The following is a 72,089-nucleotide window of genomic DNA, read 5'->3' on the forward strand; positions in this document are numbered from 1 at the left end:
TGGCCCTCTTCCAGTCCTCCGGTACCTCACCAGAGCACCATGAGTGCTCATAAAGTTGTGCCAGGGGACTTGCAATGACCTCGGCCAGTTCCTTTAGAACTCTAGGGTGGAGATCATCTGGGCTGGCTGACTTGAATACGTCCAACCCCTCCAGAAGCTCCTTAACTAAATCCTCGCTAACCCGTGGCCCAGGTGTGCCTCCCCCAGGGACCGAGGGGGGCCCAGCAGGGAGGTGGCTGTTCTGGTCCCTACTTAGGAAGACGGAGGCAAAGAAATCATTAAACATGTTAGCTTTGCCGTCTGGTGTGATGACCAAGTTACCCATGTCGTCCTGCAAGGGCCCCACATTACCACCCGGGACCTTCTTTTTACCCCCTACGTATTTAAAAAAAGACTTCTTATTGTCCTTAGTCTGGGAAGCTAGTCCCAGTTCCATCTCTGCCTTGGCCTTCCTAACTGCCCCCCTACATCCCCGAGAAACTACAGAATAGTCCTCCCTGGTGATGACCCCTTCTTTCCACTGGGTATAAGCCTCCTTTTTAGCAAGGAGACATTCCCAGATTCTTTTGGTGAGCCACGGAGGCTTATGTGCTCTCCTGCTCCCTTTGATCCTCGTTGGGATTACCTTCCTTTGGGCTTGGAGGATCGTCTCCTTAAGGAGCGACCACTCTCCTTGGACACCTGGCTCCCCTCCCCCCCCCGGGACCTAAGGGCTTCTCCTACTATCCTCCTTAGCTCATTGAAGTCTGCCCTCCTAAAATCTAGGGCCGCTGCCTTACTGCATGCCTTTGCCAGCTTGCGCTGGATGGTGAATCCCAGCAGGTGATGATCGCTGTCGCCCAGGTGGTCGAGCACCCGCAGCCCCCTCACCAAGTCATCACCCATGGCCAGCACTAGGTCCAACAAGGCGTCCCCCCTGGTGGGGCTGTGTACCTCCTGGGTTAGATGGAGGTCCTGCACTCTGGCCAAGAACCTACATGAGCGTTCAGACCTGGCTGACTGCTCTTCTCAGCAGATGTCCGGGAAATTCAGGTCCCCCCTGACAATCACATCCTTAGCCTTCGCTACCTCTGTGAGCTGACCCAAGAAATCCTGGTCAAGCTCTTCTCCCTGGTTGGGAGGTCTGTAGTAGACTCCCACCATTAAGTCCCTTTCCCCTTGACTGCCTTGTACTCTAACCCAAAGCACTTCAGAGTGCCCTGCCCCTGGCTCCTTGCTAATTAACGAGGATGTGTATTCCTCCTTAATATAGAGCGCCACGCCCCCACCCCTCTTTCCTATCCTGTCCCTCCTGTACAGCCTCTAGCCCTTGACATTCACCGCCCAATCATGCGTTTTGTCCCACCATGTTTCTGTAATCCCTGCTATGTCCGGGCTGGTGTCAGCCAGCAGGAGGGTGAGTTCCTCCTGCTTGTTGCCCATACTACGAGCATTTGTGTAGAGGCATTTGAGGCATTTGCCGTCTCTTTCACTGGCATCCCGTCCCCTCCAACAGTTGCCCCACCCCAACTCTGGGAGTGCTCTTTTATGCTCAAGGGGGTACCTCCCCACGCTGGGAACATATTATTATTAAGCTGGGTAGCCAAATGCCAACTGCTTGCAAACCCACTTATCAAGACCACATTCTCCAATCTTTTCCTGTGTCCTACCTGGCCTTCTTGGGGTTCAGCTGTCTACTCTTGGTTGGGCTCCCTGAGATAAGCCACGTGGTCCATCCCGTGCCCTGCTCTGCCCTGTGCCCTGCTCTGGCTGGGCGATCCCAGCCCAAGCCCCTCCCTCCCTCACTGCAGGGGCCTCAATCTGGTCTCCCTTCTCCTTCCCTCCCCCACACCTCTTCCCCCAGCCAGATGCTGCTTTCCAAGCTGCCAGTCTGTAAACTTGTAAAACACCTTCTTGTTACCTTTCACATGTGGCGGGCCAGTAGGGGGTGCTCCTGCATTGAGCCGCCCACCTGCCTGCGCCCGCCCACCTGCCAGGCTCCGAATGCCTCCCTAGGGGTGCCTTGTGTCTGGCTGACCCCTCTCCCGGAGCACACTCGCTAGTCTGGGGGTAACGTCGCCGCCACCACCCCGAGAAGGGACTGCCTCGGCCATGTGTCCTCGGGGAAACACAGGCCTAATAGTCCTACGGGTACTCCACCCAGTACAGGCACTTGGGGCACTTCCCCAAGTCCAGGGGCAAAAAGTAAGTCTCCCTTAGTCCGCAGACCTAAGGGGTCTCTTAGGCATAATTTAGACCCACCCCTCAATAAGTCTCCCACACCAGTCAAAAAGGAGAACTGTATTGATTACAAGGGGTAGGGGAAACTAGGGTACAGGATTGAACAATATCTTAGAAATCCTAAAGAGCAAACAGTGTGGCAGAGGTAGCCTTTTGATTACGCATCTGTGTTACTGCCAGCTAAATATTTAATCAGATCTCAAGTAGCTTACTCACAAGCATCTTCCAGAGGCCAGTGAAGTTTCCCTTTGGGGGCAGGCAGTTCCTTGCTCATGAGTTTTGGGGTGAGAGAGAGCTAGTTTCAGATGGTAAGGCTTCTCTGTGTCCTCCGCATGGCTGCTGCTTCACCTCATGGCCAAAGAGACTGCCTCCTAGCCTGTGCTAACTTATATAGCCCCCGTGACCTCATTCACCTGGTCCAGTGGAGGTCAGCCCCAGTTTGCTGTCAGCCAGCCAATTTGAGATACATCACCTGTTACCAGGCAGATTCCAGCTCCCCAGGTAGAAACCCCTCACCCAGGGAACTGATGCAAGTCCCGTGGGCAGAGGGAGCAGGTTTCCCCCCTCCCTCAGGAATGCAGCCAGCCCAGGTTACCTAAAGAGACAGGCTGAGGGTGCAGTCCCCTGTGTGCAGGGCCCACCCTAATCAAATGGTTGCAGCTCAGAGATTTTAGTCACCGTGTCACAGGGCAGAGATTTTGGGGAGAAACCAAGGTGGCTTTCTGCCACATCACATCCCTTGCTAGCTGCAACTCCAGTTGTGATTTGCCTTCCTGATTCCATCCCTACATGCCTGAGCAATATCCTTGTACTGCTCCCTAGTCATCTGTCCAAGCTTCCACTTCCTGTAAGCTTCTTTTTTATATTTTAACCACTGAAGAGTTCTCTGCTAAGCCAAGCTGGTTGCTTGCCACATTTGCTATTCTTCCTGCACCCTCAGTAGGGTTTCTTTAAAATAAACCAGCTCTCCCAGACTCCTCTGCCCCTCAAACTGACCTCCCAGGGGTTCCTGCCTGTCACTTCCCTGGCTGTGTCAAAGTCTGCTTTTGTGAAGTCCAGGGTCCTTACTCTGCTTCCCAAACCCTCATCCTTTCCTCAGGATCTTGAACTCAATCATCTTGTGGTTGCTATGGCCAAGTTGCCATCCACTATACTGCATTCCCCACCAATTCATCCCTGTGTTTGAGCACCAGGTTAAGAAGAGCATGGCCCCTAGTTGACCTCTTTAACACTTGCACCAGGAATTAGGCCCCAACACTCTCCAAAAACTTCCTTGATTGCTTGTGCACTTCTGTATTGCCCTCCCAGCAGATGTGAGGGTGATTGAAGTCCCCCATCAGAACCAGGGCCTGCGATAGGGAATCTTTTGCTAGCTGTTTGAAGAAAAACCTCATCCTCCTGGTCTGGTATTGCAGACACACACCATGGTATCACCCTTGTTAATCTTCCCTCAGATCCTAACCCAGAGACTTTCAACAGGCCTATCTTCAGTTTCGTAGTGGGGCTCTGAGCAATCATACGGCAGGCCTGTGCGAGTCGGCAGTGATCCGATCCAGCTTTGGATCTGGCCACTTTGGATGGCAGCGATCCAATCCAGAGCTCTGGACCAGGTTTTGTAGGTGCTAATTGGTAGCAAGTAACTGGCTACATTAGCTAGGTAATGTGTATTGAGCTGGTCCCTGAGTGAATCATGATTGATTAGTAACTGGTAATGCAGTAGCTTAAACTTTCACATCCCCTCTACAGGGGGGAGCTGGTAACGCAGTAGCTTAGACTTCCACCTACCCTCTACACATCCCCACTTACCTTTCCAGAGCAGGATCTGGTGCTTGGTGCCTGCCACTTCAAGGGCTTGAGCAGCCTGTAGATCAGCCTGCTCAACCAGAAGACCCAATCAGGCAGTTGCATGGCATTCAGGAGGCTGGCTGATTGGTCTAGAGTTAGGCAGTCAGAATGTAAGACGGGCCCTGAGAGCAGAGCCAGCCAGCTGATGCAGGGAGCCAAAGGATGAACATCACTCAGCCGGAGAGCTGTTTCTCCCAGAACAACTGGAGGTTAAGGGGAGGAATAATGGGGACAGAAGAGGTTCCTGGTTCTGGGGAATGACCTAAAACTACACCCTGCTGGTGTTGGATGATGTGGTGGGGCTGCCTGTGCCAGGGTAGTCTCCAGGAAATGCCACTCCTGTGTCTCCTCAGTGAAAACTGAGGATGGGGCACCATATAGTTTCAGCCCCCATAACTTTTTGGGTTACCCCATTGAGGGGACAGGCAAGGGGTACAAGCACATCATCAGATATTTGAGCCCCAAGAGGTATCACGTCCAGAAGCCTGAGTGAGCGGGCAGATTAGTGGCCCCAGTGAGGTGGAGGGGCCTGGTAGGTTGGAAGAATGAGCCTAGAAGGGGTCCAAAGAGTAACTATGTAGCCCACAAGCTCAGAGAGTGGGGACAGTATTTGGAGTAACCCAAGAAATTGGACTTACATAGGAGAGAGGTCTAGGTGCTCAAAAACCTAGCTAAAGAAACTTGACTATGCTGGGGCCAGGACCATGGTGGTCAAAGGGCAAGGATGCCTACCATGAGGAATGGCCAGAAGCTAGAGGCCTGAAGTCCCAACTGGCCTAGAGGCCAGGCCAGGGCCTGCGAAGTCAAAGGCCCTGGAGGAGGGCCACTGCTGAGGAGGAAAGGGGTGTAGGGAGTTTTACAGCCCAGGATCCTGGTGGAGGTTAGGCTGCCTGAGTAGAAGGGATCCAGGTTGGGGTCTGAACATCAGTAGGGAATATAGTGGGACCCAATGTGGGGCCATAGTCATATAGTGATACCATCTGTGAGGCATGGGACATGGTGTAGGGATGGTACAGAGCCTTTGGCATCAGGGGATTAAATGGGCAGCCTCCCACCTAGAAACAACTTCTGAGTGACATGAAAGGTGTGGCAGGCGAGTCAGGTGGGCAGACTGCCCTAGACAGGTAGATGGGCCAATCATTGGACCAGCCTTGAGATGGCCCTGTGTCACAACATGGAGAACCCATTCTGTCACAAGTGGAGAAAGGGGACCAAATTTCCATTTCATGGAAATGTAAATGCCACGTAGGCATGTGCAAGTCAAGTAGGATTTAGCTGATGTGCTGCCATATGCTACACTTTAATTTATCCTACATCTGGAATGTGCTCATTGAATAACAGAATAGGGTTTGAAGATTTTTCTTAGAATTTGTATAGATAAATATGAATGCACAAATATATACATAGTGTGTGTGAGTGAATACACACACACACATATGTACACATACACACGTATCTATGCCTATATCCACATGCATATAGACATGGATATATTTTATATATTTAGTAAAAATAAAAAGAACAAACATCACATCTCAATTTCAGACAGAGTTTTAATAAAGAATGAAGAAAAGTATGGGAGAGACAAGACACCACAAAAATCTTTCATAAATACAGATAAGAATGGGGGAACAGAGCCAACTACTGTTTAATCCCATGTTCTGTAGCAGGCTGTCATACCAATATCATTGACAAAAAATGGTTCTGAACTTTTTTATATGCCAGGCACCCATTAATGCACTCAAGGCACTGCTTGGAAAATGGCAGCTCTTAGCCTTCTTGGTGATTTTGACTACAGAAAAATAACAGTGCAATTCTTCTGCTGCACAGAACTCAGAAAGACCAAAACAAGTCAGAATGCGTTAATGCTATGGATTCCTGTTGAAATATGTGGGTTTAGATGGGCAAGCATGATTCATAAGATAACGGCACTAAGATATTGTTTAGGCCCACATCAGCCTTGAAAGGATCTCAATGCACCCCAAGGTGCCACAGGACCCTAGGGTGCCATTGTACTGAAGCAAATTATTTAAATGTATTTGGTTTGAATGTGAGGGTGGTATTCCAGTTCTGACTATTTAAAATCCCTGTGCTCCCATTTGTCTCTTCTCAAAATGTTCTAGCAGCCTGCCGCAAGCTGTGACTGTATTTAAAGGCTTGTTCTTGTACTAACCTGCCTTGAGGAGAAGTATGTTGCTCTGGGAACAGAAGGCAGAAAGTCAGAAATTTCTCGGGTGAAGTTCTTCTGCCCTTTTGGCACGTGGCAGCAATGTGCCTATGCGCACTATGCTCAAGCGTGCAGGGACAGCTAGAATCCAATGACTTCAAAGATCAAATAGGGAGTAGGAGCCCCAGTACTGACTAATTTTGAGCACTCCCATTAAGTGTTGTGCAGGTAAGGATAAAAGTTCTCATTTACAGGCACTCCTTGCTTAGCCTACAGAGGGTGGGACTTGGGAGAAAGTCCCTCAGAGCCTGGCAAAGAATCTGCAAAGAAGTTGGCCAATGCTCCACAAATCAGGTTTGGGGTGAGGAGCTGTTCACCAGACTTTGTTTAATTTTACTTTTTCGTTTAGATTCATTTCCTGATATAAAGGGATGGAAGACCAGAGCAGCAGAATCAGTAACCTTCTCCTACAAGCCCTTGAAGACATTTTGCAAGAAGACTTCAAAAGGTTTAAGGATGAATTATCACATTCTGACTTTAGGGGAAAGGGCAAAATCCCCCGAGGGCGGCTGGAGACTGCCAACAGGGTAGACACCAAGAACCTCCTTCTGGATTTCTATGGGGCAGCTGCTGCAGTAGATGTAACCGTTGAAGTTTTCACTCGGGTCAATCTCAGGGACGCCGCTGCCCGACTGCAAGAGGAAAGAGAGGAAGGTAAGAAATCTGGAGTTACTGTAAAGCCTCTGAGTCTGGCCCAGGGCTGTGCCCCGGAACAGCAACCACAAACCCAGAAGGAGACACAAGAGGCTGGTGACAAGAAAAGCAAACTCTAGATCCTAGCAGGAAGTTCAAGATCCTCACAGCAGAGATGCCCAGTGGGACAGAGTCCCTGACATGTGTCACTCCTCTCTGGCTCCTCTGCTAGCTGCAGGAGAGTAAAGGCAGCCTGTAGCTCCCTATGTGGGGATGTCTGCAGCGTGGTGGAGTGAGCAGTGGGCATAGAGCCGAAAGAGCAGTGTACAGGGAGTGTCACAGAGGAGGAGAAACTGGATTTCAGCCCCGTTGCTTGAATGCTCCTTGGGATTCGAAATGAGCTGGTACAAGTTATCCATGTTGTGAGGCTGCTCTGACCTAGTAGAAACCAGAATCCTCTAAGTCTTAGTAAACTGCTCCTGCATTGGTGGGCAGTAACTCTTGTGAACTGGGGAATTAAGAGCAGAATAACTGATCTGGAGTCATGTATAATAAAAATTCAGATTCTGCACAATCTGATATTGTTGTAACATTGTACGGTCATATCAACCCATCATTAGGGCTCCATCTGGTCCACAGATTGCATGGTTTGCCCCCTGCTTTCCAAGTTCTCAATCAAATATAAAAATTGAGGCTACTTGCAGATGTGAAAAACACACTTTACCAAAGCAGCAGCTATTAGAAAAATAGCCACAGAAGCCCCACTTCAGTGCCTGATGTATACAGACACTGCAGAGCTGGGTCAAGGTAATGCATGGCCTCTTCTGGTCATGTGCCGGACTTAGCGTGGGAACGTGCCAAATTTAAAGTAAAGTGTTTTTGGGGTTGTCTTTTTTCCCCTCAACTGCAAGCAGCCTGAGCGACCAGCTCAGCAAAGACAGAGGTGCTTTGATGAGAACAATCAAAGATGTCTGATAAGGACCAGAATACAGACTGACAGAGTATTGTAAACCATTACATAAATCCACGACTTTTTCCTGTGGGTATTGTGGGTCTCTCCATGTCCAGGTGGGGACTGCATCATCTGAGATGTCTTCAGGGGAGAGGGACAACAGTGGAGGAGGTCTAAGAAATCTCCTGTGAAGAGAGATGGAAAAGGTGTGCTTTCACCTTAGAAAAGAGATGAGTGCAGTGCCATGATGAAAGACTAGAAAGTCATGAATGATCCCGTTACTATACGATAGCAGTTTCTGACCTTCTCTTCCATTACACAAGAATCACCGGAAAGCAGGGCTAGAAAAAACTTCATGAGGCCATTTAGTCCAGCCCCTTGCTGAAAGCAGGGTCATCTTTAACCCCTGCCCACACTCCCCAACCCCTCAAGCTAGAACAGATAGATTTATTGATCAAAGGCGGATAGGATGAGGAAGGAATACAAAACAGCAGAATATAAAAAGAAAACCACCTTGAGCAAAACAGCACAGGCTGGTTAGCCTTTTGATGTGCTACTCGAGCACTGAAACCTAAGTTTCTGGCTAAATTTCAGGGACGCTACTTGCATATACAGGCAGAGATATCTGGAGGCCCATGCGTCCGTGTGTGCTTGTTTCGAAAGATGTCTCCTCCCCGCAAGAGGGAGGCGCCCTTTAAATAACCTTTCTGATCTCGTCCCTGGACCCAACCAAAGTCAGGTGTCTCTGAGCACCCCTGAGGCTGACCAGTCCTTTTGAAACATGTCAGCCCTCCCCTCTGCACTGACGATGGAAAAACTGCATGCACAGATACAGCCTGAGGGAGAACCGCTGTACCCCAGAGGAGGCCCTGGAGGTTACAGTGGGCCAGAAGCTAAATAGGAGCGAGCAGTGTGCATCTGGTGCAGGGAGGGGGATGGCGGAAGTTTTTCCATTGTCAGTGCAGAACTTTGCAGTTGTCCTTGTTGAATTTCATCTGATTAATTGCAGACCAGTAGTTCAAGTCATTTTGATAAAATCACTACAGAGCATCTTCATTTCCATGAAATTTGGTGTCATGTGTAGATGCACTAAGCCAGGGGTTTTCAACGGGGGGTGCGTGTACCCCTGGGGGTACCTCTGGTGACCTCGGGGTACTCAGCAGCAGGCACTGCCACCACCGCTGACACTTCCACTGCCAATCAACCACTGGGTGACCCCCCTCCCCAACTCGTCTGGCCTCCGGGGGACTTCTGCCTTCTTGACTGGCCACCAGGGGTAGAATGACCCAAAAAGGTTGGCAACCCCTGGACTAAGCATTCACTCAGGTCCATCCTTCAAAGTGTTAATGAAGATGCTAAATACCACTGGACCCCAGACAAACCCTTGGGGCATCTCACTCAATACCTCCTCCCAGCTGAACATGGAGCCACTGATGATTGTTTGTTGAGCACAATGATACGACCAGTTACACGTCCACTCTCCATGCCTTGCACTAGAGTGTATCTCCTTAGCTTGTTAAGGACAATGTTGTGGGAGACAATGTCGAAAGCCTTGTTAAAATTAAGGTCTGTCACACCCACTGCTCTCCCCTATCCACAAACCCGGTCATTTATCGTAGAAGGAAATAGGGTTGATCAGTCATGACTTGTTCTTGGTGAATCAAGCCTCATCGTTTGTGATCACTTTGTTGCAATGTGGAAGCTTCTGTCAGTTGCTTAAAGAAGAAACGGGCATGGATGAAACTGAGAGATGAGAACAGATCCAAGGAAGACTGTTTTTGACTAAGGTGTCATTAACCCGTGGCACTCACTGCTAGGTAATGCCCCTGCAACGTTCCCAGAGGGATTGGGTGTGTACACAGGACACAAGAACATTTGGAGTGTGAACAATGCTAAGACAAGTGTTTTGGGAAAGAGCTAAAGTTCATGCATCCTGCTTTGCATCTCTTTCTACGTGGGCTTAAGAGCGGATTATCATGATGGCAGAGTAACCCTTTGCTGCCATCCGTGCAGTTTTCTGTACTCTGTATATTTTAGTCTTGGGCCCTGCCAGAGACAGGATGATGGACCAGTTGGAGCCTAAGTCTGATACACCCTGGCCATTCCTATGTTCCTGGGGTTGAGGGGGTCTGGGTTCAACTTCAATAATTTCTTGGATCTTGTCATGTAGCACAGCTAGCTTGCTCCTTGCTTTCCTGTCTCCTATTTTATAATTGTAGGTTCAGGTCCCTTTTAGTCTTCTGCTAGCAGGAAAGTAATAATAGGAACAAAAAATACATGCAAGAACCAGCAGTTTGCTACTCCCTGAACTATGGAGCAAACTAAGTTTCTTGTGGGGTGCTGGCTGCACGTAGAAACCTATTTCTGGGCCCTGGGAAATGCAACAAGAATCTGGCAAACTCGACTCAACAAGAACAACAAAACTGTAAAACTCTTTTTGAGCTTTTCTAACTAAATTCTTTGTCTTTAAATTTTTTGTCCTTAATTTCACCTTTTCAAAAGTTAATGTTGTCAGGCTCTGATCAAAGTGTCTGAATAAGGTGTGGATTTCAACAGCCCTTCCTGTGCTGAGCTCCTGTGGGAATCTGGCCCCAGCTGTAGGAACAGAGCTGTTTTCGGTGGCAGGGCCCATCATGGTAAAAACACAGGCATTGCTGGCGCAGTCCCTGACCGCACATTGCCTTGTTCTCCTGCCTCCAAAGAAACCTCCACCTCTGAGTTGTAGGTTTTCTCTTACAGAGAAGAACCCTGAATTAAACACTTCTCTCACTTCCCCCCATGGGCGACTTGTTCTCTTCGGTTCTGTAACTCTAATACTCCCATGCAATTTTTTTTCCAGCTTTGGGCCCCAATGAAACCCATGGAAGAAGAGCAGAAGGTATGTGACATTGCAACAGGACTGTTATCACTGACTGGCAGTTCCTCTAGAGCCGCCAAGGGTTTGACTAGCTACTAGGAGTAGTGAATAGCACACCTGAGACCATAGTCCTTCCTGAACCCAGAACAGGTTTTCTACGTCCAGCCGGAGCCGTTCCAGGATCACTTGAGTCATGTGAAAACGTGAATCAGGGCTCTGCCATTTTCAGTAGATTCCCCCAAATACCACAATTTCCTGTTATGTTCCTTCTTGCTTTGTAGCCTAAATAGGGGTCAGCAACATATATATGTTCCATGAGTTAGATATGGCCCGTAGAGCCACTGGATGTGCCCCATGGAGCTGGAGGGCTTTGCCCATGCCTATGCTGGGGCAGAGCAGCGAGGTGTTGTGCTAGAGCTGGGCAGCTGGGAGCTGCACCTACATCAGCCCCACTGCTCCTCATCCCCATCCTCCTGGCTGCAGCACAGGCTCAGCCTCCAGCCGGTGAGGAGCTGAACTGGGGCTGGGCGACTTCCAGCTGTGCTTGCACTGCAGCCGGTGGGTGGTGAGAAGTGGCAGCAATGCAGACACAGCTTCCAGCTGCCCAGCCCTGGCTCGGTCCCTGACTCGCTTGGAAGCTGTGCCCACACGGCAACCACGGGGCTGAGGGATGGGGAGGAGTGACAGCAGCACTGTGCTCTAGTGCAGACATAGGCAACTCCCTGCCTCTCCCCCCTGCCCACACTGCAGATGTACCACTGAAGTGGTCCAGGTTGAGGCCAGGCTGTTCTGGCCCGTGGCTTTTAACGGTTGCTGGCCCCTGATCTGAAGTGGTATGTATTGCTGCTGTGCCCTGCATTAGTGGCTTTCACTGTAGAGAGTGCTTCATTTCACCAGTTGTAGAGGCCGTGTCCACACAAGCGCACATGTGCATTTTGAGGTACTGCAAAACACACTGTGTGCACATTTTTTGCTTTTCTGTGCTCCATATTTGCCCCCAGGACCCCTACCCCACCTGCAGCAGTTTGCCTCCCTCCAGAGCACATGTGCAGGGGCATTCCCCGGGGACAACTAGTACCGGCAGAAATATGTGCTGCTGCTAGCTGTCCCTGGGCAACCCCCTCACGCGCGCTCGTCTGGATGTTCCCAATCCCAGAGACTTAAAACTAAGCATTTTTCCCTGCATCCTAATTCCAGTGGGATATAAAGAAGCACTACGGGACCTCCAGCTAGTTGTGTGGGGGATACTATATGAAGAAATGTGCCATACAATTAGCTAAAGACACCATTTATTCTTGCTGATGTAGCTTGATTGCAGTATTAGTAAAGCCTGTTTTATTACCCTGAACTTCTGCCGCAGGATATCTGATTCTTCATGTCTCTAACCCAGGTTACAGGGAGAAGTACACTGCACACGTACAGGACAAGTATGGAGTAATAAAAGACAGCAACGCTCTGCTTGGTGAGAATATAAGTCTGGACAGCAGATACACCAGGCCGATTATTGTGAAGGAAACACGTGCCAGAAAGGAAAGACAACATGAACTAATGGCCTCAGGACAGAAACATGCAGAAATCATGTCTAAGCAAAAGAGATCCATCACCATTGGTGACTTATTTGCAGGTGATGAGAAGGGGAAAACTCAGCGAGTTGCTGTGTTGCTGGGAGCTGCAGGGATTGGGAAAACACTGACAGCAAAAAAGATCATGGTTGACTGGGCGGCTGGAAAGCTGTACAACAAGAAGTTTGATTATGTTTTCTACATAAACTGCAGAGAAGTTAACTTTGACACTGAGCAGGGAAGTGTTGCAAAGTTGATCCTAAGGAATTGTCCTGATCAACACGCACCGGTTGAAGCAATGTTGGGGAACGCAGAGAGACTCCTGTTCATAATCGATGGTTTTGATGAACTGAGATTCTCCTTGGATCAGCCGGAAGAGAATCTGTGCTCTGATCCCCAGGAGAAGAAACCAATGGAAATCGTGCTGAGCAGTTTAGTCCGGAAAAAAGTCCTTGAGAAATGCTCCTTACTCATTACTACAAGACCAACTGCTGTGGAGGAGCTCAGGCGGTGCTTGCACAATGAGCGCTACGCTGAAATCCTTGGGCTTGCAGAAACTGAGAGGAAAGAATACTTTGAGAAATATTTTGGCGACAAAAGGAAAGCAAGAAAAGCCTTTAATTTTGTAAAAGCAAATGAAATGCTCTTCACCATGTGCTTTGTCCCCATTGTCTGTTGGATCGTCTGCACTGTCATAAAGCAGCAGATGGATGAAGATGAAGAGCTTGCGCAGACATCAACCACAGTCACAGGAGTGTACCTGCTCTACCTGTACAATTTACTGAAGGATCCAAGAAGCAAGTCAAAGCAACTCCTACAAACTAACTTGAAAGGCCTTTGCTCCTTGGCTGCAGATGGGGTGTGCAGGCAGAAAATCCTGTTCAAAGCAGAAGAGCTGAAGAAGCACGGCGTAGACACATCTGACTCCCTCTTTCTGAATGAGAACCTCTTTCAAAAAAGCACCGACTGTGAATGTCTCTACAGCTTCATCCACTTGTCTTTTCAAGAGTTTTTTGCAGCTTTGTTTTATGCTCTGGAAGAAGACGCAGCGGCAGTCGACAAAGGCTCAGGAAATGACTTAGAAGCTTTGACAGCTTTGTTAGCCAACTATGGGAAATCTAGAAATCATTTAATGTTAACTGTGAGATTTCTGTTTGGTCTCTTAAATGAAGAGAGAATGAAGGACATTGAGAAAAACCTGAGCTGCAAAATGTCATTGAAAATTAAACCAGAATTACTGAAATGGATTAAAACAAAACCCCAAAGACTTTTGGAATCTCAAGGGGAGAGTTCAGATTATTCACCTCGGGTTGAACAGCTTTATCAGCTTGAGGAATTTCACTGTTTGTATGAAATTCAAGAAGAAAATTTTGTGCAAAGTGCACTGAGTCATTTAACAGTTCTGGTTTTCAGTTCTCAAACCTTTACCCAAATGGATCAAGAGGTACTTGCATTCTGTGTAAAAAACTGCCAGCAATTAGAATCACTTGTTCTATGCTCTTGTGAATTCAGCTATGAAGGCCTAAATGAAGATGTTTCACAATCCCAGAAACAACCACCTCTGTAAGTATTACCTGGGCTTCAAAAACACTTACATATTTCTTTTAATGTAGCCCTGGGCGTGATGCTACCCATGCCGTCTCCTGAAAAGTGGGATCCTGGGGTACCTGGTAGCCGATGGCCCTGCTCAGCTCCCTGGGTCGCTGCTGCAGGGTCCCAAGCAGAGAGCTTCCTCTGACAATCAAAACAACCTTGCAGACCATTCTAAAACTATTTACAGAAGTTAATTATTTACAAGATAACATATAACTAATACAATAAAACAGATAATGTTACCCAGTAGAACCTGGCAATGGTGGGTTCTCAGACACACATTACATCAGGGGAAGGCATACTAATTACACCTCCTACATAAGGAACCAATTAATAAATAAATTAATACATCAACTAATAAACCATCAAGAACTTATTTACACACTTAATCTGTAACTTGTATGTGCCAGGGTAGCCATGAGGATGACACTAAACTATGGGGGAAGGCGGTCACACTGGAACAGGTTGGGGATAAAGGCCGACCTCCATAGGCTTGCAACGTGGGTGGACCAAAACCTGATGGTATTGAACGCAGAGAAGTGCAGGGTGCTCCACCTTGGGTGGAAAAACCAGCATCATACCTAGCACTATAACCAAAAGAGACCTGTGGGTCTTGATAGGCCTAAAAAGCAACATGAACCACCACTGCGATGCTGTGGTCAGCAAAGCAAACCAAACTCTGGCATGCATCCATCGATACATGTCAAGCAAAACCGGGGATGTCATTCTCCCACTGCTTTTGGCCTTAGTGAGGCCACACGTGGAGTACTGCATCCAGTTTTGGGCCCCCCACTTCAGGAGGGACGTGGATAAGTTTGAGAGAGTCCAGAGGAGAGCCACCTGCATGATCAAAGGCCAAGAGAGCAAACCTTAGGAGGAGAGTTTGAGGGACATGGGACTCTTGAGCCTGGAGAAGAGAAGGCTCAGGGGGACTTGGTGGCAGCCTATAAGTACATAAGCGGGGTGCACCAGGAACTGGGAGAGCAGTTGATCACCAGGGCTGCCCATGGGATAACTAGGTGTAAATAGCCACAAACTTCTGCAAGGCCGATTTAGGCTGGACATAAGGAAAACTTCTTTACGGTCCAAGTGTCCAAAGTCTGGAGCAGACTCCCCCCAGAGGTGCTGCAAGCCCCTACTCTGGACTCATTCAAATGACGTTTGGATGCTTATCTTGTGGGGCTCATTTGACCGGAGCAGACTTTCTGCCTACGGCAGGGGGCCTGGACTCGATGATCTTGTGAGGTCCCTAATGTCTATGAATCTATGACCCTGTGTACGCTGCCCTTCGGCTTGGTTTCTCAGGCTTGGAGTCTCCTAACAGGCAGGTCCTATCTTGCGCCTGCCCCGGCAGGGCTCCTAGGGGTCTGAGAGGAGGGACACACTGCCCTTTTTCTCTCTGCAGTGCAGCCTGTCCCCGCTGCCTCTGCAGGGCTGCGACAGGGGCTCTCTGAGGGGCGGCCATGGGGAGGTCCTTTTCCTGGCCTCCAGCCTGTCTCTCACCCCTTCTCTCCCCCTTGTTCTCCTCCATGGGAAAAACTGCACCTTGGTTTTAAACGCGCCTCTCAGCCAATCGCAGGCCAGGACTTTTCTGGGGCTTTTGGTAACATTGCTCTCATTCAAACCCCTGCTGGGGTTACATCACTCCTCCCACTTCCAGGAGGGCTGCCTCCAAAGCAGCTTCAAACTCTCTCTCCACTGTCCCTCTGCAGGGGAGCCCTTCCTATCTCTTGAGGTAAGAACAATTTTAAAGCTGCTACGTAAAACTTAAGTTAATCTCTGAAACATTGTCTGTCCCAGGCCCCACTCCCAGATGTCATCAGCTTTAAAATGCTCCATTGTAAAAAAAGACCATGGTTAAGGATTAAGGCTTCAAAGGATTTTCTACTTCTGCTGAAAACCTAGGAATCAGCAATCCGAGGAATAAAAAAAAATAATTCTACTGCAAATAGAAGCATATATAGACAGCTGCACCCTGTACAGGAGAGATCGAATAGATAAAAGGGGCGGGGGTGTAGCTCTCTATGTTAAGGAAAGCTACACGTCCTTACAACTTGATATTGGTGCCCAGGGTAGGCAACTGGAGACCCTTTGTGTTAAAATCCATAGGGAAAATGGCACAGGGGACACAATGGTGGGAGTCTCCTACAGAGCTCCTGTGGCAGGAAGCCACCTTTGTTTCTCCCCAAAATCTCTGTGCTGCGACAATGTGATGAGGATGGGCCCAGCAGAGGAGACACACCTTTACCCTATCTCTTTAGGTAACCTGAGCTGGCTACATTCCTGAGGGAGTGGGGAACCTGCTCCCCCTGCCTACAGGACTGGCATCACCTACCTAGGTGAGGGGCTCCTACCTGGTGGGCTAGTCTGCCTGGCAACTAGTGATGTATTTCAAATTGGTTGGCCGACAGCCAACCGGAGCTGGCCTCCACTGGACCAGGTGAATGAGGTCACAGGGGCTACATAAGTTAAGACTGACTACGAGGAGGGTGCAGCAGCCATGCAGGGGACTCAGACTTAGAGAGGAGCTTTACCGTCTGAAACTGGCTCTCTCCCCCATAACTCATGAGCGAGGAGCGGCCTGCCTCCAGAGGGACTCTCCAACAGCCTCGGGATGATGCTTGTGAGTAAGCTACTTGAGATCTGGTTAGATATCTAGCTGGCAGTAACTCAGATACGTGATCAAAAGGCTACCTCAGCCAGACTGTTTTGCTCTATGGGATTTCTATGATATTGCTCTGTCTTGTACCCTATTTTCACCCTACCCCTGTAATCAATACAGTTCTCCTTTGAGACTGGCGTAGGAGACTTACTCAGGGGTGGGTCTAAATTATGTCTGAGAGGCCCCTTAGGTCTGCGGACTAAGGGAGACTTTGCTTTTTAGCCCCCAACTTGGGGAGGTGCCCCAAGTGCCTATACTGGTTCAAGTATCCGCAGGACTATTAGGCTTATGTTTCCCTGAGGACACAGGGCCGAGACAGTCCCTTCTCAAGGTGGTGGCAGCATGTTACCCCCAGGCTAGCGAGTGTGCTCCAGACAGGGGGTCAGCTGGATGCGAGGCACCCCTAGGGAGGCACTGGGATCCTGGAAGGTGGTCGGGCACAGTGAGGTGGGTGGCTCAATGCAGGAGTGCCCCCTACTGACCCGCTACACCTCCCACCCAAAGTCAAGAGCTTGACCAGGAGTTCGTGCAGGATCTGGCTCAGGCCACATGCTCTTCTGCAAATAGAAGCATGTATAGATGGCTATACCCTGTACAGGAGAGATCGAGTAGATAAAAGGGGTGGGGGCATAGCTCTCTATGTTAAGGAAAGCTACATGTCCTTGCAAGTTGATACTGGTGTCCAGGGTGGATGACTGGAGACCCTTTGTGTTAAAATCCATAGGGAATACAGCACAGGGGACACAATGGTGGGACTCTCCTACAGACCTCCCACCCAAAGTCAAGAGCTTGACCAGGATTTCACCCAGGAACTGGCTGAGTCCACATTCTCCAGGACCATGGATGTCATGGATGACTTCAACTACCCAGACATATCGTGGGAGGATCACTTGGCAAAATCCAATTGGTCCCAAAGCTTGCTATCATGTGTGGATGACCTCTACCTGACTCAAGAAGTCTATGGGCCAATGAGAGGCAAAGCACTTCTTGACCTGGTACTGGCTACAGGGGATGACCTAATCGGTGACTTAGTGATTGATGGGAAGCTGGGTGACAGCGATCACGAGCTGATCACCTTCACCACCCGCCTTAAAGCTGGCAAGTCAGTCAGCAACCCAGAAGTCCTTGGCTTCAGAAAAGCCAACTTTGATAATCTCAGGAGGCTTGTCAGTGAGGCCCTAAGGGACCACAACCCCAGGAGGAGGGGAGTTCAGGAAGAGTGGTTGTTCCTCAGTGGAGCAATCCTCAATGGACCTATCACCTGGACAAGGGAGAAGAGATTGATGTTGTATATCTTGATTTCAAAAAAGCCTTCAATCTGGTATCCCATGATCACCTCTTGGTGAAACTGGCCAGCTGTGGCCTTGAGTCCACCACGATCCCCTGAGAGGGTAGTAATTGATGGAAGGCAATCGTTGTATTGCCCTGGGACCTTTGGGGTCTCCCAAGGCTCTGTCCTTGGACCCCTATTGTTCAACATCTTCATTAGTGATGTGGACATTGGAGTCAGAAGCGGACTGGCCAAGTTCACCAATGACACCAAACCCTGGGGCAAAGCATCCACACCTGAAGACAGGAGGGCGAGCCAGGCTGACCTGGACAGGCTCACAAATGGGCGGACAAGAACCTGATGGTGTTTAATACTGAAAACTGCAAGGTTCTCCACCTTGGGAAGGAAAACCTGCAGCATCCTTATAGGCCTGGCAGTGCTACACTGGTTAGCACTACGGAAGAAAGAGAATTGGGGGTCATCACTGACCACAAGATGAACATGAGTCTTCAATGCGATGCTGCGGCTAGTAAAGTGACCAAAACGCTGGCTTGCATCCATAGGTGCTTCTCAAGCAAATCCCAGGACGTCATTCTCCCCTTTTACGCGGCCTTGTGAGGCCGTAGCTGGAGTACTGCATCCAGTTTTGGGCTCCACAATTGAAAAAGGATGTGGAGAAGCTTGAGAGAGTGCCGAGAAGAGCCACACGCATGATCAGAGGTCAGGAATACAGACCTTACAAGGACAGGCTGAGAGCTGTGATGGGGCTCTTCAGCCTGGAAAAGCACAGGCTCAGGGGTGATCTGGTGGCCGCCTATAAGTGGAATTTTATATCCCCACATTTTTCTGAGTATGATGGCCCCTGCCTACGCTAGCTTTCTGTTAAGCAATGAAACATCCTCTGAGTTCTCTCCCTGGGCTCTATAACAAGGTTATCCTTTGGGCTTGCCTCTTCCACCAGGTGGGGATGAAACAGCTGTTCCTATGACAGGCACAACTTGCCAAACTTTTCCACCTTAGCTTTTGCCAAAGTAGTGTGGTTGCTGTGGGATGGGGAGCATGTGAATCTCTGGGAGCAGCTGTTATATTCTCATTGTTCTCCAGCAAATTGGGATTATATTTTAGATGTCAGGTAATTCTTATCACAGTTATTAGTGCAGCTACTCTTGCTCTGGTGACAAAGAATCGGAAATGTTTCAGCTCAAGCTCTTGAATGTTAGTGACAAATATTTGAATTGATGCCTATTGCCATGGGTGTGGGCTGCCATCCCAGGAATGAGCGCTATGAGAGCCTGTACATGCATGGGCAACTGCAGCCTCCCTAGTCTGGGGGGCACCACATCTGGGGATCCCCCAGTGGACAATCGTCAAGTGCGGAACCACCATCAACAAAACGGGAATCGCACTTCCACTGGCACTGCTGATTTCTCGACCGGTGCTTCCAGGGGGTGCACAACCCATCTCGGGGTGCATGTGGGTGCACCCACATGCACCCCTACGCTTCGCCAACATATACATGTGCAACAAGGCTGCTCCAATGTGCTGGGATTCCAGTGTGTTGAAGCAGACTCGCTTAATCACATGGTAACTACTCCTCTCCAGCAAACTCCAGTGTTTCGTATATCAGCATCCCAGAGCTGAAAGATGGTGGCAGGGGTGCATTAACTAAAGCTCATTCAACAAGATTTATTGAAAGCACCCCCACCACCATTTTTCAGCATGGGGATGCTGATACACATGACACTCCAGGCACTTTAATTAGAACAGCACTCAGAGCCACTATAATGAAAGCAACTTCCCCTCCCCACCCCGTATCCCAGATCATGTGTATAAATCCCCCAAGATATAGATGGTGTGGACAGACATGTAAATTCTGCCTTTGTTTGTCACACTTGCATTGTGGACCCCTTCAGCAGCAGGTAAATCTAAAGCCCGCTCCCGGCTGAGGTGCTGCTTCACCACTCCACTGTGCAGGGGCTGGTGAACAGGGAACCGAGAATAACTCAGCCACAGATCCCCAGAGGCTTTCAGGATTAGCCGTGTGGAAATGGGGAAAGAGCCTTTGGAGTATGTGAGTGCCAGCTTCTGCCCTGTGCTTCCTTCAAGTGCAAGTCTTTTGGGGTTCATTTCTGGGGGGTGCCAGGTGCAGCATCATTGCATGTTGAGGGGAGTGGAGGATGGACACTTAGGACTAGGTCCTCTTCTGCCTATTAAGCATCTACATGAACTTGGATCCTCAACTCTGATCCTAGTCCACTCTGTTTCCCTGAAAATTCATGACATTCAAATTTTCTATGATCTATTTTTCCAGCGTGCTGTTTCTTGGCTTTAAGATGGAATCACGAATAAGCCGTGAGTAAAAGCAGGACTTGCCAGAAATTTGTCTGAACAATTTTTCCGGGATTCAAGCATTGTGGAATAGGATCACACTTGACCACACCTAAGTCCTCTTACATTAATACATGAAATAGGGCCTGGCCCCTGCTGTCTGTTTTCCCTGTGCCATAAACTCGCACTCCACATCCCTGCTCTGACGATGGCTGAAATATCTGCAGCTGCTCCTGCCATCCACTGACACACACGCTTTCTATAGTCACGGTGCAGACAAGGGCAAGACCTTTCACAGTGTCCTGTCCCTGCACAGACCTAGTCACCCACAGCTGAGTCTCTGGTTTCCTTACCCCAGATACGTTTTCCTACTTAATACACATGGTGCCAGACCATTTCCTTGCACAGGATCCCTAGCAGGCTTGGTGGCTGCTCCTCTGCTCTGAAGAATCAGCCCCTTCACCACCAGCCATGCCTTCCCCTGGATGTGTGGGCCATCTAGGAGCTGCAGGAAGATGGTCTGGGTCTGCTTTAGCTACCTTGTTGCCTACTGAAAATGTAGGAGAACCTCACAGGAGACCTTCTGTGCATCACTTGTATCCACTTCCCTCACCCAAAAACCCGCCTGTCCTTCTTTCTTGCTTACCCTGCTAGCTATGTTCCCCTCTGTATGACAAAGTGGGGTTCGTCACTCAGCCCAGCCCACATGGCTGCACATGGCACCGCAGGCTATGAGCCTCAGTCTTCCCTGCCTGGAGCTGCTCCCTCTGCCTCAGGGCTCTGCTTCTTACACTTTGCCCTCGCAGCCCCGCTTCTTCCGGGGGGACGATGACCAAGGAGTCCCAAATAAATCAGGTGAAGTCCCCAGGGCCACTGCCATGTGCTCCACTTCCTCCTTCCCTTCGAGACACCTGTCCTATCTCACTTTTCATTCTGGGCAGCAAGACGGAGGTTTTCTCTCTGGTGTTCTCCAGCAGCACTCAAGCGACATCCCACACTTTCATTCAATGTGGGATGAAGCACTGAGTGCCAGCTGGACTCCCCGTCCATTTTTAGGTCCTCTTCAGGAGCACCAAGACACAGGGCTACCTCCCTGGGCCTTGCTCCTTCTCATGGTGCACAACCGTGGCAGAGCTGCCTTCACTTGTGATTGCCACCCAGGTCCAACCACAGGGAGAGACAACACCTTGGTCTTTGGTTTCCTGAACTTTTTCCTAGATCAAGGGCCCCTCTACCTCTTGAAATCCTCTACCCCAGGCCTTTTAGGCTTCCCTGCATGATCTGCCACCAGCTTAAGGACACCTTAAGCTTCCTGACAGGAGCAGTGATGACATACACAAAATGACAATGCCCAAACCTTTTGTCTCCTTTAAAAGAAAACCAAATCCTTTTTAGGTGGAGCAGAAAACTAAAACACTTGAGAGCTCCCAAGTACACGCCAAAGGACTAGTTGGGTTGTGAGGACTCTGCTAAGCCTTCCTGTGTCCCTGCAGGTGTGTGCAGCCAAACTCGAAAAGGATATTCAAAGTGTAACATAGTTACACAATACTGATTGTTTTGAAATCTAAGTAGAACAGCTAAACCCCAAACCTCTGCTTTTCGTGGCTAAATTAAAATTTACCCTCATGTTTCAGTTAAAGTGATAATTTCTATTGTATCTCCAGAAATGATAAAACAGATGGTCAACCCAAAAGGAAAAAGCATTGGAGATGTTTGTGTGAGTGTTGAGACTGCATCTGAACACTACCACGCACTCACGTTCAAACCATTAGCAGATAGATCACACTTAGTAGATCCTGCTCCACTTGACGATAAGTGCATCTTTTGGCACTAGATTCATCCTGCGTTAGATGACGTGCACTGGACTGAAACTGTAGAATAGCTGACATGTAAGATATGCTCACACCTTGCAGGATGGGTTTGGAAAGCTGAAGCAATGACGTGAAGTCTGTCGGTAGAGAATCCCAACAGTTCTGTTCTCTCTTTGTAGGCAAGAGGAGACTCGCTCGTCGATTTGCCTGCTGTGCCAAGCACTGAAAGACCCACGCTGTAAAGTGAAAAATCTATGGTAAGAAACGTCTTTCTTTTAGAAGTCCCAAATGTTCCCTGATGTTACCGCAGGAATCCTGCAGCAGAGCAGGAATCAACCTGTTGCGGTGCTGGCGTAATAAGGGCAGACAATTGTCTCATCTCCTAGGACTGAGTTTGCATGCTCAGTCACTGGGGCAGATTGTCACCTGGAGTAAGTTGTCTCCTAGCTCCCTCACTTCAGTGGCCCTGTAATGATTTACACTTGCTGAGAATCAGCTGAAATGTGTGTGGTCAGTTTATGTCTGCCTGGCCTTTCCGTGACGTCTAACTCAATTAACTGAGATGACGGGGAGTGAGAAAGGAGATGCATATGCCTGCAGAAGGCTAGCAAGACCACTTAGGGGGACTACACACGAGAGTGGAAGTCATCTATTCTCCAATCGCTGCAATTTCTGCGCATGGGAGCAAACTCGATTAATTCAGTCTCCTGGAGCATGGCAATTACTGCGCTCCAGCAGCCTCCGGTGTCTTGTGTATCAGTGTCCCTGCGCTTTAGTTCAAGTGCCCCCGCCACCATTTCCAAGTGTGGGGATGCTGACAGACGAGCTGCTCCAATGAAAGGACCGGTCCCCACGCTCCAGGGAGCACATGCAAAAGTGCCCTTCGGTATTCAGATCTTAGGCAGTTTTAAGTACCTGTCACCAGAGTACGTGAATCCTGTGCACATCTCCATAATTCACATTCACTTATCCACATGTCATCTCTTTCATGCTCACTTAGTGATGAGGCAATAGGTGAGGAGGGTTTTTTTTCCCCACCTTCCTTTTGTAACACTCGCTCTCCCCCCACCTCTTTTTTTTTTCCTTTCTTCTCCTTCCACTCTTAGCTCTCCACCCTTCTTCCTGCCCCAGCTGTTGGTACTGAGAAGGTCTTTAGCAGAAGGGTGATTTGGTATTTGGACCTGACAGGACCAGGCCAGGGCTCAGTTCAGTCCCCTTGACACAGCTGGATCATTGCTGTGGAGCATGCATTGCTCCACTCTCCAGAGATTTGCAATCACATTCCTCTTCTTGGATTGGGGTGAACAGCTGCTTGGCAGGACTCAGGATGGATGAGTTTCTGTAAGATGGCCTACGCTGGAGAGCATTGGCCTTGCCAGTAATGTGTAAGTGTCTGTGTCTTGCTCCAGCATTTGACATGGGAGTATCTCCGAAATGATTCAGACTTTAGTTTACACTGCAAAAAACCCACAGAGGGTAAACAGACAATGAGACAGGTTGGGCACCCACAGTTTACAGTGATGTCCAAATAAACTGTGGCTTTCAATACTTGTGCCTGCACATTAAACCTATTGATAGAAAGTTTCTCTAACTGCATCAGGGCTTGCTGACCTGTGCAGGAAACTAGCACCTCACTTCCTGAGCACACTGGCTGGTTACACTGGGTTAACTGATGTGTTGTGCCAGGAGGTCTCTTGGACACCATCACAGATATGGTGGGGGAGAGAAAGATGCTGGTGCCTTGTGTCTGATCTCTGCAGTGATATGGAGAAGAGGAGAGTGCATCATCTCCTCAGCATCTACATTGGGAAAAAAGTCCAGGACTGTGGGGCAGGGGGTGCCATGTGCATGTGCATACACACACGGCTGGCTATGCAGCCAGGCAGGGTGGTTGGGGCAGCCTCCAGGAGCTGCATGCCTGTAAATCTGTCCTACAACAGGTGGACAAAGAATTAATTAACCAATTCCATCTTTGAAAATACATGGTCCCTTCTCTAACTGAATGTTTCTATTTTCCCATTGGCACCTTGCTCTTCGTGGTTTGTTGTACACTCATCAGTAGGTCAGTGGTTCTCAGTCTTCTTAGACACAAGACCTCCCTAATGAGATTCAGGACCCCGTCAGAAAATGCCAGCTTTTAGCTTTCATTTATTTTTTTTAACTATAGAAAGAGCCTAACCCTATACACTGATTCTTTTCTTTCAAACAACCCAGAAAGGCCATAGGAGGTTCCAGGCCTTTTTTTGATACTGTGATTTCTATCTGAAATCTTGTGGTTTCTCTTCCTGCTGCTCCTTCCCTGCTGCCACTTCCCCACTGATTCTCTCCCCATCAGCTTCCCACTCTCTGGATCTTCTCTTCTCCCCACTTTCTGTCCTCTCCCCTGAGGGTTTGCCGTTCTCCAAACCAAAATGGGACCTTGTTCCTCCACATTGCCCGTCATGTCAGACATCAAACGTGTGTTGAGCGGAAAAGCATGTTTTTTTCAGATGTTCACCTTGCAGAGTGGTCTGTCCTTATACCACTGACTACAAGGATCTCCACCAGCCCTCAGGCTTCTCTCCTGCATTCCCTTCGGGTCTCATGTGTTACCAGATTGGCCCGCTACTTTGGGATGTGCTCATGTATTAGGGTTAGGGTCTTGGTAATTCTATCAATGTGCTGCTTGTGTTACTTGTGTTTCTATACGGAGCTGTATCTCTCCCCCTGCAAGCCCTCACCCCCAATGGAGCTATCTTGCAGGACTCAGTTCAGTGGGGCTGGGTTCCTCCAGTCCCCAAATCAGTCATACACACAAACACACACAGATTAACATGACACGCCTGACCTAGCTGGGTTGATCAGCATGGACAGGCTGACACCCTCATATGCCAAGAATCAGTTCATCAGAGCAACAATAAACTACAGTCAGACACAAGCACACAGTTAAACAGAAGACTTCTGAATCTGGCTGGGTGTCCAGATGACACCCTCATGGGCCAGCATCCAGTTCATTAGGGCACATCTGAGCCAAACCTAGTCAATCAGCCTGTACAAGCTGATCTGTGTTTCAAACTCAGCACGTCCCAATCTTTTATCCTCTTGATGAGCAGACCCCACAGTATTTCTGGGCTTCACAGGGATATTTAGCTTAGGTAAGAGGGGCGTTGCTACAGAGCAAGTGGGGAAAGAGAAGTAAAGAAGGCAAAATATACCCAGTTACCACCAGTTTGACTATAAAACTTATTTATTGCTAAGTGGCTGAAATATATATTGACACTAGCACTGATAGACATGCAAAGGAAAAACAAACACAAACAGTCACAGTATACCCTGGTTTCACTAAGTATGGCCCGCATAATCGGGGGCAGCAGGGCAGGCCCTGTGAGGAGAGGGTACGAGACCTGAACCTGTTCAGCCTCCACAAGAGAAGGCTGAGAGGGGATCTAGTGGCCATCTATAAACTTACCAGGGGGGACCAGCAGGGACCGGGAAAGTCCCTATCCCCCCAAGCACTGCCAGGCATAACTAGGAATAACAGCCACAGGCTGATTGAGAGTAGGTTCAGGCTAGCCTAAGAAGGGTTTCTACAAGCATGTTGGTAGCAAGAGGAGGATCAGGGAAAGTGGCGGTCCATTACTGTATGGGGGTGGCAACCTTGTGACACAGGATGCAGAAAAGGCTGAAGTGCTCAATACCTTTTTTGCCTCAGTCTTCACGGGCAAGGTCAGCTCCCAAGCGCCTGCACTGGGCAGCACAGTTGGAGAGAAGGTGAGCAGCCCACGGTGATGAAAGAACAGGTTAGGGAATACTTAGAAAAGCTGGACATGTACAAGTCCATGAGGCTGGACAGGATGCAGCCAAGGATGCTGAGAGTATTGGCTGATGTGACTGCAGAGCCACTGGCCTTCATCCTTGGAAACTCACGGAGATCAGGAGAGGTCCCGGATGTTTGGAAAATGGCATACATAGGGCCATATTTAAGAAAGGGAAAAGGGAGGATCAAGGGAACTACAGACCAGTCTGCCTCACCTCAGTCCCTGGAGAAATCACGAGCACATCCCCAAGGAATCCATTTCTAAGCACTTGGAGGAGGAAAAGGTGATTAGGAACAGTCGGCATGGATTGACGAGGGGCAAGTCATGCCTGATTAACCTGATTGCCCTCTTTCGTGAGGTGACTGGCTCTGTGTATGCGGGGAGACTAGTGGATGTGGTGTACCTGGATTTCAGCAAGGCAAGGAGGTCCAGGCTGGATGAAGGGACTGTAAAGTGGATAGAGAACTGGCTGGACCATGAGGCGCAGAGGGTAGTAATCGATGGCTCAATGTCTAGTTGGCAGCCAGTAGCAAGTGGAGTGCCCCAGGGGTCGGTCCTGTGGCCAACTTTGTTCAGTGTCATCATCAGCAACGTGGAAGATGGCAAAGAGTGTGTGAAGAAATCTCCGTGTCTGTCCCTGGATTGGGACATTTTGGGGTGGGGGGAAAACGTACCACGCACACACACTTGGGGTTGTGCGTGGTCAAGTGTTTCTGGATTTACTTTGCTTGTATCTTGTTGGTGCTCTATATTTTGCTTCTTGTGGGGCTGGAGAGGACCACCTCCCATCCCCCCATTTTGTGTCCAGACCCTTTGTTTTCAGTTTCCCTCCCAGGAACCTGTAGAACGAGTTTGGTGACTCGGGCACTTCATCAGGGGTTGCTGAGCACTGTTGACATGATTGGTCTGCACCCAAGGGTTCAAATAATGCCAGTTTGTGGCTGGAACCAAGTGATCAGGTCAACAATGTTATTGAAGGGTCAGGCCGTCTGGTCCGGGGATCCTCTCTTCCTGCAACAAGCATCTTGGAAGAGGCTCAAGCAGGAACCTCAGGCTGCCATTTGCATGAATCAGTGAGTGTGCCTGAAGACTAGCTAGAAAATTAGATTGAATTAATTTAGACGCGCACCAAAAGGGTCACTGACCTCCATATATGATGAAAGGCTCAAAATATTCAGTATTGTTCAAGATGATTTCTATGAAATCCCTCTGCCCACCCCCCTTCTCTCTCTTTCTGATCAAGAAAAGGCTGTGTGGCTCAGCACGCCTAGCGGTGAGTGCCTGAGGGGAGCCGGGTCAGAGATGTGTTTTGTTCTTAGCAGCTCTTGGCTGATTGTTAACTAATTCAGCCCTAGCTGAGGTTTATTTAGGGACCTCCAGGTTATAAGGAGTAGGCAGAGATACTACTAGTGGGCCAAACACCCGCAAGGCTGGTTGGGGCTGTGTACCCCTGGCTGCACAGAGCCCCAGCAGAGACCAGTGCCTGGGAGGTGGCAGCATTACCCCAGGCTGGTGGGAGGTCTCCAGGAAAGGGGGCAGCTGGACACGGGCTCCCCAAGGGAAACTCCCAGAGCGAGGTTTTGGGCATGGCGCAGTGAGGTGAGGGGCTCAGTGTAGTAGTGCCCCCTCAGCAAGTTTGCAGATGACACCGAGCTGGCGGGGAGGAGTAGATACACTGGAGGAGAGGGCTAGGATTCAGAGTGACTTCGACACATTGGAGGATTGGGCTGAAAAGAATTTCATGGGGTTCAACAAGGACAAGTGCAAAGTCCTGCACTTAGGATAGAGCAAGCACATGCACTAGTGCAGGCTGGGGGCTGACGGGCTGGGCAGCAGCTCTGCAGAAAAGGACCTGGGGCAGCCAGTGGACAAGAAGCTGCGTCTGAGCCAGCAGGGTGCCCGTGTTGCCAAGAAGGCAAACGGCATCTTGGGCTGCATTGGTAGGAGTGTTGCCCTCTGAGCCTCGTCCTCATTGCCAGGAGGCCCCGGGGAGGCGGGCGGTGGGGCTGCCTGGCAGAGCCTCTGCGATGGCCTTATCCATGCCCCGGTCCCTCTGGCCCGCGCTGCTTTTCCCTCCAGGTTGCGGTGCTGCCATCACACAGCCCTGTGCCTCCTCTCTCTCTCACACACACACACACATACATGCACGCACACCCCATGTGCCTGCTCACAATCACACACACAACTGTGTGCCTCCTCACACACACACCCCTGTGCCTATTCACACAGACAAATGTATGTGCATGCACACACACGCCTGTGTCTCCTCACACACGCACACACACTCACAGACACCCCCCACTGTATCTCCCCATATGCATACACACCCCTGTGCCTCCTCACACAAACACAGAAACACACACATATACACTCATCCTATGCCTCCTCACATACACGTGCACACAGCCTGGTGTCTCCTCTCTCACACACACAGACACACCCAGAATCACCCCAGAACCTCATTTCATGTACAAACACACACACACACACACACACACACCTGTGCTTCCTGACACACATGTGCACACATCCCGGTGCCTCAATACACACATACAAACACCACCCCCTGTGCCTCTTCATAAACACACACATAGATGCAGGCACACACCCCTATGCCTGATCATGCTCACACACACCTGTGTACCTCATCACACACACACAACTATGTGTGTGTTGTCTTGTACACACAAACATACATAGCCTCATGCTTCCTCTCACACACACTCCACTTGCTCCTCTTGCACACACAAACATATACACACAACACACTGTAGTACCTCTTCTCTCTCACACACACACATGCCTGCCCCATGCCTCCACATACACACACACACACACACACACACGCCTGTGTCTCCACTTAAACACACACACAGACACCCTGTGTCTCCTGACATACACATGCACACAGCCTGGTGCCTCCTCTCTCACATACAGAGACACATGCAGACACACCCCAGTACCTCATCTCACACATGTACACACACACACACACACACACTCACACTCTCACCCCCTGTGCTTCCTAACACCCCCCCATCTCTTGATAAACACACACATACATTTAATCACACACCCCGTGTGCTCACACTCACACACATGCACATGTGTCTCACCACACAAACTATGTGTGCCCTCACATACACACACACAATCACCTGTGCCTCCTCACACACACATCCCACCACCCAGTACCTCCACAAATACACGTGCGCACAGCCCAGTGCCTCCTCTCTCACATGCACAGATGCACTCCAGTGCCTCATCTCATGCCCACACGCATTTGCACAATGCACATCTGTGCCTGTTCATACACACACACATACATGCATGCACACCGGGTTGATCAGCATGGGCAGGATGCCACCCTCATATGCCAGAAATCAGTTCATTAGGGAAACAACAACATGCAGTCAGACACAAGCACACAGGTGAACAGAGGACCCGTGAATCCGGCTGGGTGTCCAGCTGACACCCCCGTGGGCCGGCATCCAGTTCATCAGGGCATGTCTGAGCCAAGCTGGGTCAATCAGTCTCCAGTGCCGCATCTCAGCCCACGCACATTCACACAATGCACATCTGTGTCTGTTCATCCACACACACATACATGTACACACACACACACACCTGGGCCTGCTCATACACACACATACCTGTGTGCCTCCTCACACACACACACATGAAAACACACCCCGCCCCGTGCCTCCTCACACACACACATTACACACCTCAGTGCCTCCTCTCTCTCTCTCTGTCTCGCACATCCAGACACACCCCCTTCATACACACACATACATGCACACACACAGCCCTGTGCCTCCTCATGCACACACAGACACACATAAACCCTGTGTCTGCTCATATACACATGCAGACAGTCCGGTGCCTCCTCTCTCACACAGACACACCACAGTGCCTCATCTCACACACAAATATACACACACAACACACTATAGTACCTCCTGTCTCACACACATGCACGCACCCGTGTCTCCACACACACACAGATACAAACAACTCTGTACCTCTTCATACACACACACATGCATGCACACCCGCACTGTGACTGCTTCCACTCACCCCCCACCCTGTGCCTGCTCACACACATATAACCAGATGCCTCCTTTCTCTCTAATACACAAATCCCTCTGTGCCTCTGCCCACAAACACATACACAGGCACGCAGCCTGTGCCTCTACATACACATACAGAAACACCCCAGTTCCTCATCTTGCACTTACATGCACATCTTGCACTTACATGCATGCACGTGCACACACACACACACACACACACACCCTTCTTTGCCTCTTCATACACACACACATACATGTATGCACACACCCCTGTGGCTCCTCACGTACACACAGACACTCACAGGCATACACGCACCCTGTGTCTTCTCACACAGATGTGCACACAGCCCAGTAACTCTTCTCTCACACAGACACACCCCAGTGTGTAATCTCGTACACACGAATATACACACACAGCACACTATAGTGCCTCTCTCACACACACACACACACATGCACACACCCCTCTGCCTCCACAAACACACACACACACACACACGGATACACACAACTCTGTACCTCTTCATACACACACACATGCATTCCCACTTGCACTGTCACTGCTTACACTCACCCCTCCGTGACTGCTCACACACATATAACCATATGCCTCTACTCTTTCACATACACACATTCCTCTGTACCTTTTCCCACAAACACATACACATTTCCACACACCCCTGTACCTCCACACACACATACATGCACACCCCTGTCCCTTCTCTCTCACACACCCCTGTGCCTACACACACACACACACACACGCACGCAACCCATTGCCTCCTCTCTCTCTCACACACATATCCACACCCCCCTTTCATACACACTCTACATGTACATATACACCCCCTGTTCCTCCTAACACACACACACATCCATGTTGCTCTTCCCACACCCCTGTGTGCCTCCTCTCACACGCACATACACACACACACAGCTACTGTGCCTCTTCACTCACACACAAACATGATGGACCCCCAGTGTCTCCTCTCTCTTTCTCTCACACAGACACACATATACACACACAGGTAAACACACTCTGCACTTGTGCCTCCTCACATACACACACACACACACACTACACACCTCAGTGCCTCCTCTCTCTGTCTCACACACACACATCCAGACACACGCATCCCTGTGCCTCCTCTCTCACACAGACACACCGCAGTGCCTCATCTCACACACACAAATATACACACACAACACACTATAGTGTCTCCTCTCTCACACACATATGCACGCACCCCTGTGCCTACACACACACACACACATAAACACACAGATACACACAACTCTGTATCTCTTCATAAACACACACACACACTGGGGGACTATAGTGTCAACGCCCACACAGTCAAATGGGTCACCAACTGGCTGGAGGGCCGCACCCAGAGAGTGGTGGTGGATGGGTCATTTTCGACCTGGAAGGACGTGGGCAGTGGGGTCCCGCAGGGCTTGGTCCTTGGGCCCGCGCTGTTCAACATCTTCATCAGTGACTTGGACGAGGGGGTAAAAAGCACCTGTTCAAATTTGCTGATGACACTAAGATGTGGGGGGACGTGGGCACACTGGAAGGGTGCGACAGGCTACAATCAGACCTAGACAGGTTACAGGGATGGGCGAATGAGAACAGGATGGGTTTCAACACCGACAAGTGCAAAGTGCTGCACCTGGGGAGGAACAACCAGCACCACACCTACAGGCTGGGGAACTCCCCTCTTGTTAGCACGGAGGCGGAAAAGGATCTTGGGGTCATCATTGATGCCAAGATGAATGTGGGCTGGCAGTGTGGGGAGGCAGTCAGGAAGGCCAACCACACATTGTCATGCATCCACAGATGCATCTCGAGCAGGTCCAAGGAGGTGATCCTCCCCCTCTATGCGGCACTGGTCAGGCCGCAGCTGGAGTACTGCGTACAGGTCTGGGCGCCGCACTTCAGGAGGGATGTGGACAACATGGAGAGGGTCCAGAGCAGGCCACTCGTATGATCAGGGGGCAGAGCAGGGCAGGCCGTACGAGGAGAGGCTACGGGACCTGAACCTGTTCAGCCTCCACAAGAGAAGGCTGAGGGGGATCTTGTGGCCTGTTACGAACTAGTCGGGGGGACCAGCAGGCACTGGGGGAGTCCCTGTTCCCCCGAGCACCGCCAGGAGTGACCAGGAATAACGGTCACAAGCTGGCAGAGGGCAGGTTTAGGCTAGATATCAAGATATCAAGAGGCGCGACTTCACGGTCAGGGTGGCTGGGGTCGGGAACGCACTTCCAAGAGAAGTGGTGCTGGCTCCTACCCTGGGGGTGTTTAAGAGGAGGTTAGGTGTACACCTTGCTGGGGTCATTTGACCCCAGTACTCTTTCCTGCCATGGCAGGGGGTCGGACTCGATGATCTGCTCAGGTCCCTTCCGGCCCCAGAAACTATGAAACTATGAAACCCCCCTGTGCCTGCTCACACACATATAACCATGTGCCTCCTTTCTCTCTCATACACACATCCTCTGTCTCCTGTCACACACCCCCTTGCCTCCTCACACGCACACACCCACACACCTGTGTGCCTCCTTATACACCCCCCAGTGGCTCCTCTCTCTCTCACACACACACACACCCCTTCATAGACACACATGCATGCATGTACACACCACTTGTGCCTCCTCTCACACACACACACACACATCCATGTGCCTCCTCCTGCACACACCTGAGCATGCCTCCTCGTTCACACACACAGATACTGTGTCTCCTCACACACACACACACACACAAACATGACGCACCCCAGTGCCTCCTTTATCTCTTTCTCTCACACGTAGACACATCCACATCCACACATACTCTTCATACACACACGCAGACATACCCTGTGCCTTCTCACACACACCCATGTTCCTCCTCACACACAACCATGTGCCCCCTCACACACAACCACCCTGTTCCTCCCCTGCACACACACACCACTGTGCCGCCTCTCACTCAGACAGAAACACACCAGTGCTCATCTCGCACACACACACAGCACATCCTTGTGCCTCTCTCTGTCTCACACACCCTGAAACACACCCCCATATACCTCTTGACACACACGGATGCAACCCTGTGCCTCTTAACACACACACACACACACAAACACACCCTCTGTGCCTCTTTATACACACACAAATACATGAACGCACACAACCCAGTGTCTGTTAACACTCACACACACATACATACATGCACACATCCCCTGTGCCTCCACACACTCACACACACAAACCCATGTGCATCCCCACACACAGAATCACCTGTACTTCCTCACACCCACACACCCACTCTGCCTCCTTGAATACATGTGCACACAGCCTAGTGCCTCCTCCCTCACACACACAAAGACACACCACAATCCTGCATATTGCACACACATGCACACACACACAAACACACACTTTGGTGCCTCCTCATACACACACATATATGCATGCACACTCCCCCTGTGCCTACTCATACTCACATACATACCCTGTGTGCTTCCTGAAACTTGTGCAGACATGCACACACACACACACATTTCTGTGCCTCTTCATACACACACAGATACATGCATGCACACAAACCCTGTGCTTTTTCACACTCACATGCAGACCTATGTGCCTCCTCACACCCCAACATGTTCCTTCTCTCACACAAACATACACATAAACACATACGCTCCCCCTGTGCCTCCTCAAACACACACCACAGACCCATACCCTCTCCGCACCTCCTCACATACACACGCACACACACAGAGTGCAGTGCCTCCTCACATACACAGAACCATGCCAGTGCTGGGCTCGTGCACACAAAAAGACACACAGCCCTTTGCCTCCTCACAAACACATACACACATAACACACCTTTCTCCCTCCTCTCTCTCACACACACAGAAACACACACCCTTGTGTGGCTCTTGAGACACACACGGACACAGCCCTGTGCCTCCTCCCTCACACAGACATGCCAAGTGCTGCATCTTGTGCACATATGTGCACACACACACACACACACACACTTCTATGCCTCTTCATACACACAGATATATACATGCCCCCTCCCCCTGTGCCTGCTCATACTCACATACATACCCTTGTGTGCCTCCTCAAACTTGCGCAGACACATGCATACGCCCACAAACACACACACACACACACACACTTCTTTGCCTCTTCATACACACACAAATAAATGCATGCACACACACCCTGTGCCTTCCCACACTCACACACACAAACACATGTGCCTCCTCACCCCCGCCATGTTCCTCCTCTCACACAAACACACATACCCTGTGCCTCCTCACATACCAAAGAAAAAGCCTGGTGCGTACTCCCAAACACACATACAACACACCTGTTTGCCTCCTCTCTCTCTCTCTGTCTCACAAATCTACACCCCCCCCTTCATACACACACACACACACACACACACATGCACACTCCCCCTGGGCCTTCTAACGCTAATACACCTCCATGTACCTCCTCACACACATACACGTGCCTTTGTGGCTCTTCATAAACACACAAATACATGCATTGCACACACCCCCTGTGCCGGCTCACACTCAGACACATCCCTGTGCCGCCTCATGCACACACACACACCGTGTGCCTCCTCTCTCTCACACACGCACACACACACCTTTGAAAGGTCCAAGTTTCAAAGGTGACCCGTGGCCCTTTCTGCCTGGTCCTTCATGTGACTGTCCTTCAGGAGAGGCGGGGGCGGGGGCTGCCTGTCACAGCTTCTGCCACGGCCTCGCTCATGCCCTGGTCACTCGGCTCCGTGCTTCTCTCTCCTCCAGGTTGTTGGGTTGTTTTCTCACACCCGCCTGCGGTGGGGATCTCGCCGCTGCTCTCAGCACCAGCCCCCGCCTGACGAAGCTGGACCTGAGTCGTAACAAGTATCTGGGGGATGGCGGCGTGCAGCGGCTGTGCGAGGGACTGAGACATCCCAGCTGCAAGCTGCAGACACTGGGGTAAGGAGCATGGCGCTTCCTCCGGGCGCTCACTAGGGTCTCTCTGGAAACGTGCAACACGGCGAGGGGTCGTGGTCCTGGGGTGTGGGACAGTGGAACAGGTCGGCTGCCTGGAGCCGCCTCGGTCTGTGCTTGTGGGTCTCTGTTGGGTGTGGTGACCATACAGTTTTCAGTGAAATCCAGGACAGTTAAGGAAATCCAGGATGGGATGCACACGCGCACCCCCTCGTGCCTGTTCACACACACACGAATGCTACCTCTGTGCCTCTTTATACGCACACCCATACATGCATGCACACACCCCTGTGCCTGTTCACACACACACACACACACACACATACACAAACAGGGGCATCCTCACACATACACGCACACAAGCACACACAGTTATTCGTCTTTCCTCACGTACCCACCTGCACAGGCAAATACACACACCCACACACACACCCTGTGCCTCCTTGAATACACGTGCACACAGCCCATGTGTGTGACTGCCTCCTGTGTCACACACAGACACACCCCAGTGCCACGTTTTGTGCTCACACACACACACACACAGATGCACATCTGTGCCTTTTCAAGCACACACACATGCATGCACACACATCCTGTCCCTGCTCATACTCACACATACCTCATATGCCTATACACACGCACACACCCTTGTGCCTCCTCTCACACACACACGCAGCCCGCTGTCTACACACACAGACACAGAACACACCCCAGTGCCTCTGCTCTTGCTCACTCTCACACAGACACAGACACACACACAAATCCATATCCACTGCTCTTCGTACACACACATACATGAATGGACACACATCCTGTGCCTCCTCACACTCACACACACAAATCCATGTGCCTCTTCACCCACAAACACACCTGCCTGCCCCCTTTCACACAAACACAGATATACAAAAACACACACACCCACCTATGCCTCCTCCTCACGGACACATCCCTGTGCCTCCTCACACACACCTGTGTGCCTATTTATATGCACATACACAGACATGCATGCAGACACACCCTTGCGCTTACACACACACCCACACACACAGACAACACCCCCGTGTCTCCTCACATACACAGAAACACTTCAGTGCTCATCTCTCACACACACACACATGCACACAGCCCGGTGCCTCCTGACAAACACACACACACACAACACATCCTCATGCCCTCTCTCTCTCTCACACACACACACACACACACACACACAGATACACACACACCCACACACCCATGTGACTCTTAACACACACACGAATGTAACCCTGTATCTCCTCAGACACCCTCCCCGGCCTTCCTCACACACACAAATACACCCACACTCCTCTGTGCCTCTTCACACAAACCCACATTCATGCATGTGAACACACCTGTGCCTGCACACACACACTGTTCCTACTTACACTCACACACACACACCCATTTGCATCCTTACACACATACACACACTCACCTGTGCCTCCTTGAATTCACGTGCACACAGCCCAGTGCCTCCTTCCTCACACACGCACACAAAGACACACCCCAGGCTTGCATCTTGAGCACACACACACACTCACACTACTGTGCCTCTTCATACACACACATATATGCATGCACTCCCTGTGCCGGCTCATACACACATACATGCCCCTTTGTGCCCCCTACAAGTTGCACAGACAAACGCACACACACACTTCATTGCCTCTTCAGATACGCACAAATAAATGCATGCACACATACCTTGTGCCTGCTCACACTCACACACACAAACCCACGTGCCTCTGCACACCCTGCCCCAGTGCCTCCTCTCACCCACACACAAACACACACATACCCTGTGCCTCCTCACATACCAGAGAAAAAGCCCACTGCCTACTCCCAAACACACACACGACACACCTATTTGCCTCCTCTCTCTCACACATCTACTCACATCCCTCTTCATACACACACACATGCATGCATGTACACTCCCCCTGTGCCTTCTAACACTCACACCCCCCATGTGCCTACACACACACACACCTCTGTGCCTCTTCATACACAGACACATGCATGCATGCACACAGTCCCTGTGCCTGCTCACACTCCCACAGACACATCCATGTGCCGCCACACACAGTGTGTCTCCTCTCCCTGTCTCTCACACACACGCACACACACATCTTTGAAAGGTGCACATTTCACAGGTGACCCGTGGACCTTTCTGCCTGGTCCTTCATGTGACTGTCCTTCAGGAGAGGCGGGGGCGGGGGCTGCCTGTCACAGCTTCTGCCATGGCCTCGCTCATGCCCTGGTCACTCGACTCTGTGCTTCTCTCTCCTCCAGGTTGCGGTGTTGCCGTCTCACACCCGCCTGCTGTGGGGATCTTGCTACTGCTCTCAGCACCAGCCCCAGCCTGACGGAGCTGGACCTGAGTGACAACAAGAGTCTGGGGGATGGCGGCGTGCGGCTGCTGTGCGAGGGACTGAGACATCCCGGGTGCAAGCTGCAGACACTGCGGTAAGGAGCATGTCGCTTCCTCCGGGCGCTCGCTAGGGTCTCTCTGGAAACGTGCAACACGGCGAGGGGTCGTGGTCCTGGGGTGTGGGACAGTGGAACAGGTCGGCTGCCTGGAGACGCCTCGGTCTGTGCCTGTGGGTCTCTGTTGGGTGTGGTGACCATACAGTTTTCAGTGAAATCCAAGACACAGTTAAGGAAATCCAGGACAAGGTGCACTATGCACACACACACATGCACACACGCATGCACATCCCCCATGCCTCTTCAGACACACATGAATGCTCCCTCTGTGCTCACACACACACACACACACACACACACACACACACATATCAGTATGCCTCCTGACACACACACAACCATGGGCATCCTCACAAACACACAAGCACACACACTTATCCATGCTTCCTCACGTAACCACCCACACGAGCAAACATACACACATACACACCCTGTGCCTCCTTGAATACTGATGCACACAGCCCGCATGTGAGTGCCTCCTGTGTCACACACACAGACACACCCCAGTGTTGGGTTTTGTGTTCACATGCACACACAGAGACACACGTCTGTGCCTTTTCAAGCACATATGCAAACAGACACATGCACACCCCGTCAATGCTCATACTCACATGCACACACCCATGTGCCTCCTCTCACACACATGCACACACACACAGCCTGCTGCCTACACACACATACGACACACCCCAGTGCCTCTGATCTCTCTCTCTCTTTCACACACACACACACACACACACACAGAAACCTCCACATACATCCCTCTTCATACACACACATACATGGATGCACACACACCCTGTGCCTCCTCACACACACAAACCCACGTGCCCAGTCACACAGAAACACACCTTTGTACCTCCTTTCACACAAGTGCAAATATACAAAAACACGCAGCCCCCTATGCCTCCTCATAGACACACCCCAGTGCCTCCTCACACACGTGTGCCTATTTATATACAAACACACACATACATGCATACAGACACACCCTTGTGCTTCCTCACACACACACACACACACTCACAGACCCCACTCCTGTGCCTCCTTCCATATACAGAAACACACCAGTGCTCATCTCTCACACAAACACATGCACAGAGCCCGGTGCCTCCTGACAAACACACACATGCACACACAACACATCCTTCTGCCTATCTCTCTCTCACTTTTTCTCTTCTCTCTCACACCCACACACAAACACCCCCCCCCCCAAGTGACTCTTGAAACACACATGGATGCAGCCCTGTGCCTCCTCACACACACACACATGCCCTGGTCTTCCACATATACACCCCCCGCCCCATCTGTGCCTCTTCATACACACACACATTCATGCACGTGCACACCCCTGTGCTTGCACACATACACACACACACAAACACATGCACTAACACACCTCAGTCCTGCACACGCACACACACACACACTCACACTACTGTGCCTCTTCATACTCACACATATATGCATGCACCCTCCCCCTGTGCTTGTTCATATTCACATACACATCCCGGTGTGTCTCCCCAACATTGCACAGACAAACACACACACACACACCTTTGCATCTTCATATACACACAAATAAATGCATGCACACATACCCTGTGCCTTCTCACACTCACACAGACAAACCCATGTGCCTCCTCTCTCTTCCATGTTCCTGCTCTTACACAAACACACACACAAACACACGCATACCCTGTACCTCCTCACATATACACAAAAAAGCCCAGTGCCTACTGCGAAACACACACGCGACATATCTGTTTGCCTCCACTCTCTCTCGATCTCTCTTACACACATCTACATGCGCCCCTCTTCTTACACGCACACATGCATGCATGTACACTCCCCTGTGCCTTCTAACACACACACACATAACTATGTTCCTCCTTAAACACACACACACACACTTCTGTGCCTCTTCATACACACACACATACTTGCATGTACACTTTCTCTGCCTATTCACAATTACACAGGCATATCTGTGTGCCACCTCATGCACACACACACACCGTGTGCATCATCTCTCTTACACACACGCACACACACACCTTTGAAAGGTCCACATATGAAAGGTGACCCATGGACCTTTCTGCCTGGTCCTTCATGTGACTGTCCTTCAGGAGAGGCGGGGGCGGGGGCTGCCTGTCACAGCTTCTGCCATGGCCTCGCTCATGCCCTGGTCACTCGGCTCCGTGCTTCTCTCTCCTCCAGGTTGCGGTTGTGCCGTCTCACATCCGCCTGCTGTGGGGATCTCGCCGCTGCTCTCCACACCAGCCCCAGCCTGACGGAGCTGGACCTGAGTCGTAACAAGGATCTGGGGGATGGCGGCATGCGGCTGCTGTGCGAGGGACTGAGACATCCCTGCTGCAAGCTGCAGACACTGGGGTAAGGAGCATGGCGCTTCCTCCGGGTGCTCGCTAGGGTCTCTCTGGAAACGTGCAACACGGCGAGGGGTCGTGGTCCTGGGGTGTGCGACAGTGGAACAGGTCGGCTGCCTGGAGACGCCTCGGTCTGTGCTTGTGGGTCTCTGTTGGGTGTGGTGACCATACAATTTTCAGTGAAATCTAGGGCGCAGTTAAGGAAATCCAGGATGGGGTGCACTATGCACATGCATGCACACATGTGCACACATGCCCACACATGCACGTGTGCTCCCCCCCCATGCTTCTACACACACACACGAATGCCACCCTGTGTCTCCTCACACACACCTCTGTGCCTCTTCATATGCCCACACATGCATGCACACACCCCTGTGCCTGCTCATACTCACTCACACACACACACACATCTGTGTGCCTTCTCACACATATGCAACCATGGGAATCTCCCCCACACACAAGCACACACACTTTACTCACACACACACATCTGTGTGCCTTCTCACACATATGCAACCATGGGAATCTCCCCCACACACAAGCATACACACTTATCCGTGCTTCCCCACGTACCCACCCACACAGGCAAACACACATACACACACATCCTGTGCCTCCTTGAATACACGTGCTTATAGCCCACGTGTATGAGTGCCTCCTGTGTCACACACACAGAGACACCCCAGTACTGTAATTCACGCTCACACGCACACATGGAGACACATGTCTGTGCCTTTTTCAAGCACACACACACATATATGCACACACACATCCCCTCTCCCTACTCATATTAACATACACACCCCCATGTGCCTACACACATGCACATACCCTATTCCCTCCTCTCACACACACACACATGCACACAGCCTGCTGCCTACACACACACACACAACACACCCCAGTGGCTCCATTCTCTGTCTCTCACACCCACAGACAAACACACACATCCACATACACCCCTCTTTACACACACATACATGAATGCACACACACCCTGTACCTCCTCATACTTGCACAAACAAACCCACGTGCTTCTTCACACACAAACACAAATATACAAACACACACACACACACCCTATGCCTCCTCACAGACACATGCGGACACACCCGTGTCTCTTCACACACACCCGTGTGCCTATTTATACAGAAACACACAAATACATGCACGCAGACACATCCTCGTGCCTTCTCTCACACTCACACACACTCACAGACGCCCCCCCATGCCTCCTCACATACACAGAAACATGCCTGTGCTCGTCTCGCACACACACATGCACACAGCCCGGTGCCTCCTGACAAATACACACACACACACAAACAACACATCCTTGTGCCTATCTCTCTCTAACTTTTTCTCTCCCTCTCTCTCACACCCATACACAAACACACACCCCCATGTGACTCTGAAACACACACATAGATGCAACCTTGTGCCTCCTCACACACATACACACACCCTAGTCTTCCACACATACACACACACCCCCTCTGTTCCTCCTCATACACACACACATTCATGCTCGTGCACACCCATGTGCTTGCACACACACATACACACAAACCCATGTGCATCCTCACACACACATGCACAACCATGTGCATCCTCACAAACATACACACACATTCACTTGGGTCTCCTTACACCCATATACCCACTGTACCTCCTTGAATGCACACAGCTCAGTGCCTCCTCCCTCACAAACACATGCACAAACACACCTCAGTCATGCACACACACACTCACACTACTGTGCCTCTTCATACACACACATATATGCATGCACCCTCCCCCTGTGCTTGTTTATACTCACATACACATCCCTTCGTGTCTCCTGAAGATTGCGCAGACACACATACACACACTTCTTTGCTTCTTCATACACGCACAAATAAATGCATGCACACATATCCTGTGCCTTCTCACACTCACACAGACAAACCCATGTGCCTCCTCCCGCCCCCCTATGTTCCTCCTCTCACACAAATACACACACACAAACACACACATACCCTGTGCCTCCTCACATATCAAAGAAATAACTCACTGCCTACTCCCAAACACACGCACACGACACACCTGTTTGCCTCCTCTCTCTCTCACATATCTACAGATACCCCTCTTCATACACACGCATGTGCATGCATGTAACGCTCACATCCCCCCATGTTCCTCCTCACATACACATAGCTCCTCACGTACCCACCCACACAGGCAAACACACCCCATGCACACCATGTGCCTCCTTAAATACACATGCACACAGCCCACGTGTGTGAGTGCTTCCTGTGTCACACACACAGACACACCCCAGTGCTGCATTTCGTGCTTACAGGCACACACAGAGACACACATCTGTGCCTTTTTAAGCATACACACATACATGCACACATACACCCCATCTCTGCTCATACTTACACATACTCCATATGCCTACACACACACACACACCCTTGTGCCTTCTCCAACACACACATACACATAGAGCCCGCTGCCTACACACACATGCAACACACCCGTGCCTCCCCTCTCTCTCTCTGCCACACACACAAACACAGATCCACACACACCCCTGTTCATACACAAACTTACATGAATGCACACATACCCTGTGCTTCCTCACACTCACACACAAACTCATGCGCCTCTTCTCACACAAAAACACCCCTGTATGCTGCCTCTCACACAAAAATATACATACAGAAAACACACACAGATACCCTGTGCCTCCTTACACACACACATCTTTGCTATTTACACACACACAAACATGCATGCAGACACACCCTTGTGCCTGCTCACACACACTCAGACACACACACACCTGTGTGCCTCTTCAAACGCACACACACAACCACGTGCCTCCTCACACACACATACACACACACTCACCTAGGCCTCCTCAGAAACACACACACACCCATGCACACACCCTGTGCATCCTTGAATACGCATGCCTCATCCCTTACAAACACACACATACACATACACACAGATAAGCTCCAGTGCTGCGACTCACGCTCACATACACACACACACTTCTGTGCTTCTTCATCCACACACATACATGCACACATCCCTGCTCTGCCTGCTCCTACTCACACATACACACACAGCCCTATGCCTCCTCACAGACACTCACAGACACACACACACATGCACGCACCCAGTGCCTCCTCTCTCACACAGACACACCAGTGCCTCATCTCACACATAGAAACACTCCGTAGTGCCTCTCCATCACAAACACATGCACACGCACAAACCCCTGTGCCTCCACACGTGTGTGCACACACATCACTACTTACACTCAGAGACACACACATACACCCCGCCATGCCTCCTCACATACATGTGCACACAGCCCAGTGCCTCCTCACACTCATTCCCACAAACCCATGTGCCTCTTCACACAAACACAAACATAGAAACACACACACACAACCCCCTATGCCTACTCACAGGCACACATGGACACCCCTCTGTGCCTCCTCACACACACCTGTGTGCCTATAAACACACACACACACACATTCATGCAGAAACACCCTTGTGCCTCCTCACACATACACTCACAGCCACCCCTTGCCTCCTCTTGCCTCCTCACATACACAGAAACACGCCAGTGCTCGTGTCATGCACACACACATGCACACAGCCTGGTGCCTCCTGACAAACACACACATACACACAAACGCTCACACACCCCCCCGACATACATACGTGCACCCCCCCCCGTGCCTCCTTACAATTGCACACACAAACCCATGTGCATCCTCAAAGACATACGGACAACCATATGCATCCTCACACACATACACACACTCACCTGTCCCTCTTCATACCCACACACCCACTGTGCTTCCTTGAATACACATGCACACAGTCCAGTGCCCCTCCCTCACACACACAGGCACAGACACACTCAATCCTGCATCTTGTGCACCCGTGCACACACACATGCACACTGATGTGCCTCTTCATAAACACACACATATGCATGCACCCTGCCCCAGTGCCTGCTCATGCTCACATACACACCCCGTGTGCTTCCTCAAACTTTCGCAGACACACAGATACACACACAAACACACACAGTTCTGTGCCTCTTCATACACACACAGATAAATGTATACACACACACCCTGTGCCTTCTCACAGTCATACACACTAACCCATGTGCCTCCTCTCCCTCCCATGTTCCTGCTCTCACACAAACACACACACAAACACATACCTACCCTGTACTCCTGACAGATACACGAAAAAGCCCAGTGCCTACTGCCAAACACACACGCGACATACCTGTTTGCCTCCACTCTCTATCGATCTCTCTCTCTTACACACATCTACATGCGCCCCTCTTCTTACACACACACATGCATGTACACTCCCCCGTGCCTTCTAACATACACACACATAACTATGTTCCTCCTTAAACACACACACACACACACTTCTGTGCCTCTTCATACACACACAAATACATGCATGTACACACTTTCTCTGCATGCTCACACTTACACAGGCACATCTGTGTGCTGCCTCATGTACACAGACACCCTTTGTGCCTCATGTCTCTCTCTCAGACACACAAATGCACACACACACCTTTGAAAGGTCCACATATCAAAGGTGCCCTGTGGACCTTTCTGCCTGGTCCTTCATGTGACTGTCCTTCAGGAGAGGCGGGGGCGGGGGCTGCCTGTCACAGCTTCTGCCATGGCCTCGCTCATGCCCTGGTCTCTCTGCTTCGTGCTTCTCTCTCCTCCAGGTTGTGGTGTTGCTGTCTCACACCCGCCTGCTGTGGGGATCTTGCCGCTGCTCCCAGCACCAGCCCCCGCCTGACGGAGCTGGACCTGAGTGGTAACGAGGATCTGGGGGCTGGCGGCGTGCAGCTGCTGTGCCAGGGATTGAGACATCCCAGCTGCAAGCTGCAGACACTGGGGTAAGGAGCATGGCGCTTCCTCTGGGTTCTTGCTAGGGTCTCTCTGGAAACGTGCAACACGGCGAGGCGTCGAGGTCCTGCTGCGTAGGACAGTGGAATAGGTCAGCTGACCACAGATGCCTGGGTCTGGGTCTCCGTTGGGTGTGGTTTTTAGGGAAATGTTTAGGACACAGTTAAGGACATCTAGGATGGGTCCAAAGTCAGAGCTGCAGCAGCCTCTTCCTACACCCCGGCCTGCCCCCCTCCCACTGCTTGAATCCAAGACGAGGGACTTCTTTCCCCACGATGCCTGGGGGAAACAACCTGGTCTTGGACTGGAATAAATACAGTAATTCCATGAATGGGAAACATTCCTGCATGGTGGGGAACAGGGAACCTCCCTTGGAGGGTGTGTTACGCTGCTGAGACCCTCTCCCTAGAGCGGCCGAAACAGGCTGCAGGGGAAGGTGCTACTGCAGCCGGAGAGGAGGTGCTGTAGGACACGGCAAGGAGAGTGTAGATGATATTGCTTCCCTGCAGAGATGATTAGTGAGACTGCATCGCCCACCCCCTCTGCACCGGAGCAGCCCCAGAGCAAGCAGCAGAGCAGCCTGTGTGGGGAAGGGCTCAGCACCCGGGGAAGGGCTGCACGGTCCCACCTGCATGTGCTGTGCTCTGGACAGAGCTCCCCAGGGTCGTGCGGGGGAGAGAAGGAAAAGGCTCCAGACCGAAACCCAGTCCTTGTCCTCTCCGTGCCTCTCAGCGCAAAGCAGCTGGTTGTGGGGGAGCGGCAGGCAGGGCTGGGAATGGCAGAGCCGCCGCGGGCTGCAGCAGGGTCCGGGGTTGGGGCTCTTGTCAGCAAGGGCCGCACTTTTGTTCCCTCTGTGCAGGGCCTGCGACGGGGCCTCGCTCTGTGCCCGGGCTCTGAGGAGCTGGTGCAGGACAAGGCCTGTCCTACCAGAGACCCCACTGGTGTGCAGTGTGCTGGGGTCCATGGCTGCTACAGAGAATGAATGCCTTTTTCTTTTCTTTTTTCTGTTTTTCCTCCTTTCCCCCCAAAGACTGACCCTCCGTGCACTAAATGCAGAAACAAGACAAGAGCTGGAGGATGTGAAAGGAATGAAGCCTGGTTTGGTCATAGAGGAATTGGAGATGGACGAGCAGGAAGATGCTCTTTCAGCTCCTCGGTCTGGCTGGTCAGCTCTGGCAGTGACAGCTCAGCGGTGCCTCCTGCAGTGACCCCAAGAATCAGCTTCCCCGTGCTGTGGGGTGGAGCAGACGTGAAACCGAGGCCACAAACCTGATGGGTGTGTGCTCCCCTCCCCTTGCAGCCGGCAGGATCATTTCCTCCGCTCTCAGCCTCAGCCTCTCCTCTTCTGCCCCAGGGCGGGGGCAGGCCCAGCGGAGGCTGTGAGCAGCTGTGGGGATGGCCCTGCAAGTACCCAGCACTCGGGGGCCTGGACAGAGCAGGATGGCGCGAGGCAGGCGCTGGGTCTGTGACAGTCTGCTCCGACGTGCTGTACATGGAGGTGTCTATGGCTGTAGTGAAGGGTGACCCGGGAGTGAGGCTGTCGTGAGCCATGGGACCGGACCATCTTGACTCGGAGAATGACATCGTGGCATCTGCTCGTTCCTGTATTTGTGGAGTTTCCATCCAGGACGGACGTGCGCCTTTGCTGGAGGAGGGGGATAAAAGGGGCCGCGTGCTCTGAGCTGGGCTCCTCACACATCCTCGCTGCAGCGCCCATTTGTCATCACCGAGAGGAGCCACCGCTTTGTATGACTTAGCCTCAGGCCATGGGCAAGGTCTCCCCAGCATCTGCCGCCTGTCAGCAATTCTTACCATGGGAAGATGTCAAAGCACATCCAGGATTTTGAACATCTGAAGCTGTCCAAGGGCTTGTTCCAGCTCCTGATCTGGCTGCTCCCTTTCCAGCCTTGTCCTCCTGGTACGGGGCTGCCCCACACCTTCTGCAGCCACCTCCCCCTCCCATCTCCTGGCAGGACGGCATGTCTGGCTCTGTGGCAGGCCAGTAGGGGGCGTTCCTGCATTGAGCCGCCCACCTCCCTGCCAGGCTCTGAATGCCTCCCTAGGGCGCCTTATGTCCGGCCCGACCCCTTCCCGGAGCACACTCGCTAGTGTCAGGGACTCGAACCCCAAATTCCCAGGTCCGTTGTCTGACCGCAAGGGACAGGCAACACCAGCAAGGTCTTATCTCAAAGCCCTTTACTGAAGTGTGCACAGAACAACAAAGAGCAGCCCGTCTCCTCCAAGAACCAGCCCCCCTTGATAAGAAGTAAGCAAGTTTATATAGACAGTTTTGCATCACAAATTCTCCACTTAATTGACTCAACCTCTATGGTTAGTTAAAAACTTTTAGTGCACATGACACGATACAGTAGGTGGGAATTTCCCACTGTAAGAGAAAGCAAGATATCAGGTTAGTGTGAGAAAACTTCTAGTTAGTTCAAACTGGCTTTTGGCTACATACTGGTTTTGATATGTTAAATCGGGGGGAGGATTGCATCCATGATTGTTTCAGCTGTGTCTTTGAAGCACTGAGTCTGCTTTGTAGATTTATCTATGGTCTCGTTAATTTCTACAGCTACACAATAATAGGCTTTGAGCAGTTCTTACGCATAAGCATCTTCCTTATCATCAAACATGCAACTTTCTTTTCAGCACTGTTACTTATGCTAGTGAGTTCAAGGTAGGTTCAGTTTGTACCATCCCTATTTATCAGCTCACATGCCAGATGTCATCCTGCATACAGAGAGCTCATGATTATCCTGTTTATGGCCTCTCAGCAGTATTTTTCTTTGTTGGCTTTTGGCCCTGCTCTCAAACATCATATCTCTCACTAGTCTGGGGGTAACATCGCCGCCACCACCCCGAGAATGGACCCACTCCCGGCCCTGTGTCCTCAGGGAAACACAGGCCTAATGTCCTACGGGTACTCGACCCAGTACAGGCGCTTGGGGCACTTCCCCAAATCAGGGGACAAAAAGTAAAGTCTCCCTTAGTCCGCAGACCTAAGGGGCCTCTTGGGCATAATTTAGACCCACCCCTCAGTAAGTCTCCCACACCAGTCACAAAGGAGAACTTTATTGATTACAGGGGGTAGGGGAAACTAGGGTACAGGGTTGAGCAATATCTTAGAAATCCAAAAGAGCAAACAGTCTGGCTGAGGTCGCCTTTTGATCACACATCTGAGTTACTGCCAGCTAGATATCTATCAGATCTCGAGTAGTTTCCTCACACGCTTCATCCCGAGGCTGGTGAGATCCTTTCTAGCGTCCGGCTGTTCCCGGTTCATGAGTTTTGGGGAAGAGGGCCCTTTCAGATGTTTATGCTCCTCTCAGTCCCCCCCAAGGCTCCAGCCTCACCTCATGGCTGAAGAGAGAGAGAGCGAGAGAGAGAGCCTCCCTCCCCCCCAACTTACGTAGCCCCTGTGACCTCATTCACCTGGTCCGGTGGAGGCCAGCCCCGGTTGGCTGTCAGCCAACCAATTTGAAATGCATCACCTGTTACCGGGCAGACTCCAGCCCACCAGGTATGAGCCCCCCACCCAGGTACCAGTCCCGTGGGCAGGGGGAGCAGGTTCCCCCTCCTTCAGGATGCAGCCAGCTCAGGTTACCTAAAGAGACGGGCTGAGGGTGCGGTTCCAAACTAATCAAATGGTCGCAGCACAGAGGTTTCACCACAGTGTCACAGGCAGAGATTTTGGGGAGGAACCAAGGTGGCTTTCTGCCACACTTCCCCCCCCCCGCCTTTTATAAAGCTTGTATCTGTAGCTTCACAGAGGTATGGAGACAAGCGTGCTAGTTTGGAGGGGTGACCTTTCGACCCTACAGAGAAATTACACCCCATGTAATATTGATCCTAACATTAAAACATATAAAACATAACAGCACCTTCAGGAACTCCCCCGCCCAAGTGCTCTCGAGCAGGTCCGAGTCCACCCGACCCACTACCCAGAGTCCTTTCGTGACAGGGCGTCTGCGACCACGTTCTGGCTTCCCTGGATGTGCTCGACGGTGAAGTTGAACCAAGGGGGCTTTCTGCCACACTCCCCCCCCTCCTTTAAAAGCTTGGATCCGTAGCTTCACAGAGGTATGGAGACAAGCGTGCTTGTGCTGGGCCTCTTCACGCTGGGTCTCTTCACGCTCCATCCTTTTTGCCTCCTGCTTCATCCTTTTCTCCTCCTGCTACATCTTCTTCAGCTCCAGCTGAGCCTCCACGTGCTCACGCTGGGCCTCCAGCTCCGTCTTTTTCAACTCCAGCTCATCTTTCTTTACTTGAAGGCCTCTCTCTTTTGTCAGCTTTCAGTTCAGGCACGGTCTTTTGGGAGTACTGCTCCGCCATCCTGGCTATCTACACTATCCAGTCGACCCGATGCCAAATTAGAAATTGTTTGCTCAAGGGATTTCAGTGACTCTATTCCTCTTCCCAAATTATGCCAGTAAATCTGCAGGGTGTCCGGATCCCACCACTATCACCACGTGTAGCGGGTGCAGGGATCCCACCTCAGTAAAACAGCTGGGTATTCATATCCCACCCCTCCCACCACGTGTGGCGGGCGCAGGGAGATGGGCGGCTCAACGCAGGAGCGCCCCCTACTGGCCCGCCACATGGCCCATGATCCCAAGGTTGCTTATGTCAAGAGTTCATGCATCAGGTGGGTTCACTGATTCGGCCAACTCTGTCCAGTGCTTAGCAAAGGCTTTGCGTGAGCGGCATATACATGGATCAACGCTGCCGTGAGGCCTCCAGGGTCACTGAGCCACGAGGGGACAGACGGGGTGGACAGGCAGGCCGTCAGAGCCGCATGTGTTGGGGATGTGCACAGCAGGGCTGGGTCTGCTGTGGGAGGGACATGTGGGGATGAGTGTGCAAGCAAGGCTGTGTGTGATTGTGGCTCTGTGGTCTTGATAGCTTGGCTGAGCTGTGGGGAGGGGGAGGTGTGTCAGGGCAGGGCGATGTGTGCAGGGGCCGGGCAGGTAGGGGGTCAGGGGGAGGGGAAGGGGGAGGGGGAGGTGTGTCAGGGCAGGGCGTTGTGTGTGAGGGGACAGACACAGAGGTGGTCAGGGCCGTGGGGATCCCAAGCACTGGACTGCACATGCACCACACAGCCTGGCTGGAGCCGGAGCTCCCTTTCCCATCGTCCCAACCTGTCTATGCTCTTCTCCTTTTCCAGCGGCGACAGAGGGTTATGGGGGGTCTGCGCCTCCTGACTAGCTTCTGGTGCCACTGGCAGGGACTTCCCCCACCCACGGCTTTGCAAGCAGCAGTGCCAGGAGCAGATCAGGGATGCAGATCCGCCACCAGCCACCTCCCACTGGACCAGGCACTGGGAGCCAGGTGCACCACCCCAGTCTGACCCACGGGGCCGGTGTCAGAGCCGGTTGGGATGAATCCTGCCATGAGCCGCAGCCCGTCCAGACAGAGCTGGGGTCCCCTCCTACCACGGCAGTCAGCCTCACTGCCCAAACAGGGCCCAGACCACATTGTGCACTGGCCTGCAGCTCTCTCTGCTCAGGACGGTCGCTCTCTGCAGTCGGGCGGGTGACACGTTGCCCCCGGCTCAAGTGACAACTCTTGGTGGACGACGACTGGTCCTGGTGCTGCCTGTGACCTCTGGGAAGCCTCCTCATGTCCTGAGCAAATGCAGGTGAGCCCCAGTACAACACTGCTGTGCTCACCTCAAGCAGCAGGATGAAAACTCATGTGACAATCACAAAACACAAGCCCAGACACTTACACGACCCTGAGACTCACACAACAGCCCAACTCAGCAATACATACACACCCCAACGCACCCTGAAGGCACCCGACACGACTCACAGCCTCGGCCCCACGCTCCCTCCATCCCTGCTCCAGCTCGGGGGGGTCCGGCAGCTGGAGCAGGGCAGGGACAAGGACCGCACAGACCAGCACAAGCACCCATGGCATAAGTTTTGTCTGTCCAGCTAGGGGAGCAGAGACCCAGACCCCCTGCACCGATCTCCTCCGCAGCTGGCAGACTTTGTAGCCGCAGCAGGACCCGCCATCCCTGCAGCTGTCACCCCGCTGCGCCTTAACACACGCAGTGTCACCCATGTCATGCGTTTTGCTTTTCTGTAGCTTGAGGTATAGTTTCCCCCAAACTCATGCACATATCCCCTTGAAACTTGGCTGGCTTTGTGGCTTCTCTGTTGGCCTGCCGTTTTCACCCCACTGTGGCATAACACATAGACGTGACATGAGTTTTGTTTTCACGAATTTGGGGTGCAGTTTCCCCAAACCCCTGCACTGATCTTCTTGAAACTCAGGAAACTTCATGCTCTCAGCAGAGGGAAGCACTTCTGCAAATTTCATCCAAATTGGACAAAAACAACGAAGTTATAGATACTTCATTGATTCCCCATTATACCCTGTGGCCAAATCTCTGAATCGGTGCCAAAGCTTTGGAGCCAATATGGCCAGATCGAAGCAGGAAACCGATTCAGGGCTCTGAGTTGAACCTCTGGCATCTGAATTGGCTGAATCTGAAGCCGAATGAAATAGTTCGCTATTTGCACAGGCCAAGTATGCGTGAGCGTTGCCCAGGAAGGGCTCAGAGCAGTCGGGTACTTGGTGGGCATTTACAGTAGCAGTTGCTCAGGGCAAGGGCAACTGGATCGGGAGGCCGGATCCTGTGGTGCCGACGCAGGGCCTAGGTTTCCAGCACCCAGACGGGCGAGGTGCTGTAGGGCGCGCAGGGACCGGAGCTGAAGAAGCCTCTGACCGGGCCCTTCCCAGCACGTGTTCACGGCCCGCTGGGGTTTGTCCTGAATGGCTGGACGTGGGGCTGAGGAGTTCAGCTGCTACAGAGGGAGTAGTCCAGCAAGGGGCATCTGTGTGGGCTGGGGGTCTCCAGTCTGAGACCATCTGATCCAGTGTTGAGGCTGACCTGCTCTGAGGCATCGTCTGTTGCTTGTTCTGCTCCGTGTCTTCCCAGGTCAAAGGAATGACAGGGATAAATCGCCAGGATCCTGGTCGGGGCCACTTGTGCCTGTGAAGTGCCATTGCATCCTGCCCTGGGTCTGTGGACACAGCCAAGATGTCTCCTTGCCCCTGCCCATGACGGATCTGTCCCCCCACATGTACCAGGGGAGAGCAAACACATGGCCGTTCACTCACCATGTCCTCACTTGTAAGGGACCCCAGCTCCCAGTCTCCCCTCTCTGGCTGCTCTTCCGGTCCCTGATGAGCTATGTCCTGTGGCAAGTCATTCTCCTTGTCCAGGTCTGTGGGGGGGTCCCTGGAAATGTAGGAGAAGTCCTCCAGGGTCAGGCTGAGCTCTTGCCAGCTTGCCAGGGTGCTGCTGATAGTGTCTGAGAGCTGGAGATCCCATGAATCATAATGTGCCAGTGGATATTCGTTTTGGACGCTCTCCTCCACAGACCGGCCGGGCAAGCACAGCAGGAGGGTGATTCACTCACCATGTCCTCACTGGACAGGGACCCAGGCAGCTCAGGACACCTCCAAAGGCCCCAGATGGGAGCTCAGGAGGGATGTTTGGGCAGAGATCGAGGAGCAGGGACTGGCATTGCCATGAGGCTGGGCCTTTATGTGAACCCTGAGTCTGTCCCAGGTTGTGAGCAGGGACAGTGACTGATCCTGCTCCACATGGACTGGCAACCACAGAGACGGGTGTGGTGGTCAGCCATCTGGAGCTGAGCGCTGGTGCTAGATGACAAGCTGGGACAAACAGGTGGGGGCTAGTGGGGCAGAGACGGCACTGACGTGTAATGGTTTCATCGTAGCTTTATTACTTACACTTGTAAGGAGCGTAGGTTTCAGATGTATATTCTTAGTTACTTAGAATGACTGAACCCTAAGTTGAAACTACAAACTGAACTGACAAAGTAAGTAAAGTAAATAAACAGAGCAAAATGGAGCGGAACGACAGCTGATGAAAACGAGTCGACTGATCACGAGCATGCAGGAACGGGGTACGCCGGGAGACAGCGGTGGCGGAGAGACAATGTTCACAGGTGGCCAGCCTGTGAACTAGCCCAAGGTATCTCTGATCTGGTCTCTGTCTGGGCGGAAACTGTGTTAGCTTATATACTTCTCAGGTAACCAATCATATGATGCCTTTGGTGGAATGTTCTAGTTAGATTACGTAATGGCTATCTGCTTAGTGCATGACTAGGCATGTGCGCTCTGTCAAATTGAATACATTACTTCATCACACACTGGCCATGTGTGTGTCGTGTGTTTGAACATGTGCACTTATCTTAGGTGTCCTCCTTCTGCATGCTCCTACTTGTCTCTCTTAACTCTGTGTCATCAGCACCTTCTGATTTTTGGCTTAGACAATGGGCAGTAGGGAAGGGGCGATCCATAGGGATTAGTTCAGGGCAATGTCTCATGGCTGTGTCAGGGCCTGGGTGGTCTGGGTAGGGCCATGGGCACGTTTTCTGGAGCAGGCCAGGCTGTGTGAAAGTCCCTCCTGCCTTTGCTGCCCCCTAGTCTGACCACCTGCCCTGGGCAGGAGAGAAAACTGGGCTCAAATGACCCCACTAGGTAATTGTCTAGCCTCCTCTTAAAGACCCCCAAGGTAGGAGCCAGCACCACTTCCCTTGGAAGTTGGTTCCAGATCCTAGCCGCTCTGACAGTGAAGTAGCGCCTCCTGATGTCTAGTCTGAACCTACTCTCCAAAGACTTATGGCCGTTTTTCTTTGTTACTCCGGGAGGTGCTCGGGGGAACAAGGTCTCTCCCATTCCCTGCTGGTCCCCGCTAGTAAGTTTATAGATGGCCACCAGGTCCCCTCTCAGCCTTCTCTTGTGGAGGGTGAACAGGTTCAGGTCCCATAGCCTCTCCTCACAGGGACTGCCCTGTTGTCCCCGGATCATGCGAGTGGCTCTCCTCTAGACCGTCTCAATGCTGGCCACATCCCTCCTGAAGTGCGGCACCCAGGACTAGACACAGTACTCCAACTGTAGCCTGACCAGTGTTGCACAGAGGGGGAGAATCACCTCCTTGGCCCTACTTGTGATGCACCTGTGGATGCAGGACAAGGTGCAGTTAGCACTACTGACCGTGTCCTCACATTGGTGGCCCATGTTCATCTTGGAATAGATAATAACTCCAAGATCTCTTTCTGCCACTGCGCTTTTGAGAAGGGAGTTCCCCGGCCTATAGGTCTGCTGCTGGTTCTTACTGCCCAAGTGCAGTGCCCTGAACTTGTCAGTATTTAATCCCATCCTATTCTCATTTGCCCACCCCTGTAACTTATCCAGATCCAGCTGTATCCTGTCCCTCCCTTCTGGCATGCTCACCTCACTCCAAATCTTGGTGTCATCTGTGAATTTAAACAGGGTGCTTTTCACCCCCTCATCCAATTCACCAAGAAAGAAATTGAACAGTGTGGGCTCAAGAACCAAGCTCTGGGGGACTCCGCTGCTCACATCCCTCCACCTTGAGGGTGCTTAACCCACCGTGAGATCTTGGGGTGCTTCCTTCAGCCTGAAGCACACAAAATAGCTTATCTTGGTCACCCGAGCAAAGGAAGCAAAAGGCTTTCCCAATCCCTCTCAAACATTTACTGCCAGGCTTGCCCTGCCAGGATGGTGCAGTGCCTCAGAGCATGGACTGGCATGCCCGCCTGGCCCCACGGGGCTGGAAGAGATGTAGCACTTCTGGACACAAGGGATATTGTGTGTGGTACCAGGGCCAATGGCCGTGTATGGCCTGTGACAGAATAGGGCCCTGCTCTGTAATCTTTCTACCTCTGTGACGCCCAGACTTGCAGTGTGGGCTGGAGGAGTGGTGCAGGGGCAGTCCACGGACTAAATCAGGTCCATGGACCTGATCCAGCGTGCAGGGCCCCAGCCCCACATTCCCGATTGGAGCCCAAACCCATTGCAGGATTGGCCCCAGAGCCATGTGCATCAGATCTGGGTTAAAACGGCACAAATTCTCTGATGAAAAGTGGTGGTCAATTCTCTGATTTAAAAAAACAAAATCATGTTTTTCTACAATTAAAATGAATTGCCACTATAAATAGACGTATCAGTTGAACACAATGTTTTACTAATATATTTACAATTTTAAAGCAATTTGGAAACTTACCAGTGCCTCAATCACTATTATAAAATAAATTCTAAATACCTATATGTTTTGGTTTGATTTTTTATCATGGAAAATCAGAGCTTCCCCTGCCCCCTTCACTCCTAGGGCCACAGGACCAGGGACCTTCCAAATCCCCAGCAGCCCCTGAGCCCTGGCTGCCGCCTGCAGGAGACAGTGGATGCTGTGGCCAGAGGGGAGGGTGAAGCCCAGCTCCCTTTCCCTCACAGGTGGCACGGCTGGATCCTCCCCGCTCTGCCCTGCTGTGCCAGGTCCTGCCTGCTGGGCCACAGAGGTCCCTGGGGGAGGGCAGCAGGATGGGGAGTCCCAAGCGCCCAGTCCCCAGCCTGCACTCAACCACATCCCATGCACAAATCTGGGGGACCTGTGCCCCCTATGCCCATCCTGGGGAGTGCACGCAGCAGTGGGGACCCAGCTGCCCGCGGCTCTGTCCTAGGACCTGTGCCCAGGCATCCTGGGCCTCACACACGATCCCAGCTGGGCACCATCCCCACCCATGCCCAACTCTCTCCCTCCCTCCCTTCATATGAGGGCCTCAATCCTCCCTCCGCCTCCTGCCCCCTCCCAACTTACCTGCGGGAGCTGCTCTCATGCTGCCTGGCTGACACGAACATGTGTGCACACGCACATGCACGACACCCCTGCCTGATCCCTGCTCCCCACAGCCCATTGCAGGCTGGAACTCTACTAGCTTGCAAGGGGAACCCCATCTTTCCTGTTTTTCTCCCTAAAAGGAGAAAATATGAATTATTCTCCTTAAAGTTAGGAAATCCAGGTTTTACTGCACTGTTCTGTGGTGGATTGAAAACCTGGATCCTAGATCATAAGACATGTCTCTAGTGCTGTCCACTCTTCTCTCCCCTGCCCTATCTCCTCAGGGCGCAGCAGCTTCTGCTCCCTCCCCAGACCCCACCTTTAGGGCTCCCAGGTCGTGCTTGTGACACCCATTGGGACACCCACAAGGCTGGGCACAGGCTGGGCTCAAGTCAGTGCTCAGGGTGGCCTCAGAGGAGCTTGATGTGCTGCTCTGGGAGCAGACTGATCACTCTTGGGAGCTCCTGCCACCTGTCAGGAGCAGTCACGCCCCTGTGCACAAGACAGGGTGCATAGAAAATGCGGATTTTTTTTTTTAATAAAAACAAGGATTTTTTTTATTTAAATAAGATTTTTAAAATTTAAATATAAGAAGTTTTTCCTTTTTAAAAATAAATCAGATTAAGCTGAAATTTAATACTGCACAGGCTAAGGTATAAATTTAATATAATCTAATTATATATTATATTTATATTTAACTCAGCCCAGCCATGCAGCTTGGGGCAGTGGGAGGCAGCAGGGATCGCACCACCCCCACCTGGCAGCACCCGGTGAGCACTGGGGCTTTTTTTTTAAATGCCCGGAACAGGACTGGGCAGGGGCATTGATGGGGGACTGGGGGACTGCAGGAGGGTGGGGGGTGGCAGGGGTCCCGCCCCATGTACTTACTGGCTCCTAGTCCGGTTGCAGCTTTAAATTATGAGTATTCATGATTCTGCCCCCTGAACAGAGGTTTCTTCTCTAGCTCATGGAAAAAATAACCACCTGCTCAATAGCTACCACCTCCTTGCGTCGGATCAGTCCTGGCTACTTCAGTTAAATGGCCTTTCTTGGCCCCTATGCACGTTTACCGGGATGTAAACACAAACTCCTCCTGTGTCCTGTCCAAGGTTTTAACAAAAAGATTGCGGCACACAAGGCCAGGGTGCAGATACAAGAGCAGAAATTATGGCCTGTTAAGGGGCTGTATGGCTGTAGAGGGGCGGGCTGGGCAGGAAGGAAGGGGGAAGGAAGAGTGCTCTGGGCTGTCACAGGGAGTTTTATTGCGAGTGTAAGCAAATATACAAGCCCTAGGTAAGGACAAGCTGCACTGCGGCACACAGCAACCCTTAGTTGCCTGTGGGGAGGAGGAGGGGGAGAAAAATGAGATTTTTGAGTCCTAAAAACCTGAAAGGGGGTAAAAAATGTCAAACAACTTAGGTCAAAAGTGTGCAATTTTAAAGAGAATTTGGTACATAGTAATTTAAGCACAAGTCATCCCCTCCTCAGGCATTGTAGAAGATTTTCTCCAGGGTGAAGAGAAATATTTGATTCAATTCACTAACCACAGTTCATACCACTAATACTACACCAGTTCATACCAGTGTTTAATACAGGGGTTAGTTGTGATCGTGCTGCATGTTTTGAAAGAAAGTTTCTGTATCCAAAATGCGTGTGTGCTCCATAATCCTTATGTGCGTGTGCGTGTGCATGTGTGCATAGGGGAGAACCACGTATATGTGTGCATGTCTCTCTTGCGCGTATCTAAAATGTTAACCTTTTTTTTTAAAAATCAATCTTCAGTGCTGGTGCATGTGCTTCAGTACATGTGAGTTGCCACATTAATGCAGCTTGATACAGAGATGAGCTAAAAGTTAATCAGATGGTGAAGAAGAAATGCATTTCACCACATTATAGCAAACTACAATGCCTGACTTCTAACAACTGAGATTTGGTAAACGAGATATTTAGATATGAAATCAATGTCCTCTTCCTAGGACACAAATGTGCCACAAAAACTGTTAAAAATTGTATTGAGTTATAAGTTGATGTTTTCGTTGTTAATTAATGAAAATACACCACACACGCAGGCTTTTGGCTGCTTAAAATCAGTGTTAGAAGCCCCTCGCTTGCAATCCCTGGGCCCTACAGGTGGCACAGCCAGGCCCTGCCCTGGGCGCTATGCTCCCCTTGCCCCAAACTCCCGGGGAGTCACGGACTGGGCCGCGCGTGCGCATAGATTGGGCCCTGCGCGCACAGGCATTTCTGCATGTGCATGTGCACATGTGTGTGCAGCATCCCTGGCACCCTGGGGTCCATGCAGGTGTGGTGGAAGGAAGGACATGGGTTTCTCAGTGTCCTTGGCACAGGGACCCCCCAATTGCCTGTGGAGCCATTTCCCTTCCCCTGGCACGGCCAAACTGCATTTTGGGCTGGGCACGTCCCTGGTCACAGATGTCCAGTAGTGTCCCCTGGCGGCACAGAACCATGGTCTGGGGTGGCCCAAGAAGGCTTTTGGGCATAATCCCAACCCAAAATCTAATTCCTTCTTCATTTCCATGCACTTAGCACAGTGGCTGGGGTGCTGGCAGCGGGCTTAGTTTAAAGCCCGGTGGAGCAGGTCAGCCAGTCTGGCTGAGAAGAGCCTCCTCTCCAGGGGAGAGAGGTGGAGGCCATCTCTTCCTGGCAGCTCGCTGCCTCTCTCACCAAAGAGTGGACTGTGGTCATGGAAGCCAAAGCCTTCCTGATTACACCAGTGCCGCAGTCTTTGGTTGACTACCTGGATCCTCCTCTCCCTGCTTAGCCCATAGCCCGAGACTGGGAGGATCAAAGAAAATACCACCTGTGCCCCCAGACCCTTGAGCCCCGCTCCCAAATCCCTGTAGCACTTCATGACCCGGCTGGGAGTGCTCCTTGGGACCCTTAACCACTTTGGTCCAACACCTTGGCTGGACAGAGTGGGAGGTCCCTAAGTCCTCCCTTTTCCTGGAGTGAGACCGTGGTCTACCCTCTGTCTCCTGGGGGAGAAGGGCCTGGCAGTAGGAGTCTATCCCCTGCTCACAGTCCCTGATGGCATGCAGTCTCTGGACTGCGGCCTGGAGCTCCTCCAGCTGGCGCACCAAAGACCCCAAAAGGAAGCAGACCCCACACGGGGAGGGGGCCATGCTCCCGGGCCCCAGAGCCTGAAAAAGTGTCAGGCAGCCCCCGCAGCCAAGAGCCAGGGGCTCCATCCGTGCAGGGCCCAGAACCATGGGCTCCATCTGGGTGGAGGCCTTGAGGAGCTGGCGGGGGCGCACACCCCAAGGGGACTCTTGGGGTAAAAAGCATGCCCATCTACGGCATGCTGCTAGTAGGCTGGCTACAGCTGGGACTGTCTACCCTGGGGGGCTCACAGACAGGGCCTCGGGCTCTCCCGCTCACTCTCCTGCACAAACTCCATGCTAACTCATGCACTGGGCAGACAAGTGTTAGAAATATTATTAAAAATGCATTATCAATAGTGTTGTTAGAACAGCACAGCTGCCAGCTCTCCCTGGTGGGAGAAGGAGGGGGTTGGAGGAGAAGCTACTAAGGGCTCTTTGTATTAAGATATCACTCTCTCTTTGTTCTGCAAATTTACTATCTCTTTGTTACAGTAAAGCATATACTCCTTAGCGTTCTCATGCAGATAAGAGTAAATTGCAATTCTTAATGGTCCTGGCCTTGAAGCAGCTAAGGTTTGAACTTTTTGTAACCTGAAGTACTTTCTGAGCAAGCGTAATTAGCTAATGCATATAAGCCTATCCGCCCCGCATACTTAAGTAGTTAATTATAATGCACATGCGACGGATGACGTGACGTCATTTCATATATGTTTGTATGAACCGGAAATGAGTTGTAAAAGTTTCTGCTTCTGCACACGTGCTCAGGAGAGAGGGGATAAAGCCTGCTGAGAAGTGTTCCTCAGGGGCAGAGAGTGTGGTCTTTTGTCTTCTCTCTCTGACCCTATTTGCAAATATATACCTTTTGTGTTGCTAAGTAGAGTGTTTGTGCCTGACAGTTCTTCGCCTCCCGAGAAACGAACCGCAGCCATTTCTGCAACACAAGCATGCCTGTTTGCGCAGCCTGCTCATGCGGGTCTGGTTGTGTGTCACCCTGGGGAGCTGGGCAAAGTAGGGGCTGGGGTGGGGTGAGACCCGCTGTGGCTCCGGCTTGCCATCTCCCCACAGCTAGGCTGGGGCTAGTCCCTCCCACAGAGGCCCCGCTTACCTCTGGCTGCTGCTGGGGGTGGTGGGGGTGCTCTGCAGCAGTTGGGGGTTACTGGGGGTTTTGGGGGATATGGGGCACAGTGGGCTTGCACCTGTGCATCTTGCACTGCTCTGAGAGCTTCTCGGGGGGTTTTTTTCTTTATCAGGCCTTTATCAACTGTGCACATGAGCAGTGGGCCTGCTATTGGAAATTTGCTGTTCTCAGTTAGGGGGGACCCTACCCAGGATTTAGGGGACCCTGCCCCACTGGAAAGGGACCAGTAGGTACCCTCTCCCCTTCTCCATACTCTCTCCCTGGGGGGCTGGGCCAAGTAGGGGCCGGGGCGGAGCAAGACCCTCCTCGGCTCCGGCTTAGCTGCCTCCCTGCAGCTAGGTTGGGGCTAGTCCTCCCTCCCAGTTGTCCAGGTGAGCACTTTGATTAAGTGATGGGAAGCTAATAAGAGAAGTTATCATTTAGAGGCAGTACTTGGCTTAGACTACAGAGGTTGGGAATTGGGAGATGGTCCCTTAGAGTAGTTCCTCAGAGCCCGACAAAGACTCTTCAAAGAGGGTAGCTACTGCTCCAAAAATGAAGTTTGGCATGAAGAGCTGTTCATTAGACCTCGGGTTAATTTTACATTTTCTTTTAGATTCATTTCCTGATACAAAGGGGTAGAAAACCAAAACAGCGGAATCAGTAACCTGCTCTTACAAGCCCTTGAAGGCCTTTTTCAAGAAGACTTGAAAAGGTCTAAGTTTAAATTATCCCATTCTGACTTTAGGGGAAAGGCAGAATCTGTCGAGGGTGGCTGGAGACTGCCGACAGGACAGGTACCAAGGACCTCCTCATGGATTTCTATGGGGCAGCTGCTGCAGTAGATGAAACCATAGAAGTTTTCACTTGGGTCAATCTGAGGGACGCTGCTGCCTGACTGGGAGAGGAAAGACAGAACGGCAAGAAACCTGGTGTTAATGCAATGCCTGTGGGTCTTGCCCAGGGCTGTGCCCCAGAGCAGCAACCACAAACCCAGAAGGAGAAATAAGAGGCTGATGGCAGAAAAGCAAACTCTAGATCCCAGCAGGAAGTCAAAGATATAGCAGAGATGCGTGGGCCAGATGCTCTGACCTGTCTCTCTCCTCTCTTGCTCCTCTGCTGGTCTAGTGAAGAGAGGAAGCCTGTAGCTCCCTACCTGGGCTTGTCTGTAGTGTGGTGGAATTGTTAGAAATGGAGTATTGTTAGAAATGCACAGCTTGCATCTTGCACCTGATAAGCAAGAAACACTGCCAAGGACTTTTTTCCTTGCCCAGCCTTGCCACAGCTCTTCTTATACTAAATCGCAGACTCTCCCCCAGCTTCTCCCTAGCCTTTCTCATGCACATTACAGAAGCTGGAATTCAACTGACTGTGTCCTTGAAAGGGGCGGGGTTTAAACTCTTGGTGACCTATAGCAGTCTCTGAGCATGCTTAATTAGCTGATGCATATTTACCTATCCGCCCTGCATACTTAAGTAGTTAATTATAATATACATGCGATATATATTTAGTGATGTAACCACATGTATGCTCGTATGAAACGGAAGTGAGCTGTAAGAGTTCCTGTTTCTGCACACGTGCCCAGGAGGAAAAAGATAAATACAGCCTGCAAAATTCCTTGGTGGGTTCAGAGTAATCTGAGTTTTTGACTCTGCTCTGACCCTATTTGCAAATACACCTTTTGTGCCATCTAATGAGTGTGTGTCTATGATTTTAGTGGCCTCCAGAGAAACGAACTGCTTTTAAGCATCAGAATCAGCAGTGGGCATAGAGACAAAAAAGTGGTTGGTATACAGGCAGTGCGTCTATACAAGACACTTTACTGCACAGTAGAGCTGTTTCCTGTGCAGTACGTGTGTACGTCTGCATGTGCACATGCTTACCATGCAGTCAGCTGCTCTAATCATGAGTAAATTTAAGCATAAGGATCTCCCAGCACCAGCCCCATGACTGTGGAGCAGGTGCTGAGAGATAAGGATCTCCTAGGGCTGCCTCCAAGCACTGGCCCCCTGAGCATGTGGAGTTGGCCCTGGGAGCTACGCATCTCCCAGCCCGCCCCCCAGTCCTGGAGCAGGGGCTGGCAAGACCCTGCTGGTGGGGGCTGGGGAGCCTATTCCCTACCCAGCTCCATGAACACAGAGCTGGGCCGGGAACAGACTCTCCAGCCTCCAGCCCAGAGCTGCACAGGGAAGAGGCTGTCCAGGCCCAGCCCTGGGATCTCAGAGCAGGGGCTGGGAACTGTGCCAGTCTGTGGCCATCCCAGACCCTTGCCTCAACTGGATGATCAAGATACAGGGCTTGGAAAGAGCTTCAGGGAGGGGCAGGTCCCAGCCCCCCGCCCCCAGCCGCTGTTGCAGCAGCTAGCAGTGAGCCCCCAGGTCCATGGGAATCCCCATCCTGCTCGGGGCGTACTGCTACCTGCCCCACAGGCATATTGGGTGAGGGGCTGGCACCTGCCCCACCGCTGCAGCTCCTTCCAAGTTCCCTTCCCCGAGTCAAGGAGCCGGGGCCAGGAGCTTCCTGTTACCAGGGCAGAGGGATGTTGTTCCCACCACCGCAGCAGGTGCTCCCCGCCCAGGGGCAGGGAGCAATGTCCCAGCCCTGGCCAGAAGACAGCTGTCTCCTGGCCCAGTGATGCCTGCCAGCCCCTGGGCTAGCACCCCACGGTGTGACAGGAGGGAGACGCATACCGTGCCAGTGACTATCTTGTGGGATGCAATGCAGGCTCAGCTAGCCGTTCTCACTGAACATGGTCTCACTGCTTTTCCTTAGCCAACGCCTGGATTAGGATGGGCTGAGCCAGGAATAATATAATGACAGAGGGGCAAGCAGAGCGCCAGTCCTTCCCATTGAGGACCTGGCATGACACCTCCCTGCAGCCCTGCACAGCCACAGCAGCAGACTGCGGAGAGCGGCAGCTGGGAGCATGCAGGGAGCTGCCCTTCTCACGGGCTGCCCCAGGCTAAGAAAGCAGCAGACTGGGTGTTGGGAGGGGAGAGTTATCTCTGCAGGAGCAGGGGTCAGGCCATGCACAGGGATCTGCCCCTCCCCGGCACCAGCCCAGCCCCCCGCCGGCAGGGGTAGGGAGCTGGCTCTGAGGAAGCTGCAGCAGCAGAAGTGCAGAGAAGAGGGAGCTGCTCCCTGCAGCAGCAGCAGCCAGGCAGCAGCAGCCAGGCAGGAGCAGCCTCGTTGCAGCAGCAGCCCTAAGACAGTGGCTCCAGGCAGCTAGCACCAGGCCCTGCTCTGGGAAGAGATTAGCTCTTGTCCCATTACGGGTGTGTGAGTGTCCTTCTTCCAGCGTCAAGTTGACAATGTAGTCAAGAATGTGGATGTAAGGTACATTTTAAGATTCAAATGCCAGTACATCATTTTTTGGGGGGGAACTAGTTATTAAGGCACGAGTGAATCATTTTAGTGATGAAAGGGCAGGGCGGAGGGGTGCGGGGGCAATAAAGAGCTTCTGCACCTGGGTGCTGAAATTAGCAGCTCCTTCCCTGTGGTCCCGAGGTCTCCTACATATGGATGAGGCTTGGCCACTCTCAGGTCTTTCAGTTGGGCATCTATAAAGCCAGACTCTGCGTTTGGGTGTACAAAGGCCAGTGGGGCTCTGGGAAGGTTTCTCTTTTCCGGGGGTGACCATGTGGGGTCAGGCTTATGGGGCTTGGCCTGCTTCTGGGTCACTTCAGTTACGGCAGCCGCTGGAAGAGCTCAGGAGCTCCAGCAGTTGTGGATTGGGCTCCCTCCTAGGTTATCTGATGACCCGTACGTTCTCACTTGCTGGGCCTTCCTCCTTCCTTTCTTCCAGTTCTCACGGGACTGTGTCGAATCAATGGATTCACTGTAGAGATACATCTGGGGTGAACACGGTTCTTTACCTGGTGGTGCTTGCATTCGCTCTCTGTCTCTCTGTCTCTCTCCATTGGGATAGGGGGAAGCATGAACCCGCAACAGGCCTGGTCAGCATACGTGCGGATCACAAGCTCCTGAATATGCTGGTCCAGGACAGACTGAATGGTCATGAACGTACTGGTCATCAGCATACATACCATTTTGCACACTGACCTGGTTTTGATCTCCTAGCAGCATTTATTTCTGTGGTGGACCAATGCGTCTCCTTCTCAGTGTAGTCCTATTGCTGTACATGTTTCCCTCCCTGTTTACACATGCCTGGGATGTGTGAAACTACACTTCTGTGTAAGCAAAGTGTCACCAGTCTGGGGAATGGGATCCTGTACCCACACCCTGTGGATCATCGAACCCCCGAGCTGTGCTGTTCCTCTTCTGACTGTAGCTGACCCCCCGGTTGCACAACCGGCCCAACTACACCCACTCATGAGCATGTTCCAGCCATGAAAGCAAGTGTTATTATACCATCCCTGCCTCTCCTAGAGTAGAGCTGAACCACATTTCTGTTACTCCTGCCTCTCCCAAGGGGACAGGGTTTCCTCTGCTACTGCTGGGGGAGGCAGGGGGAGGAAGGCTCCCATGTTCCTGCCCCTCTGTATGTAGGATGCACAGAGGCCCCAGGCAAGAATTTTAACTTCAAACCTGATTTTTCATTCAGGAAGGGCATGCAGCACCGCACAAGCAGTCCGGCAGCCAGCCTCCCTGGAGACCTGCAGCTCCACGGTGCTGGGCTGCCTCTCGCCTTTCCGCAGCGGAGAGCCCGAGCACCAGAGGGGAGCTGCTGCGTGGGGGACTCATGCTAGGGGAGCAGGGCTCTGCAAGGGGACCAGGCTCCTCTGGTCGTGTTCACTCCTGTCCTCTCCCCTCTGACTCATCCTGACAGTGGAAATATCTGGTTTACTCCTGTCATGGGCCCCTGGGCTGGAGCAGTCCAGGGCCATAGGGGTCTTATAAGAGCAGTGGTGGGCCATTATTTGGGCCCAAGCGCCACATAGGGGATTTTGATCAGCTGTTGCGGGTCAGGTCAGTAACCTTCCCCACCCCCACCATAACTCCATAACAGTTCACCAAAACTCCCTCTGGGGCTGTGGATGGAGGGGAGCAGTGTTCAGGAGTGGAGTGGGAAGGGCAGGAAAGGCTGGGATCACCTGCCCCTAACCTCTGGGGTGCAGGGTGCGGCTGGCATGTGCACGAGTGTGTGTGTATATATGTATGTGTGTGTAGAGGGGGTGCTGCCTGGGTGCTAGGTCTGGGGAGCCTGCTGTGGGTGAGGGGAAGGGGAAGAGGGGAGAGGGGTGTGCAGCAGAGCTGCCCCTGGCAGTGCGGTCCCTCCGTCCTGTAGCTCCACACAGGGCTGAGCCCTGCCCGTTCACACCAGGCCGCCCACGCCGTGCTCCTTGTGGTGACTGTAACCAGGCCAGGGGCGGTTCTGCACCTGCCACCTCCAGCTGGAGGATGTGGAGCAGGATCCCCGCGTGTCTTCCAGGAGTGGTTTGCCGCAGGGCAGCAGGAGTGAAAGGAGGAGCTGCTGCTCAGGCAAGGGCCACAGGGCCTCATCCAAGTGGCTGCAGTGGCCTGAAGTTGCTCCTGCAGCAGCACATGGGGCTCCGTCTCCAGCTCCCAGGGAAGCAGCAAGGAGCTGAAGCCGGAGCCCCAGCACTGTGGCAGGAGTCACCCAGCTGAAGCTGCTCGCCCGCCCACCCAGGACAGTGTGGCACAGCACAGTGCGGTGCAGCAAGGGCAGGAGCAGGAGCAGGAGCACCTTCCAGCGGGCTGTTCCTGGTGCGGCTGCAGCCGTCCAGGTACTGCTCTGCAGCCCCCGCTTCCAGCAGCAGCTCCTCCTCTCCCTCTTGCTGCACCACACTGCACCCCTCTCGGCAGGCATGTCGGCCTCCAGCTCCAGATTTGGCAGCTCGGAGCTGGAGCCAGAGCTTCGCGCACGGGGACAGGAGCTTCCTGACTGAAACTGCCTGCCCAGTGCAGCGCAGCATGGAGCAACGAGGCAGTGGCAAGATTAAAAGCCAAAGCTGCCAAGGGGAGCAAGGGGCATGGAGCAGCACCTGGCTCCAGCCGTGCCGTGAACAGACCTGGCATTAGCTGTGTGCTAGCCAGGGCCTGGGCCTGGGCCACCAGGTACCGGTGGGAGCCCAGTGCATGCTTCCCCAGTGCGAGCGGGCAGGGCATAGCTCCATGTGAAGTGCCATGTGGGCAGCAATGGGGTGGATCCAGTCACCTGTGCCTTGATCTGCCCCGTGAGCTGTGTTTTGCCCACTCCTGCATTATAGGCTGTGGAAATCCATTTCTCTGAACAACCCAAGAAAAGGGGTGCTTTACAACCTGTAGACATGATGCATGGAGCACTTATTTGTTGTGCTGCGTATTTTAGGCCTGTGGCACAACCAGTAAGAAATACTGCAGGTATTCTTTTTTCCCCGTGGATATGGGGAAAGGATATTTTATCCTCTTTCCTTAGTAATTAACAGGCATATGGCCACACAAGTGTCTGGTTTTACAACTCTTCTTGCTCACTGATAAAACTGTTTATTTATAGGGAAAGCACCCATTTTTATAGTACTCATTGCCCACTCTGTATGGTAAAAGGTGTAGGAGATAGATGGAAAGTCCTTTCTCTCTTCACTCCCTCCTGGATGCATCTTGCACATGTTTATCCTAACAAAATTGTTCCTGTCATGTGTCAGCTGTCGGCTGCAGCAGTGAAAAATGCAAGTGGCTACGGAAACAAAATCATTACAAATGCATGAGAACCCCATCTTTTTTTATACCCAGGTGGTTTGTAGTTTATATAGCACATATAGATGCGCTCACCGTGAACAGTTAATGCACAATAAGGTTACTGCACATTAAAAAAATTGCAGTGAATTGCCCCCAGGAAAGGGTTTACAAATGTGGGGATGTTCCTGTCCCCCTGCCCCGCTCTGCCCAGTTGCAGCAGCCCACCGGAGCTCCAGGCACCCTGAGGCTGGCAGAGGGCTGGTTCCAATCCCCATATTCGGGGGGAGATGGGGGTGAAAGGGAGAGCTGTCCTGGCAGCTGGAATTGCTGTGTCCCAGCGACCTGGGGATCAGACCCTCCTGATCCCCATCTGGCTGCCAGGCTGCATCACAGCTACGTGGGTGTCAGGTCCTGTCTCACTCTCCAGCTGGCTGGGAAGCAATAGCCTGTCTGCCACGACAGCTCTCCCAGCCACATGGTGATCAGGATGGTCCCAATTCCCACGTGTCAGGGGGACAGCTGCCCCTGTGGCCAGGACAACTCCCTGCTACATGTGGCTTAGCCCTGGTGTCTGGGCTGAGAGGGAGCAAATTGCTCCCCCGCAGCAGCTACACATGCATTACTGCGCAGTAGCTAATGTGCAGTTAATCCACTACCTGGATTTTCAGGTAGTGGATAACTTCACATTAGCCTGCTTTACTGTGCAGTAGCCTAGCACACGGTTACATAGTGACACTTTCCTGTGCAGTAAAGCGTCTTGTGTAAGCACACCCAGTGAGTTGCACTGTGGCGGGCCAGTAGGGGGCACTCCTGCGTTGAGCTGCCCACCTCCCTGTGCCTGACCACCTTCCAGACTCCGAATGCCTTCCTAGGGGCACCTTATGCTTGGCCGACCCCTCTCCCGGAGCACGCTCGCTAGTCTGGGGGTAACATCGCCACCACCACCCCGAGAAGGGACTGTCTCGGCCCTGTGTCCTCGGGGAAACACAGGCCTAATAGTCCGACCGGTACTCGACCCGGTACAGGCACTTGGGGCACTTCCCCAAGTCAAGGGGGCAAAAAGCAAAGTCTCCCTTAGTCCGCAGACCTAAGGGGTCTCTCTGGCGTAATTTAGACCCACCCCTCAATAAGTCTCCCACACTGGTCAAAAAGGAGAACTTTATTGATTACAAGGGGGTAGGGGAAACTAGGGTACAGGATTGAGTAATATCTTAGAAATCCTAAAGAGCAAACAGTGTGGCTGAGGTAGCCTTTTGATCACGCATCTGTGTTACTGCCAGCTAAATATCTAATCCGATTGAGTAGCTTCCTCACAAGCAGCTTCCAGAGTTCTTCCGTTTCCCCTCTGGAGTCTGGGGGTGAGAGAGAGAGCTAGGTCCTGATGGCCAGGCTCCTCTGTCTCCCCTGCTTGGCTGCTGCTTCACCTCATGGCCGAAGAGAGAAGAGCGAGCCTCCTCCCCCTCCCAACCTATATAGCCCCTGTTACCAGGCAGATTCCAGCTCCCCAGGTAGAAACCCCCCACCAGGTAATTGATGCCAGTCCCGTGGGCAGAGGGAGCAGGTTCCCCCTCCCTCAGGACTGCAGCCAGCTCAAGTCACCTAAAGAGACCGGCCAGGGTGTGGTCCCCTCCGTGCTGGCCCATCTAATCAAATGGTTGCTGCTCAGAGATTTTAGTCACAGTATCACAGGGCAGAGATTTTGGGGAGAAACAAGGCGGCTTTCCTCCACATGCACAATTAAGGATCAGCTACTCAGCTCTTTGCTTTGGTTCTTGTTTCAAAGGGCACTGCTTCTGCAGCCACCTGGGGGACCTCGGATGAGCTACCTGATCAAAGAGTTGGCTCCCTTTGAAAGAAGAGCTGTAGCAAATTCAGCTCTAGCACCTGAGTGGTCCTGGGAAGTTGTGATCTACCCCCAGGTAGTTGCCAAAGCTGAACTTCCCCAGGAGCCTAGGAACTTATGAAGAAATGTCCAGACAAAACCATCAGCATGGTTCCCAGCACCGTGACGTGTCACCAGACCTGCAGCAATGCGACTTGCTCTCAGCGCCTCACTGGAAAGATTTCAGTTGTGAATATTGTATCAGCCATTCTGGAGAAGAGAGCTCCATAGGGTTCGATGATGCACAGCACCTGGCATCAGTCCCTCAGAAATGTCCTTGTGGTGCTGCTGGTAGTTATTATAATTGGAGTCCATTTCAGTTTCTTTTAAGGCAAAGACACCACAAAAAGTGGAGAGGGAAGAACAGCAAAGGGAGAAAAGCCTGGCAGTGACTTGCTAGGCTTGCTGCCGGATCAACTCCAGGCCCAACTATGGTCAGTACTCAGGGGCCTGGCAGCCTTTAGCCATGTGCAAGGACAGCAAGTAGCTGCTTCACTGGTCTCAAGCTAACAGAAGGGTAGAGCTGTCACAGCAGCTAAGCCAGGCTACTCTTAGGCAAAACAAGAAAGAAAAAGATCCTAGGGAAGGAAAGGAAAGGAGGAAGTGATGCCCTTGTCCATGGTCAGGATTTTGCTGAAGACTGGAGGGGCTCACGTCATCTGCTTCCCCCTCTATGGCTCTGTGTGGTCACAGTGTCCCTTGGTGTCTGGTTGACAAAAGTCTGGGGGTGTCATGGTGGATTGTGGAAAGGGTGACACTAGCTGTGGCTGGGGGTGGGAAAAAAGCAGCACCCTCACCCTCACCGGTGCTGGGTCCTTCCTGCTGCAGCCACTCGGAGCCCGCACTTGGGCTGCCCTGCGGTTCCCCTGCACTGCCAGTGCTGTCCTGCTGGGTGACCTGGATGCGGTGGTGATGGCAGTGGAGAGGTGCCACGGGGCAGCCCAAATGTGGGCTCTAAAACCACATGAGTGATTAATGCATTAAAAAATGAATGTGTTAATTGGTTTTTGTGTTAATTGCTCATGTTAATTGCTCGTTTGGGTGTGGCTGTGAGTCTGGGGAGGCATCAGGTGTGTTGGGGGGTGTGTACATGGGGGGGTTGTGGGGCAGGGTGTGGATTTGTGGAGTGTAAGGGGCTTGTGGGATTTGAGGGAGGGTGGAGGGTGTAGGGAGCCCTCACACACTTGCCTCTCATGGCGCACAGCCCCCCGCAGCAGGGAGCGGGCAGTAGGGGCATTCATGGCCAGTGCAGGCACTGCTGCGCAAGGTGCACGGCTCTGGCCAGTGTTGCGTGTGGTGGCAAGGAGTGCCACCAGACCGGCCCGCCTCTCTCACCTGGGGCAGCCTGCGGCGCACGGGCAGCTCCCGGCACTCATGCCATTGGGGGACCCCAACGTGACAGAGCCGGCTGCCTTAGCTGTGCCCTGCCCTGCAGGTCCTGGGACTCCACCAGAAGTGGAGCAGAGCCCTGGCCCTGCTTCCCAGCACAGTCCCAGGACCTGCGTGGCGGGGGTGGGTGTTGCAACAGCAGCCGGCTCCATCGCACGGGCCTTCCCCCAGTGGTGTGCAAATGCTGAGAGCTGCACATAGGCAGTGGGAAGCGCCGTGCAATAGAGGTCAGCTGGTCTGGCTGTGCTCCTTGCAACCACATGCAATGCTGCCTGGAGCCGTGCACCACCAGGCAGCGGCACCTGCATGGAGCACGAGCAGCCCAAATGCCCAGCACCTGCTGCTGCTGCCACCATCAGCCAGGGCCCTGTACCATGGTGGGGGGGACTATATGAGGGGTCTCTACACCCCCCACCCTCCCCTCACAGCCACACCTTGCCTACTCACACACTGCACACCTACCACCCCACCGGGCATGGGCTCTGCACTCCCACCAGCCCCACACTCTGTGCTCCCCCTCCCCCTCCCCTCCCCTCCCCCTCCCCTGCTGCCTCCCACCTGCTGCCCGGGGCGACGGCTGCAGCAGGGACATGAGGAGGGGCCACCAGATGCCCGGGAAGGTGGGCAGGTCCCCGGTGGCTGCAGCAGTGGTAACAGCGTCCTGCCCAGCAGCACGAGGGTGGAAGTGAGATGTGTGGGCTGGGTGGGGTACAGTTAACCGGTGAGCACCCACGGGCTGGATGATATGGCCTGGAGGATTGGATCCAGCCAGGGGGCTGTATTTTGCCTCCTCCTACCTTAAATGGTCACCACCAAAATTTCTGTCTTTTTGACGGTCCATTTTGCTGACTCTTAATAATGGACTGTGCTGGATTTTGTACTTGGGGCATGAGCAGCTTGTGCCTCCCGAGGCTGGTGGGGCATGGCGACCGTCCGCAGGCGGCAGTGGGGGTGTCGCCGTCGGGGACATGGTGGTGGTGAGCGGGGACGGGCGGTAGGGGGAGCGGGTGGAGAGCAGCAGCAGCTGATCCCAGGGGGTGCGCGTGCACCCGCATGCATCCCTTCCTCATCTCCAGTGGCTCTGGGCAAACTACAGGCATGTCTCCAGCATGCCCCTTTGTAAAAGCTCGTCTGGTTTCACTGAGGGAGGCGACTTCACTGGTTGATGACATGGCTGGTAGAAGCTTTCTTCTGTCCATAATTATTTTTATCCTGGGCTATAACACAGGGTCCATGAGAAAATGATTTGGAGAGCCTTACAATGAAAAGTTAAAATACATTTAGAAGTAGTACTGTTCTACAGTTTTATACGAACAAATAAGTGATAAATATTCTGAATTTCTAATCCTTTCTCTTGGCTTGAATCACAGTGTGAAGTCCAGAAAACACCCCCACAAGAAGTACCAGCTCGTATCAGAAGGAAATCAACAGACTGGCCAGAATGAGACTCTCGACAGCAGATATACGCGGCTGATCATTGTTACTGAGCCTTGTCCTGAGAAGGAAAAACACATGAAATGATGAGCAGGGGAAGGAGACGTGCAAAAACCACGAGGGCACATTATACATCTTTGATTAGTGTAGACACCCTCTGCAGCCATGTTGAAAATGAACAACCCGCCCAAATTACTGTCCTGGTTGGAGCGGCTGGGATTGGAAAAGCAATGACAGCAGGAAAGGACCTGTTGGATTGGGCATGGGGGGAACTGTACAAGGAAGAGTCTGGTTCTGTTTTCTATTTAAATTGTGGGGAGAGGATCAGGCTCCCCGAGCAGGGACGCGTGGCGGACACGATGTTGAGACGTTGCCCTGAGAAGACTGCGCCAGTGCAGAACATCTGGAACAGCCAGAAAAACTCGTGCTCATAATTGATGGTTTTGATGAGCTGGGAGTTTTCTTTGATCAGCCTGAAAGGAACCTGTGTCCTGATCCCACGGACGAGAAGCCAGGGAGCGTCATCTTGAGCAGCCTGTTTCGGAGAACAGCTCTCCCTGAATGTTACTTGCTGATCACAGCGAGACCCACCGCTCTGGAGACACTGAGGCAATGCTTGAAAACCAGGCACCCTGATCTGGAGTGTGCACGGTGTGCAGAAATCCTGGGGTTTTCTGAGCAGGACAGGGAGGAGTATTTCTGCAAATTCTTTAAGGTTAAATCCAAAGCATCGGAGGTCTTTATCTTTCACCGGGAAAACGAAGCTCCCTTCACCGTGTGCTTTGTCCCCATTGCATGTCGCATCATCTGTGCAGGGCTGAAACTGCAGATGGAGAGAGGTGAAGATCTTAGACAAACTGCAGAGACACTCACTGATGCTTTTCCAATTCTGCACTCCAGCAATGGCCCGCGTCAGAAGAACATACTTGAAATTGCCCTTTCATGTGCTGGCCTGGAACATCTTTACATGGCGTCTCAGCCTCAAATGTAGTGCAAGGGAATTGAATTAGCTGGATGCCACTCCGATTTTTCTTTCTCCTCACGACGTCAGGGGAGACAGGCAGGTGAGGGTGTTATGTCTCGGGACACGTGTGTCTTGAGGGTGTTATGTCTGGTGACCT

The 72,089-nt window shown here is 52.0% G+C and overlaps 1 protein-coding gene and 1 pseudogene across 1 annotated transcript; both read left to right on the forward strand.

Moving 5' to 3' along the window:
• Nucleotides 1–6,663: 6,663 nt before the first annotated feature.
• Nucleotides 6,664–47,179, forward strand: LOC149861318 (NACHT, LRR and PYD domains-containing protein 12-like). Its single transcript, XM_090053744.1, has 9 exons — nt 6,664–6,946; nt 10,717–10,755; nt 12,125–13,859; nt 22,140–22,217; nt 34,651–34,824; nt 37,153–37,326; nt 39,568–39,741; nt 44,518–44,691; nt 45,732–47,179. Exons 1-9 carry the CDS (start codon nt 6,664–6,666, stop codon nt 45,907–45,909), a joined length of 3,009 nt encoding a protein of 1,002 aa, XP_089909870.1. The 3' UTR covers nt 45,910–47,179.
• A 23,323-nt stretch (nt 47,180–70,502) lies between these two features.
• LOC149861319 (NACHT, LRR and PYD domains-containing protein 3-like) overlaps nt 70,503–72,089 on the forward strand; it is a 5,130-nt pseudogene continuing 3,543 nt past the window's right edge.

This window comes from Crocodylus siamensis, chromosome 6 (assembly GCF_052110815.1).
Source record: "Crocodylus siamensis isolate JL-2025a chromosome 6, ASM5211081v1, whole genome shotgun sequence".
In the NCBI taxonomy this organism is placed as follows: domain Eukaryota; kingdom Metazoa; phylum Chordata; order Crocodylia; family Crocodylidae; genus Crocodylus; species Crocodylus siamensis.

Bases quoted from the DNA above. Each gene is read 5' to 3' on its own strand.
- LOC149861318 (XM_090053744.1), top strand. From the start codon at position 6,664: ATGGAAGACCAGAGCAGCAGAATCAGTAACCTTCTCCTACAAGCCCTT. The intron at 10,756-12,124 runs GTATGTGACATT...TCTCTAACCCAG, and splicing joins CCATGGAAGAAGAGCAGAAG to GTTACAGGGAGAAGTACACT. The intron at 39,742-44,517 runs GTAAGGAGCATG...TCTCTCCTCCAG, and splicing joins TGCAAGCTGCAGACACTGGG to GTTGTGGTGTTGCTGTCTCA.